Consider the following 72089-nt stretch of genomic DNA (forward strand, 5'->3'; position numbering starts at 1 on the left):
TTTAACAAGCAAGACTTAAATGGACTTTAAATATTAATCTTAGAGTTCCCCCCTTTCTTCACATAGGAAGGAAGCCTAAACCCAACAGGAAGTTCACTGTGGTCTTCACTTCTTATTAATCTTAGAGTTTAGGATTAATAGTCTCAACAAAGAAGAGCCGTTTTGTTGTAATGCTCTAAAAGAGCTTATATTCATTTCATAAATGTAATTCATTTTGGTTCACTTTACAATTTTATTTGGGATTAGATCAAATTAAAAAGGAGAATAATAATAGTAGTAGTAGTAATAGATATGATTTAGATTTACTTGATAGTCGAGTTTATTTACTTTATCTATTTTTCTTATTAATCGATTTTTCAATCACTGAAAATAATCCATATAAAAAATATTTCACCTAATTTAGTTAGTGCCCTATTTAAAACGTTACATAAACTGTAATAACATAGTATGAAAAGAATTTCTTCACTTGCGTACAAAATTTCTATCCGTCTCTGATTACAAATTCAAATCCAAGTTACACGCAGGACTTTCTATTTTCCTTCCGTATTAGAAGACGTATGACCTAAAAGAGCATTCTTCACTCTATATTTTAGGTGCATGACTTACCAAATAAAATTTTATCAAAAAAATAACAAGCAGGCCTCAAATAAGAAAATTAATTATTTTTTCAGTCTCATATACTCATCATAGTCATCATACTTTAATATTTACAAGTGGTTATGACATATGGGTAATTAATTTTCCTTTTTTTGATATTTGTAATTAATTCTCCCATTTTTATTTTGGTTTAAATAATTTTCTTCACCACACATCAAGACCCAAAATTGAGGTCCTTTAAGTCTTAAATATGAATTTTTTAAATAGAAAATTAAAAAATCACTTAAGGGTTGAACTCACTCATATTTAAATTAGTCAGTAATATTGGATGGCAGATGATTTTATTTGTGTTAATTAATATATTTTATTTTTAATTAGTTTAATCCTTGTAATTTGTTAATTTTGTTTTTTTAGATATTCCTGTTAATTAATACAATTTTCTTTAATTAATAATAAACGAAAGAGCTGTTCCTTGTAGAGATCCAGTGGGTCCAAAACATTAGGTAGATCTAATAAATGAAAGAAATATTTTGAAATTTAATACTCTCATGTGGTCACGCCATTAAAAGGTTTATGATAATCTATATAAGTTCATGTTATTTCAGCACATTGTCCTACCGTGTCTATACTTTTTGGATTGAAATGTGTATATTTTAGATAATATGTACAGGAAAATGTGCTTTTTTTTGTTACTCATACTCAAATTTAAGGAATTATTGGTTTGAGTGTGAATGTCTTGGCTTATTTAGAGTAATTGTGGATTTCACAAATGTTTCTATTGTCCATGCAGGTGAGCTTTGATTTTGCAAGCACTCAAGTCTTGAAGGTATGGAAAAAAAGTTCGAAGCAAAGGGAGCAAGCAACGAAAAACATTTTCATTGGACTGTTCATCGCAACGAACGTGCCCCTTCCCTTCGCGGCAACAAACATCACAAAGCTCATAAGCTCCTTTACAAGCTTGCTTTCACTGAAAAACCCAATTTTCTTGTCATCCCAACTTTGAATAATAGTAACTTTTAAACTACACATCCAAAAATTATAAACTAACACTTGTCTTAAAATTTTAGGACGCATACTACCCTCATTCCAAATTTCATAATCTAACTACTCAACCATTTAACACGCATAAAGTCAATCAGAAGACTGACATGTCAGAAAGCATGTAAAAACTAGCTATCTAAAATAACTTCGAATTTTTACCATGTTCTTAATCATAGTACTTGATTTTTTTTTTTTGGTTGTAGCCCACCAACCACTCCTCTTATGAAGGTATTTACTTGCGAAATAACAAGAAATTAACTTTAGATACCAAAAATTTATACATTTTTTCATAAATATATTACCTAGCCAACAACAAAACATTATAAACAAATCTTCCAAGTTTCCACCTTCGCTAATTTTCCAGTAGCTTGCCCTTTCTCTTTGATGAGCTAGGTCTTAAGATTGATACATACAAGAGGGATGAAAATCGAGAGAATCTCATTAGTATTAATTATGTTTCAATAAATAAAGCATAATAGAATTGAGCATACAAAACAAGTCATAGAGAAAGGCTGAAATTTTAACTTGTTTATTCTCTCTACTAAAAAATTCCTTTCTCACAATTTCATCTTTTAATTAAATTTATTGGAGCACTTAGATTCAACAAAATCCAATTCTTTTCCACTGAAACAAAGCTGACCAAACAAAGGAAAAAGAAAAATTCACGTATTCAACTCCCTTTCTCTACTGAAAATTGTAGAGAAATCTTTGAACATACTGCTTCGTCCTTTATTATAAGATTCTTTAAATTAAATTACGTGATTTAAGAAAATAGTTAAAAATAATTAATATGTAGCAAATGCAGCTTTTTTTCTCAAATATACCCTTATATATAAATGGATAAATTTGAGAGAGTAATAGTGAGTAAATAAAGAAAGAAAATGTATTAAATACATTAAATTAGAGGTAAAATAGGTAATACTGTATTAAATGTTTAGATAAATTCAAAGAGAATCTTATAAAAAGGGACAAACTCATTCAAAAAGTTGAATCTTATAATAAGGGATGGAGGGAGTACATGATTTGGTAATTTAGGACATTTGTTTCACGTTATAGTCTATCAAAACAGTGGGCATTTTAGCTCTTACAGCCCCTAATTCAGATTTATTATTAACATTCAACTTACAGTCCCTGCCTATGGATTAAACATCTAACGTAGTTGCTAGACATTTAGATACAACAAACAGTAAGTTTTGTACAAATTTCCGTCTCCCCACTTTACATTCAAACAGCGCCATGTTTATACTTAATTACACTCTCAATTTATAGCATATAAACATTCCCTGTCCTCAAAAAATTCTTCAAATAGCTCTATTTCATAATCTAGAAGATTTTTCCAGATTTTCGAAAAGCATTCGTTTAAAAAAAAAAACTCAACATTCAACCACATATTCATACGAAGAATTCGAATTATTTCTCTGGACGTTGAGATCAGATTCCATGTAAAATCACCGATGGAGCATCATTTATTACTTGCATAGTTTATCTTCGTCAACATTTAAAACAGTGGCACTTTTCTTCTCAAAGCCACAAAATTTGAGTTCATCCACAGATCAAAGTAACGCTATACAATATACTTTCATCATTAGCTTTGAAACGCTATTGCTTTTCCAAAAAAAATTGGGCAGCGCCTCTTTCATCAACCAGAAAACTCTCCTGTTTCTACTATTATTCTAGCCATCATAATAAAGCTTTAATCATACTTTTAAAAATTGAAACACTGATTTAAGGTTTGGAGGCATTAAACAGTGATTTCTAATAAATTTTATGCTTCGCACATTCAATTCTTCACTCTCCATATCCCACATGCAACGACACCCTCCATCCCTATAAGCCTCATTCTACTCCTATTTATCATCATCTAACTTGATCACTGATTCCCTTCACTTAGCATCACATTCCCAAACCATCAATCAAATGGCAAAGCAGAAGATAGAAAGAGGGTTAAGAGGCTTAACTAAAGCTTTTGATCGGTTTGTATGTGTTGATTTTATCTTCCTTCCTCTTCGTTCTGCTCTCTGCTCCAATCGTTCTCTTACTCTGTGGGGTGAAATGAAAGAGTGAGTGTAGGTGTAGCACTGTGGCTGAAGCTCTCACTCTGTTTGTGTGTTCTGGGCTTCATACCCGGAGCTTAACTGTGGCCCAATTTCAATTTGGGCTTCAGTTGGTGAAATTACCATTTGCTCCTTGATAAGGATTTTCTTCCTTAGTTAACTTCTTTGCCTTATAAAGTAATTTCCATAAAATATTTTGGTAAAAAAATAAGCCTCTTAATTCCTATAAAAAACCTATTAACTATTTTTAATTAAATTTTTGGGAAAATAAATCCTTATCTCCAATAAACTCATTATATTTTTTAATTTTTTAGGCTAACTTAACTTGTTTATATCAGTATTTAAAATTCAGAATATTACAATTCAATTTAGATGAACCGGGTTGACTATATTGTTTATTGCTTAATATATCAGAATTGATCCATAAACCGTTGCTACACAGCTTCTTATCTTTCACGGATATGCTTTAAAAAATTGGCAGGGTGCCTTAGTGCTGTCCATATCTCGTCTCTCTCTAGTTTGAGTTCAAGTTTGAGACGGGACATGAAACGAAAATGACATCTAGCCATGTTTTTGTAGGTTGGGAGAAAACACATAAAATAAGTGAAAGGTTTTATATTATATTATGAAAAAACAGCAAACTCGGGAGAGATTTGTGAGATAGCTTGAGACAGATTTAACGGAATCAAGTCTTTAAGACAAACTAGTGTAGATCTTTCTTTTTTTGGGTCAAAAAACTAGTATATAGATCACTCCGCCACGAATTTGTGGGTGTGCAATTTTTTTTAGCCATTACTATAGCAATACGTAAAAGGAAAAAATAGCAAATAAAGACCATAAATTCTTAAATATAAATTAAAAAATATTGGAGAAAATACCAAAATGTTCTTCTTTTGATCATATCCTCTTCATTCCAAAGTCCCGTGAAGTAACCATCATTACGCTTCCATCAGATTCACCATTACTGTCGCCGTCTCCTCTTCTCCTTCCGAGCACGTCCACCTCAAAAGGACACCGGTGCGTCGCTACAGGTTTTGGTTATGGCAATGATTCGGACGTCGGCGCACTGGTTTTGTTAAATCCACAATTTTCTTCCTCCTCCCCTGGTAAACCCAATAGTTGTTAACTATACGATTTTGTCAAATTCCTCATCCTCAGCTTCAATTTCAGGTCTGTGGAGATCTGAAAGGCTTGAATGAGGCCGGTGTTGTTGGTGGGCTAGTGGGAAATCTGGGGAAATGGATAGGAAAAGTTAGAGGCGATTCGCCGCATGGGTTGTTAGAAGAATTAGCAATGGGTTGATCGAGGTGTTTGACCTTTTTGTTTCCACTTCAATGCAGAAAGGAGAAGCTATGGAAGTCTTAGTTCAGACTTGTACGAGCTACAAAGAAATCGAGGTTGGCCGAAAAGTTCACGGAATATTCTTGGCATCAACTCAATTCAGCAATGAGCTTGTTCTCAATACCCGTCTTATTACTATGTATTCTGTGTGGGTCTTCGTTAGATTGTCATCTCATTTTTCATGGAACGCAAGGAAGAACTTTTGGACTTTTGGACGTGAATTATGTTATCTAGTTTGGTGGTGATCATACAATTTCATATCTTATTAATAAAATTTCAGTTTGAAGGATATCACGTTCCTGCGGTTATGAATGTCACATGCCTACTTCCCACCAACATGCATTGCTCTTATCTCCCCCCTATTGATCTTCAACTTACTAATTTTTCTCATTTTCATGCTGTGGTTTTTTTATCGATGGCTTCAAACTCAATTGAAGAATCATCTTGATGAAAGATAAGTACAAATTTTATAATTAAATAGATATTGATTTGAGGTGATATTAAATTGAATTTATAGATAATTTCAATCTCTTTAATTTATTTTATATATTCTCTCTCTAAATCTAAATATAAAGATATAGATATATCTCTTCATAAAATCTCTTCATATTTTTCCTATTTTTGCAGAAAATATAAAATACAATAAAAGATTTTAAAGGATGGGATCTTATCTGTAATTATCTCCAAAGCTAAACATCGAGAACTGGGGTCTTACCGTGCTTCTCCCTGAAATCCTAGGAAAGAGCAACACGTGGCAAATGTGGAGTGGGGAGATAAAGATTTGGGTCATTAACCGAAATATTCGCTGGAAGTGACAGAGTCCTTAAGCATAATTTTTGCTAAAATTTGTGAGGGATTTAAACCTTTATTTGGATGGTATAATTTACATTTTTATCTTTTAAGAGTCCTAGAAAAAGACAAAAACTTTAGATATAAATAGAAGTTTTAGGGGTCACTTTAAGGCATTCACTCACAATTCCGAACTATTAAAAGCAAGAACTTTTCAAAGTAGTGAGGCTGATCAAATTTTTATCTCAATTTTTTTTAATTTTTTGTGATTTTTTATCATGGTTGAGGATTTTAAAACAATAATATTTATGAATTTTTTTTATGTGTTTCTAAATTCCTAGGTGGGGTAGGGATGTAGCCCATTAGAAAAGCTAGTTTCTTTTATTTTGTTTTGACTCTTATGGATTTCTATTTATGAATATATTTTAGTTTTTCTATTTATATCTATTTCTCTTATTTTTCATTGATTTATGACTGATCACTATTAAATCAAATTTATAGGTAATCTTGATAAACGGGAAGCAAAGAGAGAACCTAGATCTAGAGAAATAGACATAAATATTTAGGCTAGGGATAGTTCTAGAAATTTATGGTGACTTAAACTATAGTTTCATGGTTTAATTAGTTGTTTAGCTATCGTGGGAATGAATTCAGCACTAAGTAAAAAGAGACTAATAATTCGAAAGAATATTAAGATACCTTAGGAATAGTGGTAAATATAATTGAATAAGGAGTTAAGTCAAATGATAGAAACTAACTGCCTATAGGGTGAATCTTGAGTCTTAACACCTAACCTTTTAAGTGATTGGTTTCTCCTCATAATCAATTGTCCTTTACTTTTCTCTTCTATTTTTAATTCATTCTCTTCAAATAATTTGGTTTATTACTTTTTTTTTAATCATTAATTATCAAGATTAGTAAGTATACAACTTCCCTATGGGTATGACTGTAGAATACTCTAGGATTTATTGCTACGTCGATTCCATGCACTTGCGGAGCCATCAATGAACTTTGGGAAGATGGTGTTAGAGATTACTTAACTCATGCTTCAAGGATAATGGTGTTATTTATTATTACCCATAAGAATGTTATTATTTCCAACTAAAGACTTATTATTTCAAATAAGTACTTAAGTACTTGATTAACAAGTTTATAATTGAAAATAACTAGTTAGTTAAAATAACAAGTCTTATTTGAAAATAACAAAGTTTATATAGATTTAACAAGTTTATAATTAGAAATAATAAGTTAGCTTAGTTGAAAAATAACAAGTGTTAGACTTGAAAATAACAAATTTAATATGTAGATTTAACAAGTTTATAATTAAAAATAACAAGTTAAGTTTGTTTGAAATAACAAGTGTTGATTTCAAAATAACAAGATTAATATGTGAATTTAATAAGTTTCTAATTGAAAATAACAAGTTAAATTTATTTAAAATAACAAGTTCAGTATGAGAATTTAACGAGTTTGTAACTTTCATTATGCAAGTCATTACTTGTTTTGCAAAATAGTATGCAAATGTCTTAAAACATATTGCAAAAATCGTGATGCAAATGTCTGAAAAAAAGTCCAAAATGGGAGATAACAAGTCCGAAATATAAAATCACAAATCTGAAATAGGAAATTATAAATATGTAATAGGAAATAACAAGTCTGAAAAAGAGAATGATAAGTTTGTAATACGAAATTACAAATCTGAAATAATTACAATTTTGTAATAGGAAATAACAAGTCTGGAATAAGAAATTATAAGTGTGAAATAAAAAATTACAACTATCTTATATGGAGTATTTATTTTAGGAAAAATGGCAAATAAAGATCTCCCAATATGTAAAATTACGATTTAGGATCTTCAATTTGAAAATGGCAAATAAAGACCTAATCCTATATTGCAAATATGAAATCTTAGTAAAATGTTTGAAATGCCCCTCAGCCAAGTCGTGATTTGGTCTGTTGAAGTTGTCATTCGCTAAAATGAACTTGTCATTTTCCATAGTCAACTTGTCATTTAGCATACCCTTAGCCAAATTGTGATTTGGTCTACTGAAATTGTCATTTGGTAAAGTGAACATGTTATTTCCCGTGGTCAACATATCACTTGGCCAAGGGCATTTCAGACATTTCACAGAGATTTTATATTTGGAATATGAGACCGAGTCTTTATTTGCTATTTTCCAAATTAAAGGTCCCAAATCACAACTTCACATATTGGGGATCTTTATTTGCCATTTTTTCTTTATTTTATTTAGAGTAATTATTTATACAACTTTTTTTTTTCCGGTTGTTACAAGCTTGTGACTCTATGTCATCGACTCTGGGTTTAAAAGCCACCCTCCGCAGCCCTGCATAACCAAGAGAGAACTGTTTACTATTTTCTATGTTGCTACGTACGGTAAATTAAAAAACACACACATGTTTAAGTTGTAGGAACATAACAACAAACACGCGGCGAAAGTTGGGTTTGGAGCTTCTTATATAATACTTCACCTTTTAATATTTCTTGTGTTGCTCCAATCTCTTAGTATTTTCTTAGTCATCTGCTTCATTTGAAAATCCGTTCGGTCTTAAATGCGACAGCAAGAGGGAGTATTAAGCATAGTTAGAGAAAGAGAGACTTACTAGGAGCAATTACTATTCTCACCAATAGCATGAAGGGAGAAAGAGAAGCCACGTTGTTGAGAAAACATAGGAATGTGATCAGGATCATAGACTAGGTATAGAGCTTGTTTAACGCAATTGCGTGCATCAATCCAGTCTTCTTTTGGGGTGGCGGATGTGAGTATGAAAGAGAGGAGGACAAAGAAAGGGAGAGAAGAAGGAAAGAAAAGGAGAGGATGCGAGAGAAGAAAGAGAAAGAGAGGCCATTTTCATCTTTTTTTCAACATTTCATAATAAATATTTAAGACCTGGTCCTGGCATTAATTTTGTGAACTGAAGAACTTAAATTACAATTTTATATATCCAAGGTCTCTTATTGCAAATTTTCCTATGTAAAATCATCGCTAATTTCCGCTCGGGAGGGAATAAACTAGCAGGTAAATAGGTCTTTTAAATCAAGCATTAGACTAATTTTATAGTATGAATTATACTATAAAATTGGTTTTACATCTATGACCAGAGGAATATTATGCATATCAATAATGGAAGTCTCAAACTGACTTTCAAGTATCATTGTTAATCGAAGAAAACTTAGATAAAACTTCGCAATTTCAATCAACCTTTGCATAGTAAAATCAGAGAATAAATTAGTTGGATTTATACAAATCATATTATTAGGATAGTTTGCTGAAATCTTAGTTTTTTCGATTGCAGTTGATGAGAAAACTTCTAGGCTTCTATAATTTAATCTCAATTTGTATTTTGATATTTGATTCACGAACAAAATCTTTGAATAAAAAGCGTTACTCATTAAATTGTAATTTTCCCGTAAAAATATTTCTATGTATTGTATATTTAAAGTCCATAGAATTTGTACATTAGTTTTTCCTGTTGATTCTTGACCACATAATTCCAATTTGACTTGTAAGCAAATTAGCGTGTAAAATAATTAATCAAGCGCAGTTAAGTTTTTCAAACAATTAGGCAAATAGCAAATTCAAGACAATAATATTGAATTGTCGCATCTCCAAAATTTGGCCCATTTCAATTATTTCAGTCTCATTCAGCCTCCATTAATAAAATATTAAGGCAAGTTGTTGATGGCGAGGCGGATCTAGTTTCAGTACTCATCCCAAGGATGAATACTATGATATTTATCAAATATCAACTGTTCAAATTTAATATGGACACTCAAGATTTAATATTTAATATTTTTTTTAAAATATTTTCTTTTTAAATCCAAAATAAATGTAATATCTTAATTACAAGGTTTTCAAAAAAATAAAATAAATTTTTATTTAAAATTCACTAGTTAAAAATTTTAAATGTAAACCATTAAATTACTTTTGAATAGTTAGATTTCACCACAGCAATGAGCATTATGGTGCCCATCCCCACAATGAGCACCGAAACTACTTCTATAGAGAGACACTCCCCCTACACCTTGTCATATAGGATATGTCTTTTAATTTAAAAACTGTAAATATTTCTTAATCTTTATTATAAGTTACTAAATGGGATATTAATTATATTTTTTCAAGATTACTCTTATTTAAAATCTTATTAATTAGTTACACTTTCTATATGGCTTTTTAGATGTAATTTATTGTAGAAAATATGAATAAATTTAGAATTTTATTTTACTTTTAAACCTAGTTTAATGATTTACTCACCTCTCACTAATATTAATGAGATAGTTAGAATTGTCTTATAATAAAAGCCAGAGGTGGTAAAAAAAGGTAAATGAATGTAATGATCGCGAATCTAGCTTATTAATTTTTTTAGTGGACTTCCGATAAGATAAATTGAGGGGTAGATTATGGCAAGTTTTTCTTAACCCTAATGCCTACTTTAACTATCTACAATGTGTTTAACTGTATGCGCTACTGTTTCATATTCGCCAAATTCACCTATTAGGCGCTACTTTTTTTCTTTAGTTTTTCCCCTATAAAAAAACGTCACTTTCTTTACCAGCTGTGTGCTTAATGCCTATACGTTAAATAATTATAAGAGAAGATGCTAAAAAAAATAATTATAAGGAAAAAAAATTTCCTTCAAAACATTATTAATTTAGTGGCGTTGGAATTAAGTAATTAAAAGGTCTGAGCTCCTATAAATTTCTTGTTAATATATTAGAATTAGTAGAGAATATGATATTATGCACTGTCAATTTTACGCTCTTAGTATTTCCTAATTTTCTAATTTAAAGCATTTTTTATAATTAAATATTATATAATGTCAAGTCTTCGTGGCTTAATTTTTTAAAATAATATCATTTTTGTAATTATAAAATGTTATTTTAGTTTTTTAACAAAGTTCAAGAATCCTTAATAAGATTTTTTGGGATGCACCAAAAGTGCAAGTCTTAATTTGGATTTTGATATTTCAACTGAATTTAATTGGGATTCTCTCAAGAATTAATGATTACTAACGGAATAAAGTTAAAGATTTAATTAATAGAAAAAATAATTATGTACCAAATTAAAAATTAAAAGAAAGTATAAGTACTCACAAAATAAATTTTTTTCAAATTTTAATACAAACTTGGTAATGAGTAAAATCAAGCAGACGGGGGCATTTCTTTGAAAATAATACTTTTTTTCCATTAAAAAAAGTGAAAGAATCCAAATTCTAAGGAAGTTTTATGAGAATAGATCGCAACTCGTGCTCCATTTCGTGCCGGTTCCACACGCCCGCAGATCACATATATCCAATTCCTCACGAGCAAATGAAAAATAGATACAGATAGCTCATAAGTTTATGCCAAAAAAAAAAAAAAAACGTACGCGCGCACACACACATACATGTGTGTGTGTGTGTGTCTATCCAATAAAATCATTGTTCAAGAAAGGGGAGAAAACTTTAAACATGAAATACTTCAAACTTATTATTAAACATCACATACGAGATACTTTGACATACGATCTTAATACTTATTATTATTCAGAAAAGTACTTTAAAATTTATTGTTATTTCATCATAACATGACACTGACATATGATCTTAGTACAAAATACATGCAATATCATTCTGTTGTTTCATATATTTATTTTCAATGCAAATTATTTCCTTTCATGGATCGATCAATAAGGTCTTTGTCCCACGTAGTTGCCAGGAGGAGCATAGTTGCAGCCAATGAAAGTTCCTCCATTGTCACACTTCACTTTAGCACAACCAAGACGAACCGAATTCTTCCAAACCACCTGAGTATAGTGCCCGCACACCCCACCAACGCACGAGTTGCTATTGTAGTCATAGTACTTCTTCTCGGCCACCCACAACTTCACGGCATCCGTGCCGGTCAAGTCGCCGGAACCCCATGCAAGGTTCTCTCCGTACTTGCCATCTCCACCGGAGTGGACCAGTCGGCAGTCAGCCTTGCGTTGGTTGGCATAGTTCCGTGCAAAAGCAGCAACAGTTTCATCCCAAGCTATGTTAGGAACACCCACTTGTGATCTTGCTGCGTTGTGGGCATTCACATAGTCTTGTGGTGAATTTTGGGCATATGTTGTGAGGGCAAAAAGAAAAAAGAAGAAGAAGAAAGAAACTGAAAGCTTGGATGATAACTCCATTGTTTGGCTATCAAATCAGGGGTGAGGAAATGGGAGGCCTTGGGGGCGAATTTATAGGGATTTTTGGCGTGGAAAATTATTCTGGGTCCTGTAAGTCTAAATGATGAAAAAAATGGTTAAATTATTAAAAATGACTAATTAGAGTTGAATAAGAGGGAGTGGAAATTTCAAATTTCAAAATCATAATGGGTGGAGGACCTAGAGAAATTAAATCTTTTTTCGGCCGTGGGATCATATTAGTATTTGGTTGAGAATATATATGTGTGCGCGCGCGCGCCTCTCCCCTTTATGGTTAGAAAAGATGTAATTGATCCAATCCTAAATATAGAAGCTAGTTAGCTAACTAGAAAGTTAATTTTGATTATAAGTATAAAATCTTAATTCATTTTATTATTTCTTATATTTATTATTATTTTTCAAACTAATATATATAATTTAAAATTTGACATATAATCCAATTTTACATAGAAGTATTTTATTAGCATTAATTAATCTATGTAATTTCCTTATCCGACTGAAATTAGTTAAGTTTTATATTAAAGATTGGATAAGTAATTTTTAAATATGATAACGGTTGATTATGGCTTGTGGGGTTGGCCAAGCAAGGTAGTGTGGAAGTTTCAAAACAATCATAGCGCGTGGATGAGAAAAACTCTGAAGTCTGCTTATGTTTCCGAGAGGTTGCCGTATTCCAATTGATTTTCCACCAAATAAAAAAAAAAGAAATTACAGTCAAGTTTCACATAAGAGAAATAATTACCAAAAAGTCTCAATAACAACATCAACAGTTTATAATGACAAGCTCTATAATGAAAATGACAATCTCTGGGACTTATTTTTCAATTATTTTTCTTACTTGGGACCTCATTATAATTCTTTCTAGAGAAAATAATGAAAGTGTGGATATTGAAGTTGACAAAATGATTTAAAAATTGCTTCATTTTTTCTTGCTTCAGAAGCTCAGATTTATTTTAGTGAGTTTTTCTTTTCCCATTTAGTAAGACATAAGAATAGTATCCAGATCATAAAACGTAGAATTACACTACTAGCCACTTTTATTTAACGAATTTTGGATCTTTCTTTCAGTGAAATATTTCAACATTACAGTTTGTATTGTGAATAAATATAAGGAGAATGAAACTTTGGGATTGGTATTTCAATTTAATTTTTGCCTGAGACAGAAAAATTTTGGATTTCTATCATATCATATAAATTATATAACAACACTTTCTCATAAAATATTCCATGTTAAATTTTCAACAGTCATATACAAATTACTCTTCTGATCTTGTTTATCAGACAATAAGAGAAGATATCTTTTTATCTTATTTATAGGGCACTGAGAAAATTTTTTTATATAGATATACAATTTTAGTCTTTATTTATTATTGTGTTTACTTTATTTACATAACGTATAATATATATTAAATATGGATAAAATTGAAAAGTTATTAAATTTTAAATGAGAGTTAATGAAATTTAAGACTTTTTTTGTCTATGTAAAATATGTTGAAAATGACTTATAAATAAGACTAGTGGAGTATTATATGGTCAATTGCAAATTATGGAAAAAGATGCCTGCCAAATCTTTGCAATAAGTCTTTTAAATCTTTTATTTTTTTCAGCAAAGATTAATTAAGGGCTGCAAGTGCGTTGTTCTCCTTCCTATTAAATTTTGACGTTGAAAGTTGAAACAGTAGTTGCAAATTTTATATATATATATTGATAAATTTGGGAAACTGGTTATGAAATTTTTGCACTGATATATATTAGCAAAATATTTTTATTAATTGTTGGAAAATAATTTATCCATTTTTCATTTGTGGCAAAATGTTTACAAAAATTGGTGTGAAATTTCAGAAGTGCATCTTCCATAGTTTTTTCACTCTTTTTTTGGTAACTTATTATTAACTATATAATGATTTGCAGCTGATATCATAGATTTTAACGTGAAATCATGTATCTGAGATTGAGGAATATTGTGGAGGGATTTGATATTTTCCAATCCCATCTATAATTTTGATCACCAAGTAACTTCTCGTTACTATTTTTTTCCTGATATAATAAAGTTTAGGTGAGTTGAGTCTCAAGGGCTCACCAGGGCCAGGATATGTTTCTAGGTTCATAAAGCGTTTACAGAAGTACTTACAGATTACCCACCAATAAGGTCCTCACATCGGCAGTGGGATTTGAACTCATAACTTATGAGTTATGAGCCGATCTTTACCAATTAGATCAACTCTTGTTGGTACTTCTCATTACTATTAATTAGGATTGGATATGAAGCGGTGGAAACTTCAAAATCATAATACGCGGAGGACTAAGAAATTAAAACAAAGGAGAATTACAATGAGGTCTCAAGTAAAGAAAACAATTAAAAAAATAAGTCCCAAAAGTTGTCATTCTCATTATAGGACTTGTCATTATAGGTTGTTGAAATTGTTATTGGGACTTTTTAGTAATTATTTTTTTTCTGTGAGACTTGATTGTAATTCTCCTTTAAAACAATTTTTCTTGCCACTAAAATGTTACTAGTATTAAGTGAATAATTAATACTACCTCCGGTCCTAATTATAAGACCTCATTTGTAGTTTACAGAGGAGATTTTATAATTAGGTCAGGAGGTAGTAGTATATGTTTTGACCAAAAAAGAAAGAAAGAAAATAAAGAATATATATTTATATATATAGCTTATCATGAGTAAATACTAAATAGGCGTAGTTGTTGGTCTTATTTAACGGGTCGTCACCCGATATTATGTCCTTCTTTCCTCGATTGCATAAAGCATTTGGTTAGAAAAATCTTCGTTAATAGAAAATCAAAATCATTATTCTTTTTTGGAGCTGAGCTACAATCATTATTCGTTGCTTAAATTTATCTTCTTTTTTTTTTGGCCATCATTGCTAATTTTATCATACTTTCAGAATATTTGCTAAAATCTTAGAAATAATTATCGCAACAATATTAAAAAAACGTGAATTCAATTATCAAAGGGTTTTCTCCTCCATGTGTGTGGGATCTAAAATTACTACCTCCGGTCTTTAATATAAAACCTTATTTGACTTTTATTTTGACCCTAAATATAAGACCTCAATCCACTTTGTTTGTCATATTTATACATTTTTTTAAAGTAGTCTTTCTAATAATGATAGTTTTAATCAACACACTTGATTAGTAAGGATATTTTAGAAAAGACAACACCTATTTATTACAAATAACTAACTTAACTTCTTTATTTAATCTCCTCAAATTAGTCAACTAGCTCTTATAATTAGGACCGGATGTAGTATTTTGTTTCTAGAATGAAATTGAAATTTTCAAAAACAAAAACAAAAAAAAGATTGCTCTCCTAATATCATTTTTTCTATGCACAATATTTAAATCCTCAATATTACTAGTACGTGGTCTCTTTCACTAAACAAAACAATTTGAGTAATTCATGGGGCAGTTTCGGCGATGCATTAAATTTGGGCTGATTAGGAGGAAAGAAAACTCTATTATCCGGAAAAAAAAATATAGGAGAGAAAAGCTGATGGGTAATTTGAAGCTAATGGCAAATTACTTTATGGAAATTATATCCATTATTTATTTATTGGAAGATAAAAAAATTTTCAACAATTATTTTTCATTTTTTTTAAAATCAGTTCAGTAATTACATATGAAAGCACCTCCTAGGTATTTTAGCTAAAATGAAATTTCTTTCCAACAAAAATATATATTACAAAGAATTCTTGATATATAAATATACATTTTTGGTATTTATTTGAACTTACCTCGTCATCTTTCACTTTACCCCAAAAAATCTTAGAATACTTCTGCTTTATAATAATTCTTTTGTTAAGAAATTAAATGGAAGAAATTAAACATTTTGAATCTGAATTCTCGCTGGTGATTAGAAGATCGAACCCCTTTTTGGCATCAGATTAGAAGATCAAGTGAAAAAAGAGAATAATAATAAAAATAATAATAGATATGATTGAGATTTAAATGTCAGTCAAGTTTATTCACTTTATGTATTTCTTAACTATCAATCTATTTTTCAATCACCGAAAAAAATCCATCTGAAAAATATTTCACCTTATTTAATTAGTTAGTGCCCTGTTTAAAACGTTACTTAATTAAATTGTAATAACATAGTATGAGAAGAATTTTCACAAGCTATATATTCATTATACAAAGCCTATAAATTCTTCATTTGCGTACAAAATTTCTATCCCTCTCTGATTACAAATTCAAATCCAAGTCACAAATGGACTTTCTATTTCTTCTGCATTCATTAGCTGCCTTATAAACTCAAGAACGTCCTTGATATTGACCAAATACAAACTTTACCAAAAACATAACAAGCAGGTTTTAAATAAGAAAATTATCGTATCAGTCTCATTTATGCATATTTACAAGTGGTTACAACATACGGAGAATTAATTTTCTCTTATCTGGGATTTGCATGTGGTTCTCCTCATTTTATTATTATTATTTTTTTGCTAAATACAGGTATCTTCAATTGAAAACAATCATATTCAAAGTACTGTTAGGCAATGAATATAAACATCTCTAAGTGAATTTGAACCACATTGTAAAGACCTAGCCCTTTCTACTAAACTTAACCCTCTTGATCCCCAATTTTATTTTAGTTTAAATAATTTTCTTCACCGTACATCAAGGCCCAAAATTGAGGTGCTTAAGTCTTAAATTTGAATTCTTAAAATAAAAAATTACAGCAAAAATCATTGACGGCTTGACCTTACTCATATTTAAATCAGCCGATAATATTGGATGCGTTTGATTTGATGAAAAGATTAGTCAACAGTTATAAAGTCCGTGTTCAAAGGATGAAGTGATAATTTCAGTTGCCACATCAGCTATCATCGTGTGATTTAAGGTAATTTAATACAGTGGAATTATTGAATAAATCAAGCAATGATTGTTTCCAAGTCCCTTTAAATTGTATAATTAAAATCTGTTTAATTGAAAATTACACTGAAATAGAGAAGAAAGACTTATTTTCACAAAAGACTTATAATGTTATTGTGAATATTATTTTATCTTATTGGTGATTAATGTTAAAATAGAGTTTGAGTTTAATTCTTTCTCAAATTTTACTTTTTCATTTGCTAATTTTCTTTTGTTATAATTATGTTTTTTTAATATGATGGCGAAAAATTGTTTTTTAATATATGGTTTTGAAATTTTCTTTCATTCCCAAATTTTTTGGATTGCTAACTTATAAAGATGGCGTGATATTTATCATAAAAAATAATAGAAAATCGTATTATATTTTGTGAAGTCGTTTTTTTCTTTTTGGGGGAATTATTGGTGCAACGTACTTTATTTTTTTGTATACAAACGGAAAAAATGGAGCAACGTACCAAGAAGCCCACCAAGTTCTTATACCTCCTTGCATTTGTTAGCATGCCGAGCACACGTGATAGAATTATTTTAATATTTAGTGATCAAGTTGAGTGTTCCATTAATAATCTTAAATTTTCAAAATTTCTATTCTTCTAGAATTGGCATGCACATGCTCTGAGGAATATCGTCAAACAACTAAATTAAATATGCATGTGGCGGTTTTGCTCCAAAAAAAAAATGGTGGCTTTTGTGATGCATACTATTTTGTGCAATATGATAATGGAAAAGAACCATCCGGTATTTTTAATTTTTAATTAAAAGGAATAAATATGTAAAAATATTTTTTTTTATAAAAGTATGTTTTTATTATATAGGTAAGTAAAAGGGAGAAAATAACAAGAATATAGGTAAAAGAGATGATATAATTAAGAGTAAAATAGTTTAACTATCTCTCTGTTTTATCTCAATTACAGAAACCTCTTGTCTATTTTAAAAATATGTATAAACTTTTCTTGAAATTGAAATGCATATTACATAAACTTCCCTTGTATATTTGAGATTTAATTTCCATCTGTTCAACTGTTAAGTAACTGTTAAGTTTGACTTTTAAACTTCTATTTTGACCAAAAATACCCCTCTTAACATAAAAATTATTTAAATATTTATATTTGTCAAAAAATAATTTTGATGCATTTATTTTTCAAATTTTTAAAATGCAATAAAATTTAAATAAAATTTTATAATTTTAATTTTTCACTGCATAAGGAAACTTGTTTATCTAGGTTTCCTTTAAACCAAAAAATATATTAAATAAATATTTTTCATCATTTAATATAAATCGTCTAAGTTTGAGAGACTATAGAAATCATTTAAATTTATAATTTATAATTTTGAAATAAAAATTTTGTTAGAAACATTTATAACATATTTAGTCTATTACATATTCATTTAAAGAATTAATCAAATTTCCATTCAAGATTTTTATGTATGCATCAAATAAATTAGTTAATTTTTCATCCCAACATGATAAAAATACTACCCAAATAACTATTTGTAAAAATGAAAATAAAATTAAAGAAAAAGTTTTAAATTTATCAAAACTTTTTAGCAAAATTTAGGAATTTAGTATTATGAAGAGTAATTAGTAAATAAAAAATATTTTAATATAAATTTTAATTAAAAAAGTATCTTGTTAGACTATCTTTAGCAAAGTTAATGGTTTGCAATTAAGTCTATGTTTTCAAAATAGATAAGAGGCTGGTGTAATTAGAGCAAAATGTAAGAGACGTCAGAGCATTTTACTCTACATTTAATTAGAAGTAAAATTAATAAAAATAAATTTAATATCCAGACAATTTCAAACCAACTCTTATAAGAAAAATCAGGCCAATTTGAAAGTTTGGATTTTATAAAGAAGTTTAATAAAACACTGAGAGGGAAAATCTAATGAATCCCACTTTCCCCCCTCTTGCTTCCTTTTCATTTTTAATCTCTCTTATAATATAAGAATGAAGAATAAACTACTTCCAACCTTCTTTTTTTTTAACCTTATCCTTCCAACTACGTTTGATTCATACGTAAAATCACACCTACTTGTTTAAGAAATTTAAATTTCTATCATTCACGTCAACCAAAATTATGTTCTATCTATTTCTTTAATAAACTCTACAAAATTACTAGAAGATATTCATATTAAAAAAAAATCTTATTTAGTTAGTGTTCTCTTTGACCCGTTACATTAGATAGTTTGAAGGCAAACTCCACAAGTTATTCGTTGTACAAGTAGTATAAAATAAAATTCTTCATTTCCATACAAAGTCTCCATCACTTTCTAAATACAAATTACACAAGATCTTTCTATTTCTCATATGACTGCTCTTGTGTCTTCTCCCTAATTAGCAGCCAAACGACCAAGACGTTTTTTTTCACCATTCTTTCAAAGAAGAAATCTTTTTATTTGTTTTTGAATGGCCATTTTTTTGGTAAAATAATGTTAAATAACTTTATGGGGAAATTAAAGAGTAGGAAGCGTATACTGAAATTTATGACAAATAGGGAGGGACCTCCAAATTTTTTTTCCCCCGATATTACAAATAGGGAGGGACCTCAATTTTTCAATTTACAATGCAAGCCAACCTGAAAGTGATTATTGCTAAATTTGGGAGAGACAGTTGTGTCCCCCCCCCCCCAAAAAAACAAAAAGCAAATTTTCAGCATCTCAATGATGCTGAATTTATATGATTTTTAATTTGGAAATAAAAGAAAAGCGAAAAAAAATAACTTGCAGATTTTCACCTCTCCACCTTTAAAATTGACTACTAAATTTGGGAGTGGCATTTATGAATTTAATATGTATGATTCGTACACCTTTTTTTTAAAGAAAAATAACCTGTTACACTTTTTTCCCACAAAGGATTAAGGGATTTAGGAGTAATATCAGAAATCTTAAGTCCTTATTCATAATTAATTTCATTATATATTCCAAGCTAGCAATTGACCCTGACTTTTTCGCCTTCCATTAAGGCCCGAAATTAAAGGGCAAATTTCATGTTTAATGATGACGAAAAAGACAAGGAGGGACCGAAACGGCGGAGTCGACGGTTATGAGTCAATAGTGATGGAGAAGTCAATAATGGTTCACCTTACATCAGCCATTAACCTAACGTGCTATTAGAAGTAACTCGTCCAGCACCCGTGCATTGCACAGGTATGAATTCACCATCCGTTCAGGTTTTTTCTGTGTTATCTTTGGTCCTATCTTACGTTTTTTTGCACGATGATCCTTCTTCTACAGCGCCATGGGGCCCCTCCTCTGGGTAGTAAGATCTTCATTTATGGTTTGTTTCTTTTTCCACCGGTCACTGTGAATTTGATCGCCTCTTCAAGGGTTATAAATATGGTTGTGATCTGTGAGTCATTTTTTTCAAACTCAAAAAACCAAGGCATGCGAGTTGCAAGGTGGAAGAACCAAGAAGCCTTTCTCCCATCCCTTTCCTCTGGCACAGAATGCTCCAAGACTAGATTTTCAAACATGTTTTGAAAATAATTTGGAGCTTATTCTACTTTTTTGTGGCACTCGTTATCACCATAATGGTAGAATAGTTATATTTTTCAAGTTGGAATATTATTTGACTGATGATAATATATATAATGCTTTTTAAAAATTATATATTGTAGATATTTTTTAAGATAACTTTTAATTCTAAAATGTAAATAACAACTCAACTAAAATAATTTAAATAGAAATAATGTGAGATAAGTGGCAAATTCATTATGAGAGATAACTATCAATTTTATCAGGATAGGGTGAGAAATGCATAGATAGGGGAGGCGTGCATAAAATTTCAATTTTTACAAAAATAGAAAAATAAAACCTGTTTATTTGCATCATGGTGAGGCCACTTGGCAATCTCTCATCAGATCCGTTTAGGTTTTTTCTATGTTATCTTTGGTCCTATCTCACATTTTTTTGCACGATGATCCTTCTTCTACAGCACCGTGGGGTCCCCTCTCTGGATAGTGGGATCTTCATTTATGGTTTGTTTTCTTTTTCCACCGGTCACTGTGAATTTGATCGCCTCTTCAAGGGCTATAATATGGTTGTGATCTATGAGTCATTTTTTTTCAAACTCAAAAAAACCAAGGCATGCGAGTTGCAAGGTGGCAGAACCAAGAAGCCTTTCTCCCATCCCGTTCCACTGGCACAGTATGCTCCAATACTAGATTTTCAAACATGTTTTGAAAATGATTTGGAGCTTATTCCACTCTTTTGTGGCACTCGTTATCACCATAATGGTAGAACAGTTATATTTTTCAAGTTGGAATATTATTTGACTGATAATAATATATATAATGCTTTTTAGAAATTAAATATTGTAGATATTTCAGTTATAAAAATCTAAAACCTAAAACCATTCTATTAACTAAGAAATGACAAAATGGGCCATTTCTCATCTATAAAATAATGCTCACACTTATTTTTCTATTTAAAATTATTGAAGAAGCAACCAATAAAGAAAAACAGGAAGGTATAAGAGAGAAATTAAATGTCTTTTTAAATTGTTGAAACTATATAGATAAAAAGATAATTGGTTAATAGGATTGGGAAGTTATATTATTTTTGTATTATTTAATTTAAAATTTAAAATATTTATTAACACTAAAATTAATGTAAATTTCAAATTTTAAAAATATATCATGGCTGTTATACTTGCCATGATTTTCAGAATCAAGAAAGTTATTTCATGCAATTCAAATGAGAATAAGCAATAAATATTTTTGGAATAAATAACTCTTGTTAACTTTAAATTTAATATATTTTTTAAGATAACTTTTAATTCTAAAATGTAAATAACAACTCAACTAAAATAATTTAAATAGAAATAATGTGAGATAAGTGGCAAATTTATTATGAGAGATAACTGCCAATTTTATCAAGATAGGGTGAGGAACGCATAGATAGAGGAGGTGTGCATAAAATTTCAATTTTTACAAAAATAGAAAAATAAAACCTATTTATTTGCATCATGGTGAGGCCACTTGGTAATCTCTCATCAGATCCTACTTTGTACCCTATTTTTATAGTAATAGATTTGATTTCCCAACAGAAATTATGGAACGCATCAAGCTATGAATATTCCCTATATTTCTCATTAAATTACAAAAAAAAAGAGTAAATATATTTCTGGTTATAGAAAATTAAATATCTTTTTCTGTCTAAAATTACAAATTATAGAACTAACATAGGTCTTCTTTTTTTTGGAAAAAATGAGGTGGAAGTTTTGGCATCATTATCGTCTCTTTAAATTCTTTGTCATTTATATTTTTATCTTTTATTGTTAAGCACGTTTATAATCTTTCTAGTTTCTCGGTCTACCGAGTGTCACCTTTTCTTTTTATTTTCATTTTTTTAAAAATTTTACCTCAAGATTCGCATGTACAATGCATAGAGACGTGTCTAATCTATGTTCCTGGGGGCGCGCGCGGGAGAGAGAGTGTGAGAGAGAGAGACGTGTCTAGTTGGTATGTAATAAAAAATTTTGAATTTTCTTGCAAGAATTTTTTTTTTTTTTGGATATTATCCCCTACGGTCGTTGAACTTCAATTTCAGATTAAGTGGAATCCCCTATGAATAGGGAATTTAATGAATTTATTTAGCTCGTTGGAAAAATGAAATTATTTAGTTCATGTCTATGTTTACATATTAACCCACTAGTTCGATCCATCCATCCATCTGCTTGCTCCATATTTTCTCTCCTATAAAGCTTCGGTAAGCTTTGTTTAAGGTGCTTGCTTCCAAACAAATCAAGGCTTATACAATTTTTTAATATAATTTTATATTTTCAACCTCTTCATTGTCACGTTTTTCACTGTTTGGTTTCTTTCTTTATGGTTAAATAATGCTTTCTAAATAGTTTTTTCGGTACCCCATAAATATATATTTTTTAAAAATAACTGGTCATCATAAATTTTGATTCTTTCACAAGGAATAAATTTCCCCCCCTTCCAAATATTTGGATTTATAATTTTTGAGTTATTTCAATGTTATGAAGTTCAGAATTACAAAAATATTAAGTGTATACAAGTTTATTTTCTCGTAAGTATATAGCAGTGAAATCGTTTATGTTAATAATATGAAAAGAAATACCTGATACCCTTCTCATGTAAGTGTGAATATATTTCTGAATTCTTAAGAAAGAAAGAAAAAAATTAGCTTAACAGGCCATTAAGAAAGGCCTCTCTTAGGCCTTAGTTATCTCCCCTTTTTGGGCCACAATTAGGCCCTAGCTATCCGAAGCTCCACTTTACGGAAGCATACGAAGGCCACATTGCGATTGGGTTGAGAGGTGGAGGAACCTTGTCATAACGGAAAATTGGAAAGAAAAATTATTTTGCAGCTACTTCATCTAACTCCCATGGCAAACAATTAATATCTGCTCCAAAGACCAAAATTTCATATGTAAAAAAACAAAAATGCCCTTACTTTATTTTTTAAAAAAATCCTTGTAAATTGTTAAATCTGGGTTGTTAATAGCCAAATTTGACTTGTTAATCCTTGTGAATTTTATGAGTAACTGAATAATTTAAATTCGGTGATTAACAATCCAAAGCCAACAATTTACAAGGAAAATACGGGAATTCACAATCTCTAAATGTGATTGTTTTCGTATGAATGAACAACGCAAATTTGGTGATTCACAATCAAGATTCGGCGATTTTCTAGAAACATAAAAGAATTCACCACTCCTAATACATGTTTTAGTGTGAATGAATAACTCAAATTTAGTGATTTATAACAAAAATTCAGTAATTTGCAAGAATTATTAGGGAATTCACAACCCTCAGATGTAATTGTTTTAGTATGAATGAATAACTCAAATTTGGTGATTCATAACCAATATTTGGCGATTTGCAACCCAAATTTGACAGTTTGCAAGAAATATAAAGTAATTCACAATCCCAAAATAAGGCAGGGCATTTTTATCTTTTTATCCCAAAAAATTTTGGTGCTTGGGATGCAGTGAAATTTTAAAATTTTTTGAGAATTAATTAATATTAATTTTCTAGTGGAGGATTTATTAAAATTCTCCCTATTTTTTTCCTCAATTTTTCATTTGGTATCTATCCATTTTACTCTCTTGATTAAATCCATTAATTTTGCTCTGTCAAAACCGTTGCACCCTAGCTGCTAACAGGGAAAACAGTACCAACATGACAAAGCAAAGTTAAATTATTTAATCAAAAGACAAATGGGTATCGATAATAAATTAAAAATTGAGATAAAATATAGACACCAATGGAATAATTTTCCCAAACCGAAAATAATACTAGCTGGTGACTGAACTAGTTATGCATCCCTTCCAAACAAGTTAGTGGGTTTATTTCCATATGGGAGAAAGTTTAGATTTTTCTTTTTGAATTAAAGAAACAAGCACTAAAAACATGCTATTACAAGCAAAATTGAACCCCCAACCTCTCTTTTACAAGAAGAGAGTCAATACCACTAGATTATAAGCCTATATTAACTCTCATTATATTTTAATATCTATACCTATCTATATTCTATAGGATATATTTTAAGGACAAGTAATTGCTAGATTTTGAATTTCATTAGTATTGGATTTCTGAAAGGGAAAATTAGACCCCCAATCCTCTTAGTCCTTGCACTATTTTCTTTTATTAATGCACTCCTTTTAATTTAAGCCGTTAGTTACGTTGATCCCTGCCGTTAAAAGATGATGGAAGTACGTCGACATTCTCCTCCTCATCTCATTCTCATGCTCCTCTTGCGTCACTATCATCCCATCACCATAACTCTGCTCCGTGTAAGCTTCATAAAAAGAAAAGCTCTGTTTTTAGTCTCAAAACAGAGAAAAACAGAGTTACAGTTTAAGTTGTAGCTCGACATTTTTATAGCTGGCAGATGAGTCTCAGCTCATGAACTTTATAGTTTATATAATTCTTGCTCCTCTAGATTAAGTCTCGGGTTCTCATGAATTCTTGAAATTGTATCTTTAGTGTTTCCAATTTCCCTTTACTTTTCCCCCTCTTTGGTTGTTTGACTTCCTATCTTTCTTTTTAAAAAATAATTACATTGCTTCAAAGTAAATAAGCATTTGGCCAAAAAGAAAAGGATATTGACCTGGCATCCTCTTTGAGGGATGATCATATGTCAATCTTAATTACTATGAAGATGGATAAAATTGAACAAAAGACTTTATAATGAATATGCTGCATTTAGACTTTATGAAGAGGTGTAGTACAAAAGACTCATCATCAAACCCTAAGTTTCCAAAGTTAGGCCTCCAACTTCCTGACACTCAACGTAACCAAATTGGATCTTTTTCTTGTTTTGGTGCTTCCTATTTCCGAATTCATTTTTCTATGTCTCTCTCAGTATTTTTGATATGGTCTGTCTCTCTCATTATATACAGTTTCGCCAAGGCAAAACCTCAGAGACATAAAAGTGGAAGACAGGGCCTTATACTCAATTCATCTACTGGAGACAGGACCTAATTCAAAACTCACTATAACTATAAAGATAGGGGTTTTACTATTCCCTTTCCGAAACACAAAAAATATAGAGTGTACTCAAAATTGAGATTAGCTCCCATTCTTTCCTTATCCCCGTGACCCCATTAATATGATTTATGGAATTCAAAAAGAAATCAACTATGCCTTACATTTTAAAAAAGTTTTCAAATTCACCCTATTTTTTTTAATATATTTTAATGAGAATTTCAAAAAAGAAAGAGTGATAACTAAGAATAATATTGAGAATTTACATAATAATTTTAATGAGATGAGTTGCACTAAAGGAAAAAAAAAAGTTGTCAAAGCCACACAAACCAAAAAAAACTTGTCTTTATCTCAAACTTTTTGTTCTTTTTAAATCTATCCTGATTAAAGAGGGATTTTTTTTTAAAAAAATCTTTTATTCAGGGATTGGGGATGGGGAAACTCATTAAATAGGAATATTTTTGGAAAGATTTTTTAAATTATGATTAAACTCTGAACTGCATAGTATAAAAGGGACAGTATTTAAAAAAAAGTATTCCCTCCAATCTTTTTTATAAAATCATAATAACTGAATTATATGGTTAAGAAATCTGTTAAAATTAGTTAGAAGTAATAAAAATGTAAGAAATATACTTTTTTCCTAAATATACCGTTATTTATAAAATAGTAAATGAGAGCCAAAAAAAAGATGAAAAAGAATGTATAAGAAAAAGATAATAAGAGAAAATAAAATTAATTAGGAAAAATATTAGTAAAAATACATTTAATGTTCAGATAACTTCAAACTGAATCTTATAAAAAGGACCACGTCAATCCAAAAATTAAAATCTTATAAATAGCACTGGGGCAATTATGTATGATATTAGGAGCGAAGGAAGTGTGTATAAAAATATATGCATTTGAATGTTGATGGGAATTTATTTACCGTTTTTGAAGTTCGGAGAATAATTTGCATATAGATTGCACTCAAATACGCGCCAATCCAAACTATGGAAGATTTCTTAAAATCAAACCCTTTCAGGTCTCATATTATGATCGAATCGAACCTGTTAGAATAACATATGTATTCTTCATAGTGGGCTTTTATATATTGAACTCAAGCCCACACACGTGTACCTTTGAACTCTTGTATATTTGCATCTAGATTATAAATATAAGGTCTGTCGGTCAATTCCAGTTGATCGGGTTATTCAATTTTGGGTTGTGCTCTCAGGTTGTCATGGTACCAGAGTGCTGGTTGGGTATCCTGGATCGCTAAAGTCTTGGTAGTGATTGAGCCCAAGAAGGGGTTTCAGCCGAAAGGGATCAGTGGTCCACTAAATGTCGTTTTGATGTGCATTCCAAAAAGACAATGTTCTTGCTTCTTCTAGAGAGCACCACGTGCATCATCGTTGAAGTCCTAGCATCTTGCCACGCTGTGCAAAGACTCTGTTCTCTGTTCCATATCAAATTAGCGTGACACCCAGATTTTGACGTTCTTGGTTCTCGTCTCCGACGTGATCGTGATTGCAGGATTTAACTTCTCTGTTCACGCTTCCAAGAGCGACTTTACTCCCTCAGCTTACGGCAGACCGTGATTCTCTTGATTTCAGTCAAAGTGTAATCATTTGTCGCTGTAACTCTCAATTTCTCTACCATTCGTGATTTTCTTGCTGCAAGATTTGTGGTTTATCGCCTGCCTGAGTCTGCGTCTTCAGGCTGTTTGAGGCACACACAAATCTCCTTGTATACAGTTTTATTTCCTTCAATGGGAATGAGCATAATATGTTTTCTTTGTCATTGCTATTGGCAGGTCTTTGACCGATGTAGTTGACCGGAGGATCGTAGTTGCAGCTGATGAAAGCGCCTCCGTTGTCACACCTCACTCTAGCACAGCCAACACGAATTGAATTCTTCCGCACCACCTGAGTATAATGCCCACACTGCCCAGCAACGCAACGCCCGAGTTGCTGTCATAGTCATAATTCGCCTTCTCGTCCACCCACCTCTTCACGGCGTCTGTGCCGTTCAGGTCACCGGAGCTCCATGCGAGGTTCTCCCTGTACTGGCCACCGGAGTGGACCATCTGGCAGTCAGCCTTGCGTTGGGTAGCATAGTTCTGTGCATAAGCAAAGACAGTATCATCCCAAGCTATGTTTGGAACACCCACTTGTGATCTTGCTGCATTGTGGGCATTCACTTAGTCTTGTGGTGAGTTCTGAGCATGAGCCATGATGGCAAAGAGGAGGAGGAGGAAGAAGAAGAAAGAAAATGGAAGCTTGGATGATACCTCCATTGTTGAAGCTTGAGGTATTTGATACGATGATGAATAAAATGTACATTTGTTTTTAATTTTAGACGAGACGAAAATGAACTTTTTTATAGTAGTGTGTTTATAAGTCAATGGTGATGGAGGGGTCAATGCATATAATTAATTCTGCTTTCGACGTGTTATTGAAGGTAATTGGACAATCCATGCGTTGAAGAAAATAAGTTCAATCTTTGAATTGTCTTTGGCAAATTTGTTATGAGCATGGAAATATTAACACGCCAAAGTTTGATTGACATGCGTCAACCTTCTATGTAATCTTCATCAATCAACCCCACCTTTACTTTAACGTTCACATTCGGTGCATCCATTATTGACCGGGCCCCTTTAAGTCTAATTTATTTTCCAATCAATAAGTATATTTTTAAAATTGATACCCAATAAAGATTATATTTATTTTTTATTTTATATTTATCAAAATTGAAAAACTAAAATATAATAATAAAATAAAAATTGAATTCGGGGTTGATGAGAATTCATAATTTCAGCAATAGAAGTTGATCTCCCTTGAAATATTATTGAAGACAATCAAATAGTAGAACACCTCTAATTACTCCCCTATTCTAATTTTAAGTCTTAGTTTTTCTAAACACACGTATTAAACAAAACTATATATATATCAAGGTAATGTGTAAAAAAATTGTTTTTATCCTTTTCATTTCTTTTTTTTAAATATATATATATATATATATATATAACTTAGAGCATTATCAAGTCATTTTGAGCTTGAGATTAATCTCTATCGAGTCGGGAGTATTAAAGTTAAAATCCTCCCAATAAGTGTGCTTCCTGAAAAGTATCCTTTTCATTTCTGTCCTTCATGAAATACCACTATTTGTTATGCTTCCTTTGCCTTCAAATTAATTTAATGCCGTTATTTTAATGGATATTTTAGGGAAAATGTTTTAATTGACTTAGAAATTTATACTGAAACATATATTTGAAAAAAAACCAATAATTATATTTAGGGACAGAAGGAGCAGTGAAATTTCTTTTATAATACATTTTTCAATCACCTGAGTATAATGCCCACACGGCCCAACAACGCACGGGTTGCTATCATAGTCATAATTTTCCTTCTCGTCCACCCACATCTTCACGGCGTCAATGCCGGTCATGTCGCCGGAGCTCCAAGCGATGTTTCCCCCTACTGGCCATTGGAGCGGACGATCTGGCGGTCAGCCTTCCGTTGGGTAGCATAGTTCTTTGCATAAGCAAAGACAGTATCATCCCAGGCTATGTTTGGAACACCCACTTGTGATCTTGCTGCGTTGTGAGCATTCACACACTACAAAAAAAAAGATAGCAAATTACAAGCGGTCAACTTCTAGCGGTTAAAAAAAAAATCACTACAAAAATAAACATTTTTAGCGGTTATAACACAAATCGCAAGAAATCTGCAACGTTTTGACCAGAAAGTATGTGGCCCCCACATATTTCTAGCAGTTTTGACCAAACCACTAGAAAGTGACAGCCACAACTGTTGCCACCATTTGGCACAAAGTTGGTGTCATATTTCCAACGATTAATTTCTAACAGTTTTGTTGTTGGAACTGCTAGATAATGCAAATCGTCGTTATATTTTCTAGCGGTTACCTAACGGCTAGAAATGTTAATGAATTTCCTAGCAATTTTCATTGAAACCACTAGAAATTTTTTATTTTTTCCGAGGAGTCCTGACATGTTGCTGCATGCAGGTGGCGTCGGAGGGGAAGCACTACAAATTTCTAGCAGTTTTCATAGAACTGCTAGAAAATCATAGCCTATATATACCCCCTTCCGTTTCAGTTTCACACTTTTGGTAAATTGTGAAGCAAAGGTCTACCGAATTCTCTCAACAAAGTATATCCAGATCCAGATCTAGATCCAGATCCAGATAGTATTCCACATTTTCAGGTAAGAATAGAAATTTATTTATAAATTACTTTTGTTTTTATTTTATATTTTATTTATTTTGTTATATTTTTTATATTGAATTTAATAGACTGGTTTAGCTAGAGTTAATAGAAATATTTTTTAATAATAAATTAGTTTATTTAGAGTTAATAGAAATAATTATTTTTGTTAATGAGTTGATAGCAAATTTAAATATACAAATAAATGTACAAATATCTGTTTTTGAATTATTATTATTTGATATTATTATTTAGAGTTAATAGAAATAATTATTATTTGATATAATTGTTTATTTTTAATAATTGTTAGCTGTAAAATATATTTTCTTATTATACTTGCTATTTGCTATTATAATGATGATTCGCCGACCAGGGAAGGAGCCGGTTGATCCTAATAAAGGAGGACCCAACGAGGATCATGGTGCTGGGGGTGATGATGTTGGTGAGCCATTCCCAAGCATTCATGATTATGATCTGAACGAGGAGGACATCTTGGGTTTCATGGAGCATGATGATATCCAGCCTATTGAGGAGGCTAATTTTATGGGACATGAACAATCCCATATTGATGACGGTGGAGGAGGAGGAGGAGGTTCATGAGAATAATGAGTAGCGTCCTGCTCCAAGGCGTCAGACCGGTTTTGAAGTGGAGTTTGTAGGTAATTATTTATTTAATTTTTTTTTAATTTGACAACTATTTGATTTATATAAAAATTGTTTTAATTTAATTAATATATAATTAATTTTCTAATTAAATTTTACAAACTCTAAGTGTAACAGGTCCTATAGGAGGTTGACAGCCAGAGATCTATTTATGATGACGAGCGGACAGGTAGTTGTGCCGTTAAATGAATTGGGCCAACCAACCAAGAAAGGTGGCCAGTTATATAATAAGTATGTGTGTCTTCTTGATCAGCAGTGGACTTTGTTCCCTATTTATGTGAAGGATTGGAAGAAAATCACTGCAGAGAAGAAGCAGCAAGGCTGGGAAGTGATGAAAGTAATATATATATATATATATATATTTTATTTAAATTACTTAATTATTTGATTATAATTTGTTATTTATGTAGTTAATTTTTTATTTATAATTTTTTAAATTAGTTAAATGAATATATATTTTTTATTTAAATTACTTAATTATTTGATTATAATTTGTTATTTATGTAATTAATTGTTTATTCATAAATTAGTTAAATGAATATATCTTTTTATTTAAATCATTTAATTGTTTGGTTATAACGTGTTATTTATTTAATTAATTTGTTATTTATAATTTTTTTTAAATTAGTTAAATGAATATATATTTTATTTAAATTACTTAATTGTTTGATTATAATTTTTTATTTATGTACTTAGTTTTTTTATCTATAATTTCTTAAATTAGTTAAATGAATATATATTTTATTTAAATTACTTATTTGTTTGATTATAATTTGTTATTTATGTAGTTAATTTTTATTTATAATTTTTTAAAATTATTTAAATGAATACTTAATTGTTTGATTATAATTATTTATTTATTTAATTTATTTATTTATTTATAATTTATTTAAATTAGTGAAATGAATATAAATTTTTATTTATTTAATTGCAGAGTAAATTTATATTGGAAGAAAAGTTGACGGCAGATACCATCAAGAGACTTAGGGTAGCATGGAAGAACAAGAGGGCTAACCTGTGGCGGGAGAAGAAAGGTGACGTGATGTGGTCCCTGCAGGAGATACTGGCAGATATACCTAGTGGAGTTCCGGAGCAAGACTGATTAAGTTTTGTATATTTTAGGATGTCGGCTGAGTAGATGGTATGATATTATTTCATTAATTATAAATTTTTGTTATTTTTTTGTCCAATTTGACTAATTGAATTTTTATACATTTTGTTTCAGGCTCTTTCGCAAAGAAACACTAGAAACGTCAGGCAACAGACAATGCATCATAGGGTTGGATCCAGGAGCTTTGTTATTATCTATGATGAGATTGTAAGTATATAAAAAGAATTTATATATTGTGTATATGTATTTAAGTTGTAAATAATAATTTTTTTCATTTCATTTACAGAGGGAAAAGACGCTGTAGGAGCGGGAATACGCGCCCATCTATAGCGAGATGTGGCCGAGTCTGTATAGGCCTCAAGATGGGTCTCCTGCGTCGGATGAGGTTGAGGAGATGGGGGTAAGTAATTAATTAATTAAATATTAATATCACAGTATAAATATTCCATACTAATACTTTTATATTAATTTCACGTGATACCGAGCTACGGGAGTCTCAGGGGTCTACTATGGATCCCACCGCCTCACTTTTAGCGGGTCGTGGCCGAGTACAGCACCCCAGCGAAGTTAGCAGGCTTGGTCTTGGACCCATATCAAGTAGGCTGCCCCACTTAGGTGGCTCTAGCCCTTCATACACTGCAGGGAGCTCTCAGTCAGTAGCGGCGTCCCATAAGGTGAGCGCAGGAGCGAATCGGCCGACTTTCTCGTCTTGAGATGAGCTACGAGAGGAAATGAGGTGAGATATGGAGGCCAGGATGGAGGAGTGTGATCATCAGGTGTAGTTACAGCTTGACCAGTTCAAAGTAGCCACTATGGCTATACGTGATTTTATGATCAGTTTCGCTCCGAACATCCGATTTCCTGAGTTCCCTAACATATGCCTGATGCCAGTAGTTGTTTACACAGATGAAATTTTATTATTAGTCACTCTTTCCTTATTTTTATTTGTTACTATTTTTTTTACATAGATGAAATTTGTAGCAGTTTGTGTTGCAAGAAATTTTGAAATTTCAACTTTAGATTCTAGTCCTAGCTAACAATTTCTAGCGGTGACTAACCGCTAGAAAATTCTTATCGTTACACTCTGAAATTCAAATTTCCCTAACATTTCTAGCTGTTATTAACCGCTAGAAAAGTCTTACCGTTGATTTCCTTGCCACCTCAACATTTCTTACAGTTATTAACGGCTAGAAAAGTCCTACCATTACCAAATTCAAATTTTCCTCCCACCTTAGCATTTCTAGCAATTATTAACCACTAGAAAAGTCCTACAATTACCAAATTCAAATTTCTCTCCCACCTCAGCATTTCCAATGGTTATTAACCGCTGGAAAAGTCCTATGTTACCAAATTCAAATATTTCTAGCAGTTATTAACCGCTAGAAAATTCTTGCCGTTACCAAATTCAAATTTTCCTCCCACCTCAGCATTTATAGTGGTTGTAAACCGCTAAAAAATATTTTGGAATTCAAATTTCTAGCAGTTGGAACTGCTAGAAAATGCATATAAACACTAGAAAATGCATATGGGTTGGCCCGCAGCGGGCCTAAAGCTTGGCAGGTTGGGCTTTTCAGGACCGTTTTTTGGCAGGTTGGAATTTTTCCAACCCAGCCTATTAGGGTGGGTTGGCGGGCCTAACCCACCAACTCACCAAATTTTGTAATTTTTTAAAACTTTTTTTAAAAAATAAAATCTACTCAAATTCCTAAATACTTAAAAAATAAAACATGCGAATAGAAATTATTATAAATAAAACATGGAATCCAAAGTTTCAAGTTTCAACTTTCAAATATATCAAAATATTAAACATATGATCATGAACGTGATACATTGTTAATAATTTAACAAACATCTCAAATTAAAAAGGGAGCTTGGGGCTTAGGACTGGGAGTTTGGGAGAGCTTGGGATTGGGAGTCTGGGAGAACTACAAAATGCAAGCAAGAGGGGAGGTAGGATAGGAGGTTGATGACTTGAATCACTTGATGGCTGATGCCTGATGCGGCTGTGTTTTGACGGATTTTTCAAACTAAAAATTAAAAAAAAAAAGAGAGAGAGCAGGCCATGGGGACTGGGGAGGTAGAACTGCAAAAGGCTTTGAATGGACTGCTACCATGTTAGACTGCTGGTTTGGATTGAGAGACTAGAGAGTAGAGACCAAGAGGCAAAGGAAATTAAAAAAAAAAAAAAAGTTAAACGGGTTGGCCCGTCGTGGGTTTGGTCTTGCAGTTACGGGCTCAAAACTTCCGTTTTAAAATGGTCCCAATTTTTATCAACCCAACCCGCCACTTATTAGGGGGTTGGCGAGTTAAGCTCACAGGCTCAACCCATATTACCAACTCTAGAAATTACTAGCGGTTTAAAACGGCTACAAAATGTTAACCGTTATCTATCTATTGGCAGCTTTCGTTATAAGCTGAAGTGCTTCATCTGAAATTCATTTTAACTTCTCTTTAAGCTTTTCATCTCATATGTTCATGAAATTTGAGCAATATTAGTCATGGATAGGTCATAGATCAACTTGCACCGGTCGACTCTATAATACTTGGCTAGTCTAAACTATTTCTTGGATTTTGCTTTTGACAATACCGCTGTAAACAGTAAGATTCAGTGTCTGTGTCCTAAATGTAATTTCAAGAAGTGGATCTAAGAGATATTGTTAGAGAGCATTTGATATTTAAACCCTTCCCACGAGAGTACGTATTTTGGTAAGCACATGGCGAATGACCAGATATGATTGCTGAGTCAGTTCTAGTAGTTTTATAGATGAGAGTTTGAGTGGAAGAAGCCGATGCTGTGAACGATGTTGTGCGTGATGCTTTCAGCATTCACAAAAGTGAGGATCCTAATAAAGAAGAAGTAGAGGGGCCGTAACCGGAATTCCTTAAAAACGAAACTGCCTGAGAATCTTTTAACATCATGAACAAAGCTGATAAGCCTCTTTAAGCTGGGTGCACAAAGATTCTAAGTTGTCATTCTTGGTAAAGCTTTATCATATCAAATGCTTTCGTGGTTGATAAGGCGATGTCCATGATATTGGAATTACTGAGAGCTGTTTTCTCTCAAGCTGAATTCCCTCCATCTTTTTATGAAGCAAAGAAGATTATTAACAAGCTTGGCTTAAACTACAAGAAGACAGGTACATGCCCAAACAACTGTATGTTGTATTGGGAAGATAATGCAAACAAGGAGATTCGTACGAGATGGAAGACATCTACTATAAGTTGGTACAGAAAGGGAAAAAATAGAAGAAGAAACCAGCCAAAATTTTTAGGTACAATTCATTATAATGTGTTACTTGTTCTGTCTCTAAATATTTGATATTTGAAATTCTCAATACATTATTTTATTAAATACTTTCCTTTGAAACCATGGTTGTAAAAAATGTATATGTCATCAAAAATGGCTAAGCACATAAGGTGGCATATGACTAAGGAGAATCTAGATGGCAGGTTAAGACACCCACGAGATTTGGAGGTGTGGAAAACATTTGATGTGAAATTTCCAGACTTTGTCGGTGATCCTAGAAATGTATATTTTGCATTGGCAACCGATGGTTTTAATCCCTTCAGAAATATGAGCATAAGCTACAGTATCTGGCTAATGGTGTTAATTCTATACAATCTCCTACTTTGGATGCATGTGAAACATAGCTCCTTTTTGCTTTCCATGATCATTTCTGGCAAGAAAGCATCAAGAAATGATATAAATGTGTACCTACAACCGTTGATACATGAATTGATCGACCTGTAGATGAATGATGTTGAGACATATGACTCATATGACAAGTGACTATTCAATCTCCATGTAGCCTTGATGTAGACAGTAAGTGATTTTCTTGGTGTGGGACCTTTGTTTGGTTGGAATGTGCATACTGGGTTGGTCTGTCTTGAGTGCAATTTTGACGTTGTATCATGTTGCCTTCCACATAGTCGCAAATGGTGCTTCATAGGACATCGATGGTTCCTAGATTCTAAGCATAGATTTAGATTGCAATGGATTCACTTTGATGGAAATTAAGAAAAGAGAGATCCTCCTGTTACTTTGTCTGATGTGGATATTTTGCAATAGTTAGAAGATGTTGATGTCGATTTTGGCATGAATGTGGATCCCAAACAACTGGGACGACAGTCTCGTGGGACATCTGATGTGCAACCTATGCAATGGTGGAAGAGAAGTATATTTTTCCCTCTTCCTTATTGGGAAGCTAATTTCCTCTGACACAGTTTGGATGTTATACACATTGAAAAAAAATGTGTGCGATAATGTGCTACATATGTTGCTCAACAAAGCTGAAAAGTCCAAAGACCATCTCACAACTAGAAAAGATTTACGGGCCTAGAGAATTCATGAAGAGGCTTGGCCTGATGAAAACGAGAAGTTTCAACCAACTAAATTCACCTTGACGAAGCAGAACAAGGATATCTTCCTTTCAACGCTGAAGAACATAAAAGTACTTGATGGATATTCTAGCAACATCTCAAGGTGTATCAATCTGCAGGCTCAAAAGGTTATTGGGTTAAAAAGTCATGACTCCCATGGTCTTATGCAATAGTTACTTCCATTGGCTTTAAGAAACACACTTCCTTATGATGTATCAGTGGTTTTGGTGGAATTGTGTTCATTTTTCAAGAAGTTGTGTGTGAAGATCTTGATACTGGAAGAGCTTGATCAGCTACAAAGTAAAATCATTCTTATACTTTGCCACTTGGAAATGATATTTCCCCCATCATTCTTCACTGTCATGATTCACTTGATTGTCCACCTTTTTCAAGAAGCAAAGGTTGCTAGCCCAATTCAATATCAATGGATGTATCCTATAGAGAGATACTAGATTATTTTTTTATCCCTGCCTCCTTAAATTTGACATTTTTATTTCAATTGCTCACAATTATTAATGGAGTATTAACCTACAGGTATTTGGAAAAATTAAAATCATATGTGAGGAATAATGCGTGGCCTGAGGGGTCAATAGCAGAAGGTTATTCCGAAGATGAGGTCCTAAGTTTCTGGTCGAGGTACTTTGTTGACATGAAGACATCTTTTAACTGCCAGCGTTATGTAGATGATTCTTCTCCTGGTCCTTCCACATTAGCTTTATTTCCTCTTGTTAGGAAACCAGTTGGAGGATATGAATTATTTAGACTCACTCACACAGAGAAATTCCAGGCATACAAACATGTTTTGATAAATTGCGGCCAAGTTGAACCCTTCATGCAATAAGTATTATATAAGCTCACTAACCTTTACACGTTACATTGTTTCTCACTAACTCTTCTAACAAATTGCACTTCATTGTAGTGAGTTTAGAAATTATCTTAGGCAATAGCTACGAGGGCATGCGTGTTCTGCTGAAATTGATAAAAGAGTCCACAGAGAGTTTCCCAGTTGGTTTACACGTCAAATACATAATGACAACAGCTCATACACAGATGAATTCAAAGCTCTTTCCCTTAGTCCGTTAGACCATGAACAAAGATCTACAGCGTCTAATGTCAACGAGTTTAAGTTCTGTACTATTGGACATGATCAGGGATTGCTCACACAAAACTCTGGAGTTTGCGAGACATTTGGGACGAGATACTATACTAGTAGCAATGATAGCGATATGTGCTTTGGAGGCATCACTTACTATAGAAAGCTAATTGACATAGTTGAGTTAAGTTACCAGCTTTTCATCATAACTCTGTTCAAGTGCTCCTGGGCAAATATGACAGCTTCACAAGGACTCACTACTGACCACTTCGGCATCACCTCTATTAATTTCTCTAGACTCATTCATACCAGGGAATCTGAAGATGATGAGCCATATATTCTTGTTTCGGAGGCACACCAAGTTTACTATGTCAAGGACGAGAAACATAAATACTAGAATATGGTTGTTCATCTCAAGCCACGAGATTTTTATGATATGGGTGATGGTGACATTACTTACGACAACAAATCCTTTAAACCCATGAATTTTGAAAACTTCTTTCCTTAAGGAGACGATAATTTGGCCCATTATCAGGTATATGTCTTTTCTTAAATTATTTAAATAATTAACTACTAATTACTAATTTTTTCTAAATATACTATAATTCTAGGAATAAGTTTTTTAATATCTCCTTTCAGGTAGGATAATGATAAAAAATAGCAGTTTCAAAAAATTTTATCATTCAAATAATTTGTTTTTCATAAATAAATATGTATAAATTAAAATTAGTTAAGTTTTTGACAAATAAAAAATTGCAATTTGTAGAGGTTACAGAATCGCTAGGAACTGCAGTTTGTTTTTCATAAATAAATATGCACAAATTAAAATTGGTTTTGTTTTTTAAAAACAAAAAAAATTGCAATTTGTAGTACTTACGGAATATCTAGAAAATGCACAACCGCTACAAAATGAATGAAACCACTGCAAATAGTAAACAACTGCTAGAAAAGTCTCGCTGATCTCTATAAATATCATATCACCTCCTCATTCATTTAGCCCTACTCTTTTCCTTCATCTCCTCTTCTTCTTTATAATTCTCGCTTTTCTTCTTACTCTCTCATATGGTGGTTTTTTTCTCTTCTTTATATGTTAAGATGGTATTCATTTTATAGATCTGAATTTTTTATTTATCTTTATTTATAATTTACTAACATATTTATTTATCTTTTTCTTTCAGATTTTTCTTTTTCACATTTGTCATGCCTTCCTCAACTAATTCAGCCACTTTTCAACATAAGAGTTAAGATTCAACATTATAAACTATCCCATCTCCAATTCAACTATCTTATTCAATTCAATTCAATTCATTTGACACAATCATAATTTAATTACTTATTATTTATCACAAAATTCAAATACATAACATGTAATACATTGGTAAATATACATATTAACATAAATTCTCTAATATACTCTATTTAATGGTTTTTTTAATTTATAATATTTTTTTAATAATGAAACATTTGAATTTTATTTTCCCCTTGGAATGAACTTTGTAGCGGTTCAGAATCTGCTAGAAAAATAAAAAAGAAGAAAATTTTTTGCAAAATTTAAACTTGGTTCCACCTGGCACCAAATTGCTAGAGGTTTTTAACTGCTAGAAAGTTTTGGAACCAATTTGAAAATTTCGTTTCTTGGAAAATTATATTTTCATCCAAAACTTTCTAGCGGTTAACAACCACTAGAAATTTTTTACGCTAATATGAAAATTTTGTTTCCTGTTCATCGAAAACTTTCTGAACCACTACAAATATTTTGACAAATTTTTTAGCGGTTTTAAACTGCCACAAACGTCATGGCATTCTCTTGTGCTTGCTTGTTTTTTCTAGCAGTTAGAGAAACCGTTAGAAATTTTCTAGTGTTTTGACCATACTGTGTAGCGGTTCCCTTAATTGTTATAAAACTCTTTCTTACACTTGATTTTTTAGCGGCTTGTCTAACCGCTACAAATATTGTTTGTTGCAGTTAAAACCGCTAAAAATGTCATAATTTAACCGCTAGACAATACATATTTTTTTTGTAGTGACTTAGTCTTGTGGTGAGTTCTGAGCATGGACCGTGATGGCAAGGAGGAGGAGGAGGAGGAGGAGGAAGAAAGAAAGTGGAAGCTTGGATGATAACTCCATTGTTGAAGCTTGAGGTATTTGATACGATGATGAATAAATGTTTATAAGTAAATGATGACGGAGGGGTCAATGCATATAATTAAGTCTGCCTTCGACGTGTTATTGAAGGTAATTGGACAATCATATCCATACGTCGTAGAAAATTAACACCCCAAAGTTTGAATGAGTCAACCTTCTCCATCATCTTCATCGATCAACCCCACCTTTACTTTAACGTTCACATTCGGGGCATCCATTATTGACCCAGCCCCTTTAAGTCTAATTTATTTTCCAATCAATAAGTATTTTTTTAAAATTGATATCCAATAAAGATTATGTTTATTTTTTATTTTATATTTATCAAAATTAAAAAACTAAAATATAATAATAAAAAAGAAATTGAATTCGGGCTTGATGAGAATTCATAATTTCTCCAATAGAAGTTGATCTCCCTTGAAATATTATTGCAGACAATCAAATAGTAGATCACCTCTAATTACTCCCCTATTCTAATTATAAGTATTAGTTTTTCTAAACACACATATTAAACAATATATATATATATATATATATATATATCAAGGTAAAATCCTTTCAATAAATGTGCTTCCTGAAAAAGTATCCTTTTCATTTCTGTCCTCCATTACGTACCACTATTTTTTATGCTTCCTTTGCATTCAAATTAATTTAATGCCGTTATTTTAATGGATATTTTAGGGAAAATACTTTAATTGACTTAGAAATTTATACTGAAACATATATTTTGAAAAAAAAAATTATATTTAGGGACAGAAGGAGTAATGAAATTTCTTTTATAATACATTTTTCAATCATTGATAAGCACTCTTACTATTTGTTTTGGTACTCGGTGAAAATTGAAAAATCCCAAATTAAATATATTTTAATTATTCAGCTTGCTTTTGCTCACCCCTACTATTCTACCGGAACTACCATTGATGTCCTGGTGGCATAGTTGGACCATTCAAATTTTAGAGCAAATAATCGATAACCACTCATTTTTATTTTTGTCTTTTAATATGACTATAGAAAGGATTTTAGCTCCGTCCTCACGTAAAGGAAAATGCTTCCGCACTTTCCATGAAAATACACAAAGTAATAAAAGCTCCACAAACTATGATAGTCTTCGCCTCATCTCAAACACCAATCAAGAACAAACACTTCTTCAACCTCGCCATGATTACTCACAGATGCTTCTTACTCTTCTTCTTCTTTATCAGTAGCTTCCTCTGTTCTGCTACCATTGAAGCACTACGACCTACTTATCTTTACCACAACTGCTCCACCGCCGGAAAAAGCTTCTCTGCTAATAGTACCTTCCAATCCCACCGGACCACCCTCCTCTCCTCCTTAGCTTCAGCCAATGCCGCCTTCTACAACGCCACCGTTCCTGGAGGCAGTGAAGCCATCTACGGCCTCTTCATGTGCCGGGGCGACGTCTCCCTCCAGGTCTGCCGCGAATGCGTCGCTAACGCAACCCAACTGCTACCTTCTGAGTGCCGGTTTTCGAAGGAGGCCGTAATCTGGTACGACGAGTGCATGCTTCGCTATTCCAACACCTCTTTCTTCTCCACCATTGATAAATGGCCAACCGTCGTCATATTGAACCCGTACAATATCTCCAACTCATACCAGGCAAGATTCAAGAGTTTCTTGCTGGATTTTATGAATGAGACGGCAAGTATGGTAGCGGTGCCGAAATCTGCGTCGGAGGAAAAGGCGTATGCGAAGAACCAAGCTAATTTTCAGTCTCAAACTGTGTACAGTCTAGCTCAGTGCACGCCGGATCTACGGCTTGAAGATTGCAGAAGTTGTTTGAGTGGTGTGATTGGGAACATTCCGTTGTGTAGTGAGGGGAAGATCGGAGGAAGAGCTGTGAATCCCAGCTGCAACATTCGCTATGAAATGTCCCCGCCAGAGGCACCGGCACCGGCACCGGCGCCGGCAGTGTCCCCGGCTCTGACGCCTCCATTTTTCCCTCGAACCAATACTTCACGTCATCCTCGACCTCCAGGTAAAGAGCCAAACATAAATGCTTCTTCTGTTTTTTTTTTTTTTTTTCCTTTTAAACATATTAGAGTAAACTATATAAAAGAAAAAAAATGCATACTTCTGTTTGGAAAAATATAATATTTATGTCTAAACTTTTCTTACCTTATTGATCAAGTCTTAATTAATTAGCTCAAAAACAACTCATTTCCTGTAATTTCTTGACTTAGTAAGTTGGTACCTTTAATTGCTTAACCCAATAAGCTGTAAGAATGAGCTTTTTAGTCAGAGTTCAGGAATTATTAGGACTAAATCTTTTGTGTTATTATAATTTTTATATTCTATATGTTTGAAAATTGAATGTTTGGTAAATGAGGTTGACTTTAGGGACACAGTGGCTAACTTATGTAACTAGTTTTAGCATTCATTATAATAATGATGTTGATCACTGTGGTAAGATTTGTATTGTCCAAATATAGTATCAGTAGTTCAAATTTAAAATTTTTAGGTGAGATTTTTAAATAAAAACATATTTTCTAAGAAGTTGACAGTTAAAAAGTTATTTTTATTTTATATTATCTACACACTAAAATATTAATTGCTAAAAATACAAAAATAAAGTTATATCAAATTTGGATTGCCGAATTTTGATATGGTGAGGCATTAAATGTGAGGCTTACGCTTGGGGAAAAAAAGAAAGAAAGAAAGAAAGAAAGACGAACTCGTAGTAGCAATTATGTTATTATGTCTTGCATTTATAATGGTTACAACCCCTTCGAAGATGGGTAGCGCTTTGGAAAATCACTCCTAAGGGCGTGACAACTAATTAACTATTTTATAAACATTAATTGCTAACTAATTTCATAATATAATTACACATTAGTATTTAATTACCACTTCAAATATTATTTCAACTAATTATCAGTTACATTAAAAATTAATTCCTAATTAATTACTCAATAAATATTAAAATTAATTACAAATTCATAACAAAATAGAAATTAGTTTAACTAAACGCAAAATAATTATCAAACAGGTATTCATCATTACCATGCTAAACATTATTACCAGAGTTAAGAGCAACCAAACACCACTCCTCTAGGTAATGAAATCTTGACTATCATTCCAAGCCTGCAGTAGGATTGAATCAAATGGGTCCTAATGTTTCTTCCCTTTTCTTTATAATTTTTTTTTTATTTCAAACCTGATGGAAAAATAAAGTGAGGTGATGCCATGTGGGCATGCCACATGGGCATATAGTTGGGTAAACTAATTGTTAACTCTTTGTATTTATCAAAACTAGGTAACACTGCAGTGTTATTCACTACAAAAAATTGGATTTTCAGCGACAACTTTCAGTGGCGACAAAAAAAGTCGCCGCTGAAACTATAACTTTCAGTGTCACCGCTGAAAATGACAGTAATGGCGGCGACCACCTATTGTCGCCGCTGTAGATGCAGCTTTCAGTTGCGATAAAGCCTGTCAGTGGCAACATTGCTATATGGCAAACTCATCATCTTTCAGCAACGACTATCTGTCACCCCTGAAATGACTTTCGGCGACGATGCTTTGTCGCTGCTGAAACTAGGCTTTCAGCGGCGACTTTTAATAGACTTTCAGCAGCGACTTTATTATGTCGCCGCTGATAAGTTTCAACGACGGCCGCTACAGCAACGACCTGGCAGCGACAAAATGTCGCCGCTGAAACTTTTCAGCGGCGACTAAGTCAAATTTTTTGTGGTGATTAGAACATTGTGTGAATATTGCGCCTTTAAATAACTAGAAAGCATAAATTGCATTCCATTCTTCTGTATTCAAAACTCTCTGAAACTCGTTTCTCTCGCTCCTTGACAATTAGGAAGGACAATACTTGTAGTTGTGGCTTCTGCTGTTGTTGGAGGAATAATTTTTTATTCGGCTTACTATCTCTTAAAGATTCGAATGAAGAAGAGTCATAGGGCTGGGCTCAGAAAAAAATACTGTAAGTAATTTTTCATTCTATCCATTTACTAATACAGTTTTTGGCCAGTTGGAAGATTCGTTGGTTCTTATTTATCTAGTTGGTTTAATACTTGTCTAGTTGGAACGGAAAGCACTACTTTAGAGCATCTGCAATTCAATTTGGCTACGATTGAGGCTGCGACAAATAGGTTTTCTCATGAAAATAGTTTAGGGCGTGGTGGATTTGGACAAGTTTTTAAGGTAACAAATTGCCATCGATGTAATTTTTTTTTTTAATATTGTGTGTGTGTGCATATATTTGTTTTCCCTTTTTTTAATCGAGGTAACTATTATTCTAGGGTATTCTTTTAAATGGTCAAGAAATAGCGGTGAAGAGACTTTCAAAGGGATCTGGCCAAGGTGCAGAAGAGTTTAAGAACGAGGTTTTATTAATAGCCAGACTCCAACACAGAAATTTGGTGGCTTTGTTAGGATTTTGTATTGAGGAGCAAGAGAAAATACTAGTTTATGAATATGTTCCTAATAGAAGCCTTGATTACTTTTTATTTGGTATGAATCTTCTAAACTCATTTAAACTTCTAATTGGAATTTTATAGCTCATTTATGTCATGCATTCATTATTTATTTGGTGCCTCTTGTTAAGTTTTAAAGTTTGTTACTCAAATTAAAATTATTTTCATTCATTTTGTCACTTTACTTACAACAAATTTATGTAGGTTCCCAAAACAGCAGGGTATTAGATTGGATGGAGCGTAGTAAAATCATAGGAGGAGTTGCTCGAGGAATTCTTTATCTTCATGAATATTCTCGTCTAAAAATCATACATCGAGATCTTAAACCTAGTAATATTTTGTTGGATGATGAAATGAATCCAAAAATTTCAGATTTTGGCCTAGCTAAGATGGTTGCTATTAGTGAAAATGAAGGAAGTACAAATCGAATTGTTGGAACATAGTAAGTTCTGCCTTTCTTCTTTTAACCTTGATGTGTACACATGCACGCATATATGCATATGCCTATATCTTGGTATAATTGAATAACAAAAAATAATTTGTGACTTAATTTGGAATACAAAAGTTTGCCTTTCTACTAATCATTTTAAATGCTCAAATGTTATCATGTTTTGGATTATATTTCATTGACATTGTCTTTTTTACAGTGGCTATATGTCTCCAGAATATGCAATGTTCGGACAATATTCTGAAAAATCAGATGTTTTTAGTTTTGGAGTTATAGTTTTAGAAATTATTAGTGGAAAGAAGAATACGGGTTGTCATGATTCACAATATGCCGATGGCCTCTTAAGCTATGTAAGTTATGATAATGTATTTCTCTCTCTCTTTTATTCTTGTGCCTTAAGAAGAATAAATCATGTTATGATTTGCAATACGTCGATCACCTCTAAGACATGTTATCTAAGGCTTTCAAAACAATTCTTACAGATCAAGATTTCCCATATAAACAATCATCTTGACATTTAAATTGGAGATGGAATGATTAATTTGACATTATTGTATGATGAGCCAATAAAGGTGTATTATTCATTGAAGTAATATGTTTGTCTTCATTGTTGCAGACTTGGAAGCAGTGGAGGGACGACAAGTTGCTAGAGATACTGGATTCAAATATAAATGAATTGGGATCATACAATGAAGTGATCAAGTGCATTCAAATTGGTTTATTATGTGTTCAAGAAAATCCAAATACAAGGCCTTCCATGGCTACAGTTGTTTCATATCTTAGCAATGATTCTATTCAATTGCCATCACCACAGGAACCTGCTTTCTTTTTGCATGGCAAACCAGAGCCTATTATCACCAGTGCAAGTGGAGAATCATGCTCTGTTAATGAAGCTTCCATGAGTGAATTCTTTCCTCGCTAAAACAGGGCTTTTCTTTCAGTTTTAGTTGCACGTGACAACCAATGTAGAAAGTGAAGAGAATGTTTCTTTTGTCTTCCTTAATATTGTTTCAATCAGTTAAATACAATCTTTTTTACATCGGGTCTAAAACTAGCATAGAAATTTGATCAGCTTTATCCACATCGGTTACAAAATCAATGTAAAAATCCTTTTTAACTACCATAAAAATACCTTTTTATATTAGTAAAACAAAAAGAAAGATAGAAAAAGGAATGTTTATAAGTTAATGTTGATGGAGAAACCTTCGTTTTGTTTATTGTGTCATTGGTTACTAATATTTAATATTACCTTTTTTAGTCATTTGTTGTTTAAATAAAAAAAATTCTTGGGGCAGATTAGGATGTGTGATGATGCAATATTTTGGAGGTTAGGGTCCTGTTTAACACGTTCCATGCGTAGTGTATGAGTGGCCAAAGAAAATGAGCATTTCAATATGAGAACGCTCCCAAAATTTTCTTGTAAAAAAACAGTATTATTTGGCGTAAAACAAACCCCTAAATCAGGGCTTAATTAAGTTCGTCACTGATCGCCATCCCTCGAGGGAGGACGTACTCGTTGGCTCTATTCTGCAGCACTTCACTTAGTTTTCTTAAGTATAAGCCTAAAAGGAGAACTTATAAACCGCACAACACTTGTGAGATTTCTTGATGTGAGACTTGTTACACCATATTAGCTATTAACGTGTAAGTGAAGGGTATTTTGATCCAATGAGAATATTGAATGCATGCATCAAACTATGATTGTTCCATATTTCTCACTAAATTATAACAAAATTGAAAATCTTTTTCCGTCTCAAATTACAAATTTGAAACAATTGGCCTAATTAATCACGTCCTGTGTAAGTTTGCGGCACAATTAATTATAACGTCAATATAAGCTAAAATAGACACTATAGTCATAGCCTAGTGAGGGTGATTCAAGGGATGAATGAGACAAAACAAAGATTACTCCTTTTTAGACCTTTATTATAAGCACCTAATAACAATGACGTATGTTAAAATTAATTAGAATTAGTTATTTCTTGTAATATATCAAAATTACCTTCAAATAAAGTTGTTAGTTAGAGAAGACTGGTTAATTACAGTTTAAACTAAAGATGTTATATTATAAAACATTCTAGAGGTCCTTAATTATAATTATAATAAGGACTAAAGGTAGTGATATATTTTTATTCACTTTTTATTGTTTTAATACTCTCTATCCCTCCTCCAACTTCCTCTCTCGGTTACAATCAAATGTGTCAATGGTTAGTTGTCCCAGTGACAACATCACTTGCAACACTTAGATGAGGTTTCGAGTTTGAGCCAGGGCGTTGATATGTTTGTGTGCATCCATATATTTAGATTGTTAAAATAATTACAATTAAATGTATAACTTGCTTATGTAAGATGGCTATTATCCCAATTACTACCTAATAATCTCCCATTATCTAATATGAGCAACAAAATGGAACAAATATTTGTTCTATTTTATATAGTATGTTCCAATGGGAATAAACGGATTCATGAGGAACACCTGGCAATCCTGAATTAGTGCTTTCTTATTTAAGATTGCTATTATTTTATACTATCCTAAATATAGAAGCTAGATACCTAACTTTTAGAAATTAAAAAAAAAATAGTTAGTTATTTATTTATAATAAATATGAATTAATTTTTTTTAAACTACCTTATTTAATTATGTGCATTGAAATTATCATTTATTTGAAACCTTGTTAATACGTGCAGCCATAAGGATAATTTGAAAAAAATTATAAATTTGACAAATAAAAGGGATTGAAATTAAATCTTATGACCAACAAGTCGTTGGTTGAGGTGATAGGCGACCTCACCCCTATAAGGAAAATACACAAGTTCAAATTTCGGGATGAACCCCTGTTAAGAGATGTGAAAACCATTTGCACTCTAAGTTTCAAAGAGGAGATATCTTGATCAAGTAAAAAAATAAATCTTATATTTAACATCAAAATAAAACGCTTAAACCCTCATATTTAGGAGAAGAAGGAGTATGGGAAAAGCACTGGATATTGATTACTGTGATAAGGTTTTTTTTATTTGTTGATGGAAGTTCGGAGGGGACTACAGTTTATAATTCCAATATCCTATCAAGTGTGGATTGGACAAACTGATGATCAGAAAAGATATTCCCTCTTCGTTGGCTAAGTTTAGGTCTATTTCTTTTTGTCATGTTTCTCGTATTGATATATAAGGTTCCCATCGTAAATTACTTCATCAAAAGAAAATCCCATTGCACTGCCAAGGTGATCACTATAAAGGTCCAGAATGACCATCTTTATATCAGTTCACATTTTATCCTTTTATTCCCCCAGACAATTCACATTTAATTCAATTCACGAATCTTTTCAAATTTTATGTGATGTATGAGAAAACATGTACAAAAGTTGATGCGCTCATTCAGTAAGATATTAAACATTGCCTCTTTTTAGTTTTGCAAATCTCACTACTACATATTTATAAATATTTGACATCAAATATTTGACAATTGTAAAACAAAACCGTCAAATAAAAGAAGACGGTAAATATTGACACGATACTTGATAGTTATTTGCTAAAACTGCCAGGTATTATTAACAAATACTTGATAGTTTTGCATGGAACCCTCAAGTATTGTTTCGCATAGGCATATTTGACAGTTATTCACTAAAACTGTCAAGTATTTTAAATAAATACTTGACCGTTTTAGCAAATAATAATCTAGTATTTTGTTTTAAAATCTCTAGTTAGACTCATTTCACTCGAATTCAGTTTCAAATTTCAAGTGATCTACCTCTTTCACACGCTCTCTCTAAACCTGCCACCATTCTAATTTGCCTTCCCCATCGGATTTTCAAAAGTTCCCTGTTGATTTCGTGGCTTTTCCTCCACTATCATCAACTTTTTTGGTCCGTGGTTTTTCTCCTTCGCTCTCAGCCATCATATTGCATTGTTAAGTCTGATCTGTTGTGTTCGTGTTTGCTTATGATTTTATTGCTTGAGGTTGAATGGTATTTTTTCTGATTGTGGGTTATGATCTCGTTTGCTTTTTACCTTGTTACTCTTTTACATGTTCTGAGTTCATGGTTGTGGATTGAATGGCATTGTTATTCTATGTGTGTTCTGATTATTAGTGAAAATGTTTTAATTTCTGATTCATGCGTTTTGTATTTACATGTTCTAAAAATGTTTTGATTTCGGGGGATGATTAAGTGGCATTGTTTTAGACATTCCTAATGGTTTGAATGATTAAATATTACTTGAGATGTTATTTAGTTTGAATTAAACTTGCATGAATAATATTTTTAGCTATTGGGTTTTCCAAATGGAAATTGCCTTGCGAGTTTGGTGTTTAGAGATTTATTTTTCAAAGTTAAAATAGTAGACAAAGATGGCACAATGCTTGAGAAATGCTTATTTTTAAGTCGTTATGCTGCCTAATTTTTTCCAATTGGAATGTGATATGATTGAATGTTATTATTTCCAATTGGAATGGTTTTTTTTGACATGAGTGCTGTTATTGGTTCTGATATTGCCGTGCTATGGTTTGTTGGTTCTGATGATCACCAGAAATATGTTTTGTTGAACAGATACTTATGATTTTAATGTTACAATCATCAAGTATTCTCTCCAATTTTTTATGATTATTAACCGTCAAATATTTTTTTTGACCAGATATGACTCTTGCATATTTGACAGTTCATAACCATCAATTATTGTAAAAAATAACCATCAAGTATTTAAATTTTTATAGTAGTATCTAATTCGAAGAAACAGAGATACACGATATGAAGGGTAAGTGGGTTGAGAGGGGAAGTGTTTATCTCTGTAAGGTACTTAAAACAGAATTAGTCATTTAACTTGGCAGAGACAATAGTTCAAGATTTAATGGTTCTATCATGGTTGAACTAGCATCAATCAAATTACGGTTAAAATAATATAATTTAATTAAAATATACATAGATATTTATATATTACTTTAAAAGAGTATTATTTAAATAAATTAAAATAATAAAATTTAATTAAAAAATAAAAATATTTATATATTACTTAAAAGAGTATGATTTAAATAAAAATACATTAATCCCAAATAAATAGAATACTCATGTATGAGCTACATATAATCCAACCAACAAAATAAAGTTATTAAAACACATATATGACGAATTATTATTTTAATTTTTTTTTTTAGGAAAAACCTCAAAAGGCTGTCGATTTAAGCACAGTAAAGGGAGAAAAATCATAAAATTAAACTCAATCAGACCGTCCAAAACACTTACTCAAATGAGAAGGCGTTTGACTTGCCGGTTACTGTTTTTTGTGTCTTTTTCAATTCAAAATGATATCATTTTAGGAGAGAAAAAAATATTTAACCCAATCATCTTGTCCAAAACTCTTGACCGCACTAATCCAGAATTGATTGATTAGTTCTTTAGCTTGACTAACTGACTTGAATTGAATTTTACCGTCATATTTTTCCAGTGAGTATGAAGTAAGAAAATTTGTCTTATAAAATGGAACCAAATGAGTTTATTAAAGGTTTTCTGTTGTTTCTTTTTTTTTTTTCAATGCAAATTATTTCCTTTCATGGATCGATCAATAAGGTCTTTGTCCCACGTAGTTGCCAGGAGGATCATAGTTGCAGCCAATGGAAGTGCCTCCATTGTTACAACTCCCTTTAGCACAACCAACACGAATGGAATTCTTCCATACCACCTGAGTATAGTGCCGGCACTCCCCACCAACGCACGAGTTGCTTTTGTAGTCATACTTCGCTTTCTCATCCACCCACAACTTCACGGCGTCCGTGCCCGTCAAGTCGCCGGTGCTCCCTGTGATGTTCTCACCGTACCGGCCGTGGTAGTGGACCAGCTGGCAGTCAGCCTTGCGCTGGTTAGCATAGTTTCGGGCATAAGCAGCCACGGTATCATCCCAAACTATGTTGGGGACTCCCACCTGTGATCTTGCTGCGTTGTTGGCATTCACATAGTCCCGTGGTGAGCCCTGAGCACAGGCAATGATGGCAAAGAGAACAAAGAAGACGAAGAAAGGAAATGGAAGCTTTGACGATAAGTCCATTGTTTGTTATTATGAGACGTGTTTGATAACGGAAATGGGAGTCCTTAAGGAGGAATTTATAGGGATTTTCATGTGGAAAATTAATAGCTTGTAGCTCATGTAACGGGGGAGAGAAAGAGACTGATACATCTGTCTCTAAAAGAATGTATACGCTAGAGTTGTTTATCTCAGAGGACTCTTTCGCTTATGAACGGATAGGAAATTTCCATGAAACCCGAGTATTAATAATTTACAACAAAGTTTTGGTAATTTACTCTTGCATTAGGGTTTTGATAATTTTGGTGTTTCATTAATTCACATTCATTTATATATTTTCATTAAACTTTCTACTAACTATATGATATTAAGTACTGTCAAAGTGTTGCTAGTGGAACTGGAGTCCTCATTTGCGATCAACACCATGTGCTTATTAATGTAATGCACTCTTGACAATTCAATATCTGATATGAATGGTTGAGATTTAAAATTTTTGATATGTAATTTTTTTAATGATGAATTTATTTTTTAAAGAAGTATTAGTTATAAGACTATCTTTATTTTAAATTTTTTATTTATTAAAATAAATATTAATTAAACAATATAAAAAAAATTAAATTCAATTTGGACCACCCAAAATCAATTTGGATGGTTCAGATTAAGATGAGCACTCCATACTTATCATTGTGATGAGTATGGAATATGTTCCCCTGAAATTGGTTTTCGCTGCTTAAACATTAGGTCTCAAGTTTGAATTTGTATGAATGGGAAAACACTTTTGGGGAGAGCTAGTTTGAAGTAGGCTTGACAGCACTCAAATATGGCCTAGTTAAATGGCCATGATGTCAGATATTTTATTTATTTATGATATGATATTTTGAATATTTGAAATTATATATATAGATATTCTGGGTATCCAGTCATCTTATTTAGTTAAAGCATTATAAGTGTGCCCTCTTGTTAGTTTTGACAGGTGATAGACGTTATTTCTAATTGTCATCACTATGCCTACAATTCAGGGAAAAGATTCCCTAACAAATTTCTTCTACTCTTCCGGTCCTTAATATAAGACCTATTTAATTAATTTGATTAGATTAAGAAAGTTAGGTAAGTTAGTTAATTATAAGAAAAGTAACACATTTTTCCTAAAACACCATAATCATCTTTTTTAATACCTCTCTCCTTCTTCTACTTGATTATGGTTTAGAGAGTATCTATAGGGATAATTTAGAAAAAATTGATAAATATGAGAAATAGGTCTTATATTTAGGACCAAAACCAACTCAAGAATTGAGTCTTATATTAAGGACCGGAGGAGTATTTGTGTTTTATGCTTCCCGTTTTCAGAGATGATCTAGCATGCAAAAGGTATTTATTTCAGCTTTTTTACAACTACTCTAAATTGTGAGATTTTTTTAAAATACTTTTTATATGCTTGTTTTGGCTTCAAGTGTATTTAGAATATGTCATACCGCTTTAGTTGATAGGCTAGCGAAAGCTTCCCATGACATGAAGCTAATTTTTGTTTTGATGAATCTTCACTTTACCACTTTATTGTGAGGGGTGGATCTTAGCGAAAGCTTGGGTACTGATTGGTCAATGGCGAAGCGAGTTTCTTTTTACTCAAGAATAGTCAAGGCGTTTCATAAAAAAGAATTGATTTTACAGCTTTTTAAAAGAATTCACAATATTTAAGTCTTTTTTGGCTAGGTAAAAAAATATTATTTTATTAGAAGTAATCCTATTTGAGACATTATCAAATACTGAATATGATTAAATTTTTTAAGAAAAAGTCAAATATTAATTTACTATGTTGTAAGAGCTTAATCTGTTTGGCTGAACCCAATTAGTAGAATTAAATCATTTGGTGGAATTACTTTACCACCATTTTTTGTTGTTATGTGTTTTTTTGAAAGTTTTGTCCGGGCATGCTCAAATTAAATGGCGCGATCAACGCGAGGATTGTGTGGAAAAGTCAGAATCGAGACTTTCCTACATACGGCTTCTGGTTTTAAATATAAAAGCTAGTTGACTAATTTGAGTAGATTAAAAAAATAAGTTAAGTTAGTTATTTATAATAAATAGATGTTGTCTTTCATAAAATATCTTTGCTAATCAAGTTTATTGGTTAGTATACTACCATTATTAAAAAGACTATCTTGGGAGAAAAAAGGATAAATATGAGAGATAAAATGGATTAAGATTTTATATTTAGGATCAAAATAAAAGTTGAACAAATTTTTATATTAAGGACTGGAGGTAGTATTTCGAATGAACGCCAATTTTAATAAACCACTGACTTTGAGGCCATAGTTTATATCCAACGGTGCAATTTGTTCAGTTAGAGATATTTTTCCTCGGATGAAAATAACAGTTAAAGAAACTAAAATATTTTAATATTAATGTAGTAATAGTTACATGTCTTAACATTTTTGTTACATATCAGGTAAAAAAAAACTTTTTGTTATATAATTATTTCCATATATGTGTGTGTATGATGGTAATTAAATAGTCCAATTTTATATTGGTGAAAAATTCTGCCTGATAATTAATAATTAAGTAATAATTTGGAAATACAAAAATCTAATACTGTGGGGAACAGTAATGAATGAGACACATTGTTCCCTAACACGTGCTATAAATTTTTTAGTAATCATTTATATTCATTATCAACTCATTTTTATTTTCTTGTGGTGATCATATTCCGCAATATGAATGAACAAAATATAAAAAATCTGATTTTATTATAAGTATATGTCTACATCAGTGAATTGATGACTCTTCAAATATGATTTTTGTAATTATATAGAAAGAATCAAACCTGAAACTTTGCTAAAGATGCCCATATATAAAACTATTCAATGCTATGAAAGGAAATATAATCCGTGTAAGGAAAGGCACATGCGCAGACCACCATTGTGTTGTCGTCACATGGCCCTTCCAATCCAACCGTCCAATGCTATAAGAGTTTATACCAACTCCCGTGCAGATGTAATATTTAGGTTGCAGTGCAAATTAAATTAAAAACTAAATCTTAGATTTAGGACCGGTAATATGAACAAAAGGACTCATTGTTAGTTTTTGTAGTTTCATCAAATTTTGAATTTGTTATGCAAACCCAATCGTCAGTTGACCATTAATCATATGGTTCACCTTTTATTTTGATCAAAATACCCCTCCTTAATGCAAATATTACTTAGTAATTATCATTTAATCATATATGATATATCATTATTTGAATTTACAAAATAATGTTAATACATATCATCATGTTATAAATTTAACTAATTTTGTAAATAAAATTTATTTTACAGTAAATATAAATGTTTATTTTTTTATTAAAATTACTTGTAATGTAATTTTTTATATATATATTAGCTCAAAATGTTTTGTATTGCATATATGTATTTTCAATTGAATTAAAAAGTTATCTCTTAATTTAGTAAATTTAGTAAAAATATTAAACATATCATTAATAAATATTAATAGTAAAAGATAAACGAGGCATTTAATATAATGAGGGGTAAAGTAGTAAACAAGATTTATTCTAATATTTTTTTTAATTAAAAAAATATACATAACGCGAAAGTTTATATTTTCATTAAATTTTCTACTAACTATATGATATTAAGTACTGTCAAAGTGTTCCCAGCTGAAGTGGAGTCCTCATTTGCGATCAACACCATGTGCTCATGGGTGTAATGCACTCTAGACAATTCAAAATCTGATATAAATGGTTGAGATTTAAAATCTTTAATATGTAATTTTTTCAATGATGAATTTATTTTTTTAAAGAAGTATTGGTTATAAGATTATCTTTATTTTAAATTTTTTATTCATTAAAATAAATATTAATTAAACAATATAAAAAAATCTAAATTCAATTTGGACCATCTAAAATCAATATGAATGGTTCAAATTAAAATAAGCACTTCATGCTCATCATTGTGATGAATATGGAATATGCTCCCATGAAATTGGTTTTAACTGTCTCAAGTTTGAATTTGTATGAATGGAAAAACACTTTTAAGGAGAGCTGATTTTAATTAGGCTTGACAGCACTCGAATATGCCCTAGTTAAATGGCCATATAAAAATACTAGGGGGTGATTAGATGTTTTATTTATTATATGCTTGTTTTGGCTTTAAGTGTATTTAGAATATGTCGCACCGTTTTAGTTGATAGGCTAGGGAAAGCTTCTAATGACATGGAAGCTAATTTTTGTTCTTGTTTTTTGCTTTTAATCAATCTCCGCTATTATTGTGAGGGATGGATCTTGATAAAGGAGTTTAGTTTGTGTACTGATTTGAAGGAAGTTTCTTTCTACTCAAGAATAGTTAAGGCATTTCATAAAAAAGAATTAATTTTACAGCTTTTAAAAAGAATTCACAATATTTAAAGTTTTTCCCCTTAGATAAAAGGTATCCTTTTATTAAAAGTAATTTTGTTCAAAATATTATCAATTACTAAATATGACTACATTTTTTAATAAAAATTCAAATATTAATTCACCCGTTTTCACTGGACGCAATTGGCAGAATTAGATCATTTGGTGGGATTAGTTTGCCACCATTTTTTTTTGTTGTTATGTGTTTTGTTTTGTTTTGTTTTTGAAGTTTTGTTGGGGCATTTTCAAATTAAATGGCCCGATCGGCGGAGGGTTGTGTGGAAAAGTCAGAATCGAGACTTTTCTACGTATTCCGAATGAACGCCAACTTTAACAAACTGTTGACTTTGAGACCGTATCTTATATCCAACGGTACACTTTGCTCAGTTAGAGATTCTGTTTTCGGATCAGGTGAAAAAAAAAAAGAGATTTTTTTCGGGACGAAAATGACAGTTAAAGAAATCTAAACATTTTAATATTAATTTAGTAATAGTTACATGTCTTGTACTTTTTGTCACATAATTATTTCCATATATGTGTGGGTATGATGGTTAAATAGCCCAATTTATATTGATGAAAAATTCTGCATGATAATTAATAATCAAGTAATAATATGTAAATACAAAAAATCTAATACTGTGGGGAACAATAATTATTGAGACGCATTGTTCCCTAACACGTGCTATATATTTTTTTATTAATCATTTATATTGATTATCAACTCATTTTTATTTTCTTGTGGTGATCATATTCCGCATTCCACAATATGAATGAATAAAATATATTAAAATCTTATTTAATTTTAAACATATGTCTACATCAGTGAATTTTATACTTCTCAAGTCCTTAATATAAGACTTCTTTAATTAATTTGATTAGATTAAGAAAGTTAGGTAAGTTAGTTAATTATAAGAAATTTGACATGTTTTTCCTAAACACCATAATCATCTTCTTTAATATCCTCCTTCCCTCTTCTACTTGATTATGATTGAATATATATCAATAGGAGGTAATTTTAAAAAAATTAATAAATATAAGAAATGGATTGTATATTTAGAATTAAGATCAACTCAATAATTAGGTTATATATTAAAGACTGGTGGAGTATTAGATTTGATGACTCTTTAAATATGATTTTTCTAATTACATAGAAAGAATCAAACATTAAACTTTGCTAAAGATGTCCATATATAACTATTCAATGCTATGAAAGGGAATAAGCCGTGTAAGGAAAGGCGCATGTGCGGACCACCATTGTGTTATCAATATCATCGCGTGGTCTTTCCAATCCAACTATTTCAATGTTATAAGAGTTTATACTATCTCCGGTGCTAAATATAATATTTAGTTTGCAGTACAAATTACATTAAAAATTAGATATTATATTTAGAATGGGAGGTAGCGTGAATAAAAGAACTCATCGTGAATCTTTTATAATTTGATTAACTTTTGATTTTTATTCATATAATTTAAAACTGTGGTTTTATATTCCTCTAATTTATTAAGTTCAAAGCATTAATTTCCTATAGTTTTATAAGTATTTGAATATAATTTTAACTGAAACAACCTTCCTAAATAAGCTGATAAGTTTAACTTTTTTAAAGTAACTTTAAGAAATAATTTTTTATAACCAAACCATGCTAACAATAAACTCAAATTTATCTCAGATATATGAACTAACTTATTATATAATAAGGTTATCTGTGATAGAAAAGAACAACATCCAATTATACACCTTATCATAGATAAAAGAATTTTTCTTAACTTATTCAAAAGCAAACCATATTGGAAAGGATCAGTATCATCTAATATGGTTATAAAATAACAAATTGTATAACTCGCAAATAAAAAATCATAAGACTAATAAATTCAAAATAACCAAATCTGCAACCCTAAGCCTCTAACCAATTACTAGCATACATATCACAACAGACCAAATAAAAGGACACAAAAACATGATAATACATGAATCGATTAAACACAAATTGTCCTATGATAGCAACATACAGGAAACAATATAACTCATAAATTGAAGATGCGTTACAAGTCGCTATTGTAGCTTTATTCTTCTTGAGCCTTCCCTGACATTTTGCCTCTAAAGCTTTTACCTTGAAAATGTTAAGCAACAGGAGTGAGACAAGTAACTAAACCCTACTTATCACACACACTACATGAGCTAGCGAGGTGTCGGGTGGGATACACAGAGTTAATAACGATCAAGAGACATTTATTTAACAGGTAAACTCATAATAACCATATAAGTTAAATATTTCTACCAATCTCATACACCTGATAATTTCAAAATAAATAACATACTTTTTATTTATTCAAAAGATGTAAATATCAATGAAGATTCCATGTCATATGCAATCTATGAACCCAAATTCATCCTTATATCCTCCTTATTTTCGCTAACTAGACTCATGAACTAAGTTCTTTTCATAAGACTAGCTACTCTGACAAGCTCACCATATGAGTGACGTGGACCGACCAAAGACCAAAGAGCACTCAGTGGATCATGGGCCCCCCTTCAAAGAACTAGTAGGGTTTATAGTCCCTCAAAAAACTAGTAGGATAATAATAGTAGTCAACTATAGAGCTCCATATGGAAGCCAATACCACGTAGCATGTATATATCTGCATACTTCAATTGTCTCCTCCCCCTCACCCAAACCAAATGCACAGGGTTTGTAATAACACATTTGTATATGTAATCAACCGAATCTCAAAATAGTACCTCATAGTCATAACCATTAATTTCTAACAACACAAACGATTTTAATCCTTTTTAAAATAGCATCTCACAAGACAGTTTATACAAAATATAATGTACGTATACAAAAATTGGTTATAAAACCACTCATCAACCTCATACCAGAGCATACAATAGATAGAAATTTAATTACCTAGGCTCCTAGCTAACAATCAAAATACAAATGAGGCTCTTACTCGAAAATGGCATAATAGTATTTATATCTACAAATGAAATTAAAAATATTACCTTTAGGTTACGTTTAGTACGAAGTATTGAAAATGAGGGATAAGGATTGGGATTGGGGTTGAAAACATGTGTTAAAAAGATACTTAGCATGAGTTATTTCTTATCATAGGGATTGAGCAATCCCATATAGATAGGATTGGAGGATACCATTTCCCCTCATGGTATTCCCCAATCTCACATATATGGGTTTATCTAATCCCAAGTATCATACAATTACTCATATTAAACAACTTTTTAATATAGTTTTACACTTTCAATCTCAATCCCTATCTCTCATTTTTAATGCTTCGTACCACATGGGACCTTACAGTATTAGAGTAAACTACTCACAAATTTCTAGCCTTTAACTCTCCCTCTAAGACCTTTAACTATTACTAAGAATTCTAGATCAAAAAGCCTTTTTCTAAGGTTTGGAGTGAGAAAATATATATGATGATTCAGATTCAATTCGTAGATTTTTCTTAACTTAAAATATCCTTTAATTATTAATTTATATCATTATAATCACCAAATCCATAATGTAGATATAAAAAACCCTACTTTATATTTTATGTTCTATCTTTGAAGGATTTAGATAAATAAATTTAATACGAATTAGGTTATTCTTACTACAAAAGTTAAATCATTGATTTGACCATTGAATTTAATTTCCTATCTGTCATGATTCTATTCTCAAAATCATAGCTCGATCTAATAGTGAATGAATTTAAAAACACTAATTTACTATTCAAGACTCTATTTATCAAGTCTAAAAAATTAAGTTAAAAACATACCTAATAACTTGTAACTTAGAGATAAGATTAATGATCCAACCATTAAAATTGACGAGTTGGATATCCCAAATGGGCTGACCAAATTTTAGTATGATCCAATGGTTAACAAACTCAAAAGTAGTACTTTTCTGAGACTGCCTCAGATGTGTACGAAAATTGTTTACTTACTCCAAATTCTCCTCAACTACCACCCATATATAGCCTCCAAGAGCTCCATATCTACCCATCATTTAGTTAATGTGAGACGTCTTAATATTGACATTTTATCCATCTTCCCATCGTTTAATCAACGTGAGACTTCTTAATATTATTATTTTATTCATTTATTTACATATGTTTATACACACACACAAATACATATGATTTTAATTGCTTATATATATATATATATATATTTAACCTCTATCTATTCTATCTTAATAAAAATTTACTAAAATCTTAGGGATATGAAAATTAGCATGTTACATTAACCATGTTAACTTTCTTAATTCCCATAAATATAAGATTAAGATTGTTAAAAATATAGACCCAAAATCAAAACTCATTAGAGACTAGAATCAAATGTTGCTAAAAAAATAAAATAAAATACATCAACGTCCCCTCTATTTAACTTAAATTACAAAGATCTTCTTTTTATTTTAAAAACCTATATAGACTTTCTTTAAAATCAAAATATATGTTATACAAATTTTCCTTTTAATTTTGAGATTCAAATTCCATCCAATCAACCATCAGTTAACTGTTAAATTATAAAGTTGGCCTTTTATTTTCACCAAAATACCCCTCCTTATAATGCAAATATCACTTAATAATTATCATTTAATCACATATGATATATCTTTATTTAAATTAAAAAATAATTTTAATACATATTTTAATATTTTTTGTTATACTATTAAATTGATTACCATATTATAAATTTAACTAATTTTTAAATAAAATTTTTATTTTACAATTAAATTTAAGCGTTTAATCTCATTTATTTCTTAAAACTTAATTGTGGTATAATTTTTTTAAATATGTATTAGTTGAAAATGTTCTGTATTGTATGTATGTATTTTTAATTGAATTAAAAAATTATCTTTTAACTTAGTAAATTTAGTAAAAATACTAAACAGATCATTAATAAATATTAATAGTAAAAGATAAACTAGACAAAGGGTAAAGTAGTAAATAAGATTTATTCTAATATATTTTTTAATTAAATATATATAAAGAATCTTTTCAGAATATTCTTTGATAATGTTAATGATTTTGATTAAAATGTATGTTATCAAAATAAAAAGAAGGTCTATATGATTAAGACAAAACAGAAGGGTGGTAAAAATATGTTACTCTTAAAAAAATATAGACCGGAATATTCACTTCCAATGCACTAAAGCTTTTAAATAAACCTGTATTTGGACTTTTAATTTATATGGATTTTTTATTTACACATGCATAGCAATGTCTTTGTGATGAGACTTGAATTTCTCGTTATATTCATCAGAATATTCTTTCATATAAATATATATAATATTTATATTACATAACTGGCTCTCTTGTCTTTATGGCTAAGTGTTGCAGCCGATTTTGTAATTACAATTACAATGACGTAGGCTTGAGACCTGGTATATCCCTTCCTTTCCTTCAAACCTTACCCTTCGACATATTTATATCAGACAATACGCGTATTTAAAGTTGGTCAAAGAAGCTTGTGGCAAGTAGTTCTGATCTACATTGAAAAAACTTCTCTTTTCTTCTTTTTTAATTTAACCACATTATTCTTACCTTTATCCTTTAACAAAACGCTTTTTTTCCCAGGAAAATTAGAGAGAGAGGGACCAGGTGGAAATGATATTTATTAGAAAGGATTTTTAAAACCTTAATTATTTGAAAAGACCAGATATTAAAATATAAACTTAAAAAAAAACTGAAATTACCCCTATTCACCATGGCCTCAATATTCTTTCACCACCTCCTATAATTTTCATATCGTTTAGTAGCATAATTATAACTTATTTGAATTAATTCAAACTAATCTAAATTTCAAAGTCAGAAACTGATTCTAATTAATTAAGTTAATAGCCAACACTAGTTAATTTATTTTTCCATTATTTTTAATTAATCATTTTTTGTGGGCTTTCTGAAAAATAAGCAGGGCAGTAAAGTTCTACCATTCATAGAAAAACAAAAAAAAGTTGTTTCATATTTTTGTTCAACCATTTCATACTATTATTTCATTTGAATAAGTTGAATCCTCTTGGTTAATAAAGTTAAAAATTTAAAATAAAAAGTGACATAAGAAATTCATTATATCAATAAATATTTGTCATAATAAAAGTAGTTATAATAGTGAGTAAGAAAATTCAAGTTTAAACCCACATTATTTATTTTATTCTTATTAATTATGGATAAGTTGTATATTATTTATTATTATATCAATTTTTTAATTTCTAATTCAACTATATGATTTTGATTGGCTCATTAATCAGGAGGCCCCCAAAAAACAGAGTTTTATTTTTTTTCCCAAAAATGATGGATGAATAAATTAATCAGTATTACTTATTAATTGAATTTAATTTAATTAGTTAGAGTTGTTTCGTAATTTAGTAATTTCAATTAGTTTGAATTAATTTGAACAAAATTTCATTATTTTGTTTTTAAAAAAGAAAATTATAGGATGTGGTGAGAGATAATATAGGGGATTTTGTTAAGGACAGATTGGTAATTTTAAATTTATATCTTAATATTTGGTCCTTCCAAATAAATACAATTTTAAAGATCTTTTCCCATAAATATTGTTGCCACTAGGTTCCTCTCCCTAATTTTTCCTTTTCCCCCCGCTACGTGTAAGTATCCTCTTATTTGAGACCATTCAATTTCAGTCATTGTCAGACACTAAACGTAGGTACCATTTACAACAAGAATTCAAACTTTGATTCGTTATATCGTAAGAAACTAGCTTTTTTATCTAGACTCAACCCCAATTAGTTAACAAAATGCTTCGTTGATGCAACATATGTGAGTAACGTTATTGGAGCTACATTAGATGAGGTCACTTGTCCTCCACACACCCACGCAGAGTCCGATTATAATGACAATGTCAAAGCTCAAAAACACAGCAGATGCACACCAAGGGAGAGAAGAGAGCAGAGACGCAGAACTAATGGCAAAGAGGAGGAGGAGGAGGAAGAAGAAGAAAGAAAATGGAAGCTTGGATGATACCTCCATTGTTGAAGCTTGAGGTATTTGATACGATGATGAATAAATGTTTATAAGTCAGTGATGATGGAGGGGTCAATGCATATAATTTATTCTGCCTTCGACGTGTTATTGAAGGTAATAATTGGATAATGGATACGTTGTAGAAAATAAGCTTAATCTTTGAATTGTCTTTGGCAAATTTGTTATAAGCATGGAAATATTAACACACCAAAGTTTGATTGACTTGCGTCAACCGTTCCATCATCTTCATCAATCAACCCCACCTTTAACGTTCACTTTCGGTGCATCCGTTATTGTCCCGGCCCATTTAAGTCTAATTTATTTTCCAATCAATAAGTATATTTTTAAAATTGATATCCAATAAAGATTATATTTATTTTTTATTTTATATTTATCAAAATTAAAAAAATAAAATATAATAATAAAATAAAAATTGAATTCGGGCTTGATGAGAATTCATAATTTCAGCAATAGAAGTTGATCTCCCTTGAAATATTATTGAAGACAATCAAATATTAGGACACCTCTAATTACTCCCCCATTCTAATTAAGTCTCAGTTTTCTGAACACACATATTAAACAAAAACCATATAGATTAAGGTAATGTGTAAAAAAATTGTTTTTATCCTTTTCATTTCCTTTTTTTTTTTCCATATAACTTAAAGTATTGTTAGCTCACTTTAGGTTTTGAGATTAATCTCTGTCAAGGAGTGTTAAAGTTACAATTCTGTGCGTTTTCTGAAAATTATCCCTTTCATTTCTGTCCTCGATTAAATACCACTATTTTTATGCTTTGTTTGCCTTCAAATTGATTTAATGCCATTATTTTAATGGATATTTTAGGGAAATGCTTTAATTAACTTAAAAATTTATACTGAAACATATATTTAAAAAAAAACTAATACTTATATTTGGGGACAGAAGGAGTAATGAAATTCCTTTTATAATACATTTTTCAATTATTGATAAAAACTCTTACTATTTGTTTTGGTACTCGGTGAAAATTGGAAAATCCAAAATCCCAAATTAAATATATTTCAATTATTCACTTTGGAGGAGAACACGTATGCGAAGAACCAAGCTAATTTTGAGTCTCAAACTGTGTACAGTCTAGCTCAATGCACGCCAGATCTGCCGCTTGAAGATTGCAGAAGTTGTTTGAGTGGTGTGATTGGGAACATTCCGTTGGGTAGTGAGGGGAAGATCGGAGGAAGAGCTATGAATCCCGACTGCAACATTGGCTATGAAACGTCACCGCCAGAGGCAACGGTGCCCGCAGTGTCCTTGGCGCCGATGCCGTCGCCAGCAGGTGATGCCACCAGTGTCCCTAGCACTGACACAGCTGACGCTGGCGATCCCGACAGCGTCCCTGACGCCGACACCAGCGATCCTAATAGTGATCTCGACACTGAGGCCGGCGCCAAATTAAATGAGCACTCTAAACTCATCAAATCTGGACTATCTATATCTCATTTGGATGGTCCGGATTTGATTTTTTTTAATTCAAAATAATTATTTTAATATGTATAAAATCAAGATAATCTCTTAACTATTATTTTTCAAAAAAAAATAGTTTTTTCATTTTAAAATAAATAATTAAAGGTTTTAAATCTGAACTATTTAAATTAGTATAAACCGTCTAGATTTGATGAGTTTAGGATGCTCATCAAAGTGATAAGCACTGAAACTAGTTTCCAGGGGTGTGACAACTAATTAACGGTTTTATGAACATTAATTGCTAACTAATTTTATAATATAATTACAGAATAGTATTTAATTACTGCTTCAAATATCATTTCAGCTAATTATCAATTACATTACAAATTAATTCCTAATTAATTACTTAATAAATATTAAAATTAATTAAAAATTCATAACAAAATAGAAATTAGTTTAACTAAATGCAAAATAATTATCAAACAGGTATTGATCATTACCATGGTAAATATTATTACCAGACTCAAGAGCAACCAAACACCATTCCTCTTGCTAATGAAATCTTGATCGTCAATTACAAGCCTGCAATATGATTGAATCAAATGGGTCCTAATGGTTCTTCGCTTTTCTTTTTAATTTTTTTTATTTCAAACCTGATGGAAATATAAACTGAGGCGATGCCATGTGGGCATGCCACATAGGCATATAGTTGGGTAAACTAATTGTCAATTCTTGGTATTTATCAAAACTAGGTAGCACTGCAGTGTTGTTAGAACATCGTGTGAATATTACGCCTTTAAATAACTAAAAGCATAAATTGCATTCCATTCTTCTGTATTCAAAACTCTCTGAAACTCGTTTCTCATGGTCCTTCACAAAGATTCGAATGAGGAAGAGTCATAGGGCTGGGGTCAGAAAAAATATACTGTGAGTAATTTTCCATTCTATCCATTTACCAATACAGTTTTTGGCCAGTTGGAAGATTCGTTGATGCTTATTTATCTAGTTGGTTTAATACTTGTCTAGTTGGAACGAAAAGCGCTACTTTAGAGCATCTGCAATTCAATTTGGCTACGATTGAGGCTGCGAGAAATAGGTTTTCTCACGAAAATAGTTTAGGGAGAGGTGGATTTGGACAACTTCAGGTAACAAGTTGCCATAACTTTTTTTTTTAATACATGTGTGGGTGCGCGCGCATATATTTGTTTTCCCTGTTTTAATCGAGCTAACTATTATTCTAGGGTATTCTTTTAAATGGTCAAGAAATAGCGGTGAAGAGACTTTCAGAGGGATCTGGCCAAGGTGCAGAAGAGTTTAAGAACGAGGTTTTATTAATAGCCAGACTCCAGCACAGAAATTTGGTGGCGTTGTTAGGATTTTGTATTGAAGAGCAAGAGAAAATACTAGTTTATGAATATGTTCCTAATAGAAGCCTTGATTACTTTTTATTTGGTATGAATCTTCTAAACTCATTTAAACTTCTAATTGGAATTTTATAGCTCATTTATGTCATGCATTTATTATTTATTTGGTGCCTCTTGTTATGTTTTGAAGTTTGTTACTCAAACTAAAATTATTTTCATTCATTTTGTCACTTTACTTACAACAAATTTATGTAGGTTCCCAAAACAGCAGGGTATTAGATTGGATGGAGCGTAGTAAAATTATAGGAGGAGTTGCTAAAGGAATTCTTTATCTTCATGAATATTCTCATCTAAAAATCATATATTGAGATCTTAAACCTAGTAATATTTTGTTGGATGATGAAATGGATCGAAAAATTTCAGATTTTGGCCTAGCTAAGATGGTTGCTATGAGTGAAAATGAAGGAAGTACAAATCAAATTGTTGGAACATAGTAAGTTCTGCCTTTCTTCTTTTAACCTTGATGTGTACACATGCACGTATATCTTGGTATAATTGAATAACGAAAAATAATTTGTGACATAATTTGGAATACAAAAGTTTGCCTTTCTACTAATCATTTTAAATGCTCAAATGTTATCATGTTTTGGATTATATTTCATTGACATTGTCTTTTTTACAGTGGTTATATGTCTCCAAAATATGTAATGTTCAGACAATATTCTGAAAAATCAGATGTTTTTAGTTTTGGAGTTATAGTTTTAGAAATTATCAGTGGAAAGAAGAATATGGGTTGTCATGATTCACAGTACGCCGATGGCCTCTTAAGCTATGTACGTTATGATAATGTATTTCTCTCTCTCTTATATTCTTGTGCCTTAAGGAGAATAAATCATGTTATGATTTGCAATACGTCGATCACCTCTAAGACATGTTAGCTAAGGCTTTCAAAACAATTCTTACAGATCAAGATTTCCCATATAAACAATCATCTTGACATTTAAATTGGAGATGGAATGATTAATTTGACAATATTGTATGATGAGCTAGTAAAGCTGTATTATTCACTGAAGCAATATTTTTGTCTTCATTGTTGCAGACTTGGAAGCAGTGGAGGGACGACAAGTTGCTAGAGATACTGGATTCAAATATAAATGAATTGTGATCATACGATGAAGTGATCAAGTGCATTCAAATTGGTTTATTATGTGTTCAGGAAAATTCAAATACAAGGCCTTCCATGGCTACAGTTGTTTCATATCTTAGCGATGATTCTATTCAATTGCCATCACCACAGGAACCTGCTTTCTTTTTGCACGGCCAACCAGAGGCTGTTATCACCACGGCAAGTGGAGAATCATGTTCTGTTAATGAAACTTCTATGAGTGAATTCTTTCCTCGCTAAAACAAGGCTTTTCTTTCAGTTTTAGTTGCACGTGACAACCAATGTAGAAAGTGAAGAGAATATTTCATTTGTCTTCCTTAATATTGTTTTAAATCAGTTAAATACAACCATTTTTACATCGGGTCTAAAACTAGCATAGAAAGTTGATCAGCTTTATCCACATCGGTTACAAAATCAATGTAAAAAACCTTTTTAACTCCCATAAAAATACCTTTTTATATTAATTAAAAAAACAGAGAAAAAGGAATGTTTATAAGTTAATGTTGATGGAGAAATCCTTCGCATTGTTTATTGTGTCGTTGTTTACTAATATTTAATATTACCTTTTCTGGTCAATTGTTGTTTAAATAAAAAAATTCCCGGGGCAGATTAGGATGTGTGATGCAATATTTTGAAGGCTAGGGTCCTGTTTAACACGTTCCACACGCAGTGTATGAGTGGCCAAAGAAAATGAGCATTTCAATATGAGAACGCTCCCAAAATTTTCTTGTAAAAAAAAAAAAAACAGAAGAGTATTATTTGGCATAAAATAAACCCCTAAATTAGGGCTTAATTAAGTTCGTCACTAATCACCATCCCTCAAGGGAGGACGTATCCGATGGCTCCACTTTGCACTGCACTTAGTTTTCTTAACTATGAGCCCAAAGGGAGAACCAAATCATAAAAGATCAGCCTATCAGAGAGTCTTTAGAACTTATAAACCATACAACATTTGTGAGGTTTCCTCATGTGAGAATTGTTACATCACATTAGCTATTAACATGTAAGTGAAGGGTATTTTGATCCAATGAGATTATTGAATGCATGCATCAAACTATGACTGTTCCATATTTCTCACTAAATTATAACAAAATTGAAAATCTTTTTCCGTCTCAAATTACAAATTTGAAACAATCGGCCTAATTAATCACGTGCTGTGTAAGTTTGCGGCGCAATTAATTATAACGTCAATATAAGCAAAGATAGACACTATAGTCATAGCTTAGTGAGGGTGATTCAAGGGATGAATGAGACAAAACAAAGATTACTCCTTTTTAGACCTTTATTATAAGCACTTAATTACAACGATGTATGTTAAAATTAATTACAATTAGTTATTTCTTGTAATATATCAAAATTACCTTCAATTAAAGTTGTTAGTTAGAGAAGACTGGTTAATTACAGTTTAAACTAAAGATAATATAGTATAAAACATTCTAGAGGTCCTTAATTATAATTATAATAAGGACTAAAGGTAGTGATATATTTTTATTCACTTTTTATTGTTTTAATACTCTCTATATATCCCTCCTCCGACTTCCCCTCTCAATTACAATCAAATGTGTCAATGGCTAGTTGTCCCAGTGACAATACCACTTGTAACACTTAGATGAGGTTTCGAGTTCGAACCAGGGCGTTGATATGTTTGTGTGCATCCATATATTTGGATTGTTAAAATAATTACAATTAAATGCATAACTTGCTTATGTAAGATGGCTATTACCCCAATTACTACCTAATAATCTCCCATTCTCTAATATGAGCAACAAAATGGAGCAAATATTTGTTCTATTTTATGTAGTATGTTCCAATGGGAATAAATGGATTCATGAGGAACACCTGGCAATCCTGAATTAGTGCTTTCTTATGTAAGATTGCTATTATTTTATCCTATCCTAAATATAGAAGCTAGATACCTAACTTTTAGAAATTAAAAAAATAGTTATTTATTTATTTATAATAAATATGAATTAATCTTTTAAACTACCTTATTTAATTATGTGCATTGAAATTATCATTTGTTTGAAACTCTTTTAATATGTGCAATCAATAAGGATAATTTAAAAAAAGTTATAAATTTGACAAATAAAAGGGATTGAAATTAAATCTTACGACCAACAAGTCATTGATTAAAGTGATAGGTGACCTCATCCCTATAAGGAAAAAAAGAGAGAGTATTATTTGGCGTAAAATAAACCCCTAAATCAAGGCTTAATTAAGTTCGTCACTAATCGCCATCCCTTGAGGCAGGATGTCCCCGTTGGCTCCACTCTGCAGCACTTTACTCAGTTTTCTTAAGTATAAGCCCAAAAAAAGAACCCAATCATAAAAGACTAGCCTATTAGGTGAGGGAGCCTCTTGAACTTATAAGCCGCACAACGCTTGTGAAATTTCTTGATGTGAGACTCGTTACACCACTTGAGCAATTAACGTGTAAGTGAAGGGTATTTTGATGCAATGAGAATATTATTGAATGCATGCATCAAACTATGACTGTTCCATATTTCTCACTAAATTATAACAAAATTGAAAATCTTTTTCTATCTCAAATTACAAATTTGAAACAATTGGCCTAATTAATCATGTCCTGTGTAAGTTTGCGGCACAATTAATTATAACGTCAACATGAGCTAAAATAGACACTATAGTCATAGCCTAGTGAAGGTGATTCAAGGGATGAACGAGACAGAACAAAGATTACTCCTTTTTAGACCTTTATTATAAGCATTAAGAACGAAGCTAATTTTCAATCTCAAACTGTGTACAGTCTAGCTCAGTGCACGCCGGATCTACGGCTAGAAGATTGCAGAGGTTGTTTGAGTGGTGTGATTGGGAACATTCCGTTGTGTAGTGAGGGGAAGATCGGAGGAAGAGCTGTGAATCCCAGCTGCAATATTCGCTATGAAATGTCGCCTCCAGAGGCACCGGCACCAGTGCCGGCAGTGTCCCTGGCTCCGATGCCTCCATTTTTCCCTCAAACCAATACTTCACGTCATCCTCAACCTCCAGGTAAATAGTCAAACATAAATGCTTCTTCTGTTTTTTTTTCCCAAACATATTAGAGTAAACTATATATAAGAAAAAAAAATGCATACTTCTGTTTGGAAAAATATAATTTTTATGTCTAAACTTTTCTTACCTTATTGATCAAGTCTTAATTAATTAGCTCAAAACAACTCAATTCCTATAATTTCTTGACTTGGTTGGTACCTTTAATTGCTTAACCCAATAAGCTGTAAGATTGAGCTTTTTAGTCCCAAAAATCCCACTCGTGATCTTGCTGCGTTGTGCGCATTCAGAGTCCCGAGCACAGGCCATGATGGCAAAGAGAACAAAGAAGAAGAAGAAGAAGAAAGGAAATGGAAGCTTTGACGATAACTCCATTGTTTGTTATTATGTGATGTGTTTGATGACGGAGATGGGAGTCCTTAAGGAGGAATTTATAGGGATTTTCATGTGGAAAATTAGTAGCGTGTAGCTCATGTAAGGGGGGAGAAAGAGACTGATACATCCGTCTCTAAATTGTGTAGACTGGATAGTTTGGAGGGATCCTTGTTGGTAAAAGATTAAAAGAATGTATACGCTAGAGGTGTTTATCTCGGAGGACTCTTTCGAATGTGACGGATATGAATTTTCCATGAAACCCGAGTATTAATAATTTACAACAAAGTTTTGGTAAATTTTCTCTTGCATTAGGGTTTTGATAATTTTGCTGTTTCATTAATTCACATTTATTTATATATTTTCATTAAATTTTCTGCTAACTATATGATATTAGTACTGCCAAAGTGTTCCTAGTAGAAGTGGCTTTAGCCACTTAAACATTAGGACTCAAGTTTGGATTCATATAAATGGAAAAACACTTTTGGGATGAGCTAGTTTCAATTAGGCTTGACAACACTCAAATATGACCTAGTTAAATGGCCATATCAAAATACAAGGGGTGATTAGATATTTTATTTATTTATGATATGATATTTTGAATAATTGAAATTATATCAAGATATTCTGGATATCCAGTCATCTTATTTAACTAAAGTATTCTAAGCGTGCCTTTAGTTAGTTTTGACAAGTGATACACGTTACTTCTAATTGTCATCACTATGCCTACGAGTCAGGCAAAAGATTCCATTGCAAATTTCTTCTATTTGTGTTTTAAGCTCTCAGTTTTCAGAGATGATCTAGCATGTGCAAAAGATATTTATTTGAGCTTTTTTACAACTACTCTAAACTGTGAGATTTTTTTAACTACTTTTTATATGCTTGTTTTGGCTTTAAGTGTGTTTAGAATATGTCATACCGCTTTAGTTGATAGGCTAGCGAAAGCTTCCCATGACATGGAAGTTAATTTTTGTTTTTTTTTTAAATCAATCTCCACTTTTATTGTGAGGGAGGTTAGTTTGTGTACTGATTTGAAGGAAGTTTCTTTTTACTCAAGAACAGTTAAGGCATTTCATAAAAAAAGAATTGATTTTACAGCTTTTTAAAAGAATTCACAATATTTAAGTTTTTTTTTTCCTTTAGATAAAAGAGATCCTCTTATTAAAAGTAATTTTGCTCAAAATATTATCAATTACTTTTTTCAATAAAAATTTAAATATTGATTCACCACGTTTTCACTGAACCCAAGTAGAATTAAATCATTTGGTGGAATTAGTCTACCGCCATTTTTTGTTGTTATGTGTTTTGTTTTGTTTAGTTTTGTAGGGCATTTTCAAATTAAATGGCCCGATCGATGCGATGATTGTGTAGAAAAGTTAGAATCGAGACTTTTCTACATACTCTGAATGAATGCCAACTTTAACAAACTGTTGGCTTTGAGACCATAATTTGGGGAAGCCTCAAGTGATCAGATAAATGTTATGCGCGATAGAATGCAAACCTTCTGTGAAATTTTAGGTCACCGAATTAGTTAGCCAAATTAGAGGCATTCTTCTCGAAAAATGTAAGCTTCCATCGGGAAAGTGAATTAAGCCAACAACTGGGCATCAATGTGACTTGTGACCTGGGGAATATAAGAGACTGACGAAGGCTTTATGTCTCCCAATCATACACAAGGTTCAAAAGAGATTAGCAAGCTGGAAGGCAAATTTTCTAATGATGGCTGGCAGATCCATGCCAATTAAGTTAGTGATTTCATCGTTGTTGAGCTACCAAATGCAAACCATGTCGCTTCCCATGGGGATCTTAAAGGAGATAGAGAAATGTAGCAGGAATTTCCCATGGAATCAATTCCACGAGGAAAGAAAAATGCATCTGATTTCATGGGAGAAAATTAAGCAAGAGAAAAAGATGGGGGGACTAGGTATAAAAGACCTAAGACACCAAAACATTGCCTTCATCATGAAGTTATACTGGGGACTTGTGCTAAGCCAGAAGCTTTATGGGTTTAATGCCTCAAAAAGAAATATGGATGTGGAGATGGTGACTACCTGGTGGTCATCAAGAAATCGAACTCCTCCATGATATGGCACAGTATCACAATTGTGTAGGACCGATTCTATGTAGGGATTGGGAAGCACATAAATAGTGGAAATAACACTATTTTGGTGGGAGAAATGGTCATTCTTGGAAGAACCACTCATCCATCTGGTCGAGAGGAACTTCCATTTAGTAAATCCCAGTGCATGAAATAAGGATTTTATCGGGAGTAATGGGTCTTAGAACTTACAGTGTTGGGAGACTTTCTTTCCGAATTAGGTCATCAACATACTACAAAACACTAAACCCCCCAGTGGAAGCTTAGAGGATAAGACCATCTAGTGATATAGTAATGATGGGAACTTTAGCCTTAGGTCTGCCTATAAGATGATAAATTAGCAGCATGACCAAAGCCAAGGCATTTGGTGGAATAGATTGTGGAAACTCCCAATCTCAGAGAAAATGAAAATGTTCCTTTAGCAGGCTCTTTATGAGAGATTACTAACCAACCTACTTAAAGCCAGTAGAGGGATAAACATGAGTGCTAATTGTCCTTTTGAGTGTTAGAGAGGAAAACACTTTGCACATCTTGTGTGACTGCGAGATAGTGATAGATGTATGGTGTAAAATTATTAAGCCTAACCATCTTGAAAACTTTTACTCTTGTTTGAATTTGTAGATCTGGCTAAGGAGAAACTTCTCACAAGAGCTGGCTAAGCACCAATTTACTCGTTGGCCCTGGGTCGAAACCTTCAGCACAGTTTGTTGGCTCACTTGGAAGAATAGATGTAGAGGAGTAATAGAGGGGAACAGATCTTCAGCACATGACATCCTTCATACTTGCCACTATTTACTCATGGAATACACTGATCAAGGGAATTTCAAACACCAAATCTTCCAATTGAACCAACATGAAGCGCGATGGTCATCTCTGCCTAGGGGGTGATTCAATTAGACACAGACAGCTCAGTTAATAGGCTATGGTAGGCTGCATGCAGTGGAATCATAAGAGATGAGAATGACAATTGGATCGCAGGTTTCCAGAGATGGCTTGGATGTGTTCCCTGAACCACAGCAGAACTACTTGGGATAATCACTATAATTCAAATATGTAAACAACAAGGGTTTGGCAAAGTATTGCCCTATATTGACTCACTGGAGGCTATTCACTTGCTCATGATAGACAGTGAAGGAAGCCATCCTCTTAGAACGAAGATCACAAAAGGAAGAAGGCTGATATTCTTTGATTGGGAAATTAAACTCATATATTCACCTAGAGAATCCATATAATGTGCAAAATTTCTAGCGAGAGAAGCATATTACATCATGAAGGACATGAAGATTTCAAATGAACCCCATCTTGGATGTTTTGATCACCTGCATTTAGACATGGTCTAAATGTAGTTGCTGTGTTGTACTACTTTATTTTTAGCAAGCTCTGCTTGTCCCTTGGGGAAAAAAAAAAGAAGAAGGT

General features: G+C 31.6%; 3 protein-coding genes and 3 pseudogenes across 3 annotated transcripts; 2 read left to right on the forward strand and 4 right to left on the reverse strand.

Annotated features, from left to right (window-relative positions):
- Positions 1-11284: 11284 nt before the first annotated feature.
- Positions 11285-11995, reverse strand: LOC114734484 (pathogenesis-related protein 1-like). Its single transcript, XM_028922105.1, has one exon. It carries the CDS (start codon positions 11993-11995, stop codon positions 11507-11509), a length of 489 nt encoding a protein of 162 aa, XP_028777938.1. The 3' UTR covers positions 11285-11506.
- A 15002-nt stretch (positions 11996-26997) lies between these two features.
- LOC114734470 (pathogenesis-related protein 1-like) lies at positions 26998-27641 on the reverse strand (annotated as a pseudogene).
- Positions 27642-28596: 955 nt separating this feature from the next.
- LOC114734471 (pathogenesis-related protein 1C-like) lies at positions 28597-38943 on the reverse strand (annotated as a pseudogene).
- Positions 38944-40044: 1101 nt separating this feature from the next.
- Positions 40045-44888, forward strand: LOC114734476 (cysteine-rich receptor-like protein kinase 10). The gene is made up of 7 exons (XM_028922098.1): positions 40045-40954; positions 42788-42910; positions 43010-43131; positions 43230-43440; positions 43608-43845; positions 44051-44201; positions 44468-44888. The coding sequence occupies exons 1-7, from the start codon at positions 40057-40059 to the stop codon at positions 44771-44773; spliced, it is 2049 nt and encodes a 682-aa protein (XP_028777931.1). The 5' UTR covers positions 40045-40056; the 3' UTR covers positions 44774-44888.
- Positions 44889-49374: 4486 nt separating this feature from the next.
- LOC114734478 (pathogenesis-related protein 1-like) lies at positions 49375-49903 on the reverse strand. Its single transcript, XM_028922100.1, has one exon. It carries the CDS (start codon positions 49882-49884, stop codon positions 49402-49404), a length of 483 nt encoding a protein of 160 aa, XP_028777933.1. The 5' UTR covers positions 49885-49903; the 3' UTR covers positions 49375-49401.
- Positions 49904-64706: 14803 nt separating this feature from the next.
- Positions 64707-65510, forward strand: LOC114734480 (putative receptor-like protein kinase At4g00960; annotated as a pseudogene).
- The last annotated feature ends 6579 nt before the right edge of the window (positions 65511-72089 follow it).

This window comes from Neltuma alba, unplaced genomic scaffold (assembly GCF_004799145.2).
Source record: "Neltuma alba isolate B1F8T4 unplaced genomic scaffold, ASM479914v2 tig00013105_pilon, whole genome shotgun sequence".
Lineage (NCBI taxonomy): Eukaryota > Viridiplantae > Streptophyta > Magnoliopsida > Fabales > Fabaceae > Neltuma > Neltuma alba.

Bases quoted from the DNA above. Each gene is read 5' to 3' on its own strand.
- LOC114734484 (XM_028922105.1), bottom strand. From the start codon at position 11,995: ATGGAGTTATCATCCAAGCTTTCAGTTTCTTTCTTCTTCTTCTTTTTT.
- LOC114734476 (XM_028922098.1), top strand. From the start codon at position 40,057: ATGATAGTCTTCGCCTCATCTCAAACACCAATCAAGAACAAACACTTC. The intron at 40,955-42,787 runs GTAAAGAGCCAA...CTTGACAATTAG, and splicing joins ACGTCATCCTCGACCTCCAG to GAAGGACAATACTTGTAGTT. The intron at 44,202-44,467 runs GTAAGTTATGAT...TCATTGTTGCAG, and splicing joins CCGATGGCCTCTTAAGCTAT to ACTTGGAAGCAGTGGAGGGA.
- LOC114734478 (XM_028922100.1), bottom strand. From the start codon at position 49,884: ATGGACTTATCGTCAAAGCTTCCATTTCCTTTCTTCGTCTTCTTTGTT.